The sequence below is a fragment of the Rhinichthys klamathensis genome, unplaced genomic scaffold (assembly GCF_029890125.1).
Source record: "Rhinichthys klamathensis goyatoka isolate OS25496 unplaced genomic scaffold, OSU_Roscu_1.1 h1tg000071l_1, whole genome shotgun sequence".
Lineage (NCBI taxonomy): Eukaryota > Metazoa > Chordata > Actinopteri > Cypriniformes > Leuciscidae > Rhinichthys > Rhinichthys klamathensis.
Window position 1 is genome coordinate 164,290 of NW_026606614.1, and position 60,948 is coordinate 225,237.

Below are 60,948 nucleotides of genomic sequence, written 5' to 3' on the forward strand. Positions count from 1 at the left end.
TTATATATATAATTTAGCATTTACAGCCCATAAAACATCTTTCAGACAGTGTGAACCTGTGATAATGAGTCATGCCACTCAACTCAAAGCGTTTTCTTAGCTTAAGTGGAACATCTCATTTTGAGACCTAATGTTGTGTTAAAGGCACAAGTTTTGACTCTAAAAGAAGTGGTTTTATGGTCATAACCAGGTGCATGAAATGTCTCTTACGCCTCATTTCAAGGGGAAATTATGAGCAGCACCGAACACTATAAAGCTTTTGGTCACGCATTACTGGTGTATGAGGCACAGCTTGAGAGCAGGGTTAGGTGGGAATCCTGTAGGTTTAATGACGGTTGAGTGTATGCTTAACAAGGGCCTTGTGCGGCAGGATTGAGAACAATGAGTTAAGTGTGTAACCTATCACAGCCTAGAATTAGGAGATAGACCTAAATGAGAGCATGTGTAAGGAACCAAACTGATTAAACTCTGTATTCAAAATAATGTTAGCAACAGAAGAGATGTGTATTCACATTAAGTCAGTCCGTTAATAGTCAGATAAGCAGATGTTTTGGTTTAGAGCAGTTTATCATATGAAAATATGGCTTTTAATAATTCACTATTACTGAGTGTAAGCTGTGCAGAATCATTTACAGTAATCTGCTTAAGTGTGATGCCTGATGAATCATTAAAGTTCAGTGATACTGACAAGTGCTTAGAATGGACACAGGATCATTTAAAAACAACGTTCCATTTATTTTATACAAAATGCAAATACAAAAGATACAAAAATGTTTGAAACGTCAATAATGGCTGAATAAGGAAAATGAGATCATGAGATGTGCTAAATGCTTTTGTGTGTATTACTTTAAGACAACAACTGCAGAAAAACAGATGACTGTTACATAGTCTAATGTTTAGACTGAACATAGTCTAATTGTTTATGGTGAATCTGAGCTTTCTACCAGCTTTCTGCAATGGATCAAACTATTTTTAGAGTGTGCTGCCGATTGTGAGGGCAAATTTTCTGCCCACTTCTTTTCCTTGTCTGTTTCTTTTTATTTCTGTGCATTTTACTCAAATTATTTCTGTACACTACTACTGTTTTAAAAGTAGTTTTTAACCAGTGCACTAGTGAAGTTTATATCTGCAGACCCATTGGTGTCAGGGGGGAAAAAAATCGTGAAATATTACATTGTCAGAAAAAAAAAAGAAAAAAAGGATCACAAACAAAAACACAATGATAATTAGCCTTGTGTATACTAGAAAAAAGTTACTATTCAAATTACATTCATTGGCCGGACTGCAGTGGGACACGAGGCACTATATGCACAAGGGCTGCAAGTACTAATATATATATATATATTTTTTTTAAAACCTGACCTGGTTTTCAGTTCAAATATAAAAAATATCATTACTAATACATTGTTTCTTTACATTTTAATGTACAAAAAATAGTGCACAGTTGTCATCACTGAGTTGTTTAAAAACAATTTTTTTTAAATCCAATTTCTAAAAACAAATGTTCACCTAAAACAGGTGCAATTATCCTATTTTACATTATTCCTATTTTTTTTTTACATAAAGTTATTAATAATATTTTTTTTTTAGCTGAAGCTTAATTCAACACTTGAAAGAATAAATCCAATTTGCTACGCAAAAACAAAAGGTTTACAGTCAGTTCTCTTTCTACACGCATTAATGGGTCCCTAGACGTATTTATTTAAAAAAAAAAAAAAACACACACACACACACACACAGGAACCACAATCAATATGAAAATATAAATATAACAATATAAAATGCATAAAAGAAGATATAAAAATAAAAGGTAAATAAAACAAGCAAAACCAACAAAAAAGAGAAAACAAAGCAGAAGCTCTGGTGAGGTTGAGGTGGAAAAATATGTAAGGAGCCATGTTGCAACTAGTATGTAAATACCTAACCAAATTTTTTACTTAAACTTAATTGGCATTCTGTGATCTGTGACATATAAAAAGAAATAAAAGATGAATTACACTCACCTATCTATCCATGAAGTCCATTAGCTAAACTTGTACAGCAAGTGCCACTCTGAGAACGATTCCAAATGTTTCAACTTTTCTATGTATTTATTCGGCTGTTTCTTTTTTTGGGAGGGGGTGGAGGGGAACAATAATGAACGTCCCTACAATTATGACGATAGAAACAAAGAAATAATTAAACAAGGGCTTTTTCCCCCCGATGGTCCTGCCATCTTGCACACTTGCATGCCCACCGAATGTGAGCGACTGCGCCCCATTCTGTTCCCCCCTCAAACTTGATGGTTGTTGAACTTATTTTTAGTGTCATTTGATAAGCTTCCCTGCTTGCACTGAGACATCCCACTGACCCAGCCACTGGTCATTGTCTATACCACTTCCCGTCAAAGCCGGCACGCTTTGTCAGATTTCGACTCGAATATCCATTTTGCATCTGAAGTAGCGTATCGAAAGTGACTGGATCGTTCGAGCCTTTTTCTTCAGCTGCCGCCCCCTTCCTCCCCCACAGTGTTTCCACTGACACTGACATCATTCACGATCGTCGTCATGACAGCGCGTTAAAGAAATCTAAAATAAATATATATTGCTCGCTTTTCTGTGTGCAAGTGGAGGGGGGAGTGCGACGTGGATAATTTCTGGAAATGAACAATACTTATCCGTCCGTCGCCCCTTTCGGTTTGATCTTTCGAGTATATTGGATGAGGGTGTCATGTTAGCACAGCTAAGGAACTCCTTAATTGTACAAAATTCTAAAGTGGTCAGACCTCATACAAAAGATACATCTCTAAAGTTGCCTTTACATCAATCAAAGTTTGATATTCCTATCCCAAGAGAACTTGAGCACACAATGTTTTGAGAACGGATGGATGGACAGTTGTATTGATGCTTTAAACCCTTTAACTGAGGGGCATGTTTCTGAATTGTGACGGTCTATGCATTAGTAAGCACAGAACAGACTGCCAAATAAGTGGGGAGGAAGCACCAACCACCAGAGTTAAATCTGTCCCTCAAAACCTTGCCGGAGAGCTATGGTCACAGGGTGTCTCGCGGTGCAATAACGCTCTATTAATTTCTCTGCGCTGTCCTCGCATTGATAGAAAGGTGTCTTCACAAACTAAAGGGCAAAGTCTTACTGCATCCAATACCTTAGGGCATTCTGTCTACAATTTGTCATGCGTGTGCACTTCTCAGTGTTAAAATGACAAGATCTCCAGTCAAAGAAGCCCCGCTAGGCATCCGACGATAGTGGGCTTGGAGAGATTTTTGTGAAGAGACATTGCCAAGAGGCAAAGTACTTCTGCACTCCATGAGCCTACTGGGATTAGTTCTACTTCCCAGCCAACGGCAAAGAGCCTCATCTCATTCTGCTTTTTTTTCTTCTTTTTTTCTCTGAAATAGCCTCCGTCTGTGTCCATAAGATTAGTTTTTTTCCTCAGAAGGCACAATATGGTCAGAACATGAAAAAGCCTTTGCTGTGCAATAAAGCTAACCAGATCGGCTGCAAAATCAGACACTTTTTGGGGGGTTAATCTATTTAGTCATCTGCTTGCCATTCAGTAGCTTGAAAGATACCAGAATTATACGTTTTGGAAAACCAATACTTAAGCATTGAACCAAGATACTCTAAAGTGGCCAAAGAAGCTATGTCATCTCGAGGAAATGATGCTTTTTTTCTGTTGTCCCATCTGATATACTTGGAAGTCAACGTATTTTAGAGACCGGAGACTGTCGTCTATTGATGCTGCATCCGATTGAAATTTATACAGCGTCCCTAGAAGAAAAAGAAAAGGTCAGGAGAAGATTTAATTCATTAATTGACTGATTAAATCATGTATTTTTAGTAAATCATGTATTAGTATTATTACATTTATAATAATAATTGTTATTAACATGTTTTTGTGCCTCATGTCAGGGTGGTAAAAATATAATAAAATTAAATGTATAATATAAAACATAAAATGTGAAAATAAATATATATACATAAAAAAAATGTCTTAATAAAATAACTGGATTCATGAGTGAGATCAGTGAAAATGGGAAAGCTGGAACTTGGAAAGTATTATAATTCCTTCACAGGAACATCTTGTACTATGGAATGAAAAGCTTCTTTATTAAGATGTATACAGACATGAATCGTTATTGGCTTTTTTTTTTTTTTTTTTAAATGGCCCTTATATGACTTTTCCATATATATCTGATTCCCTTAAAAAAGTAAACTATTATAATACATAAATAATAAAAAATTAAAATGTACATCATATTAAATTATTTAAATAACTCATCAAGATTGGAAACAAAAATATTTAAAAAAAAATCTTAATAAAATTACTGATTGTGAATCACACCCTGTACCCAGACACAAACAAATATAAAAACAACACACTTCAGAATAAAAAGTTCTCTTTTTTTACTTTCCAAAAGTATACATCTTGAGTATTTCTGTTGAGTGATTAAATTAATCATAAAAATGTGGTGTTTGCTCCTGTTTTCATTATAGCACAAAGTGTCAGTGTATCTGCTCTATAGTTTGTGTTTCATCAGCTGGAGAAATGGGTGCAATGGCACCAAGAGGGAGCTCTCGCATAGCGTATAACCACCATACACACTCCCAAGCACTCACTCCCCCCCCACACACACAGCTATGTGTGGTGCAGGATTCATTAATGCTCTACTGAACCCAGGCACTTTTATCATTGAGAGTTAATATATTTTCCCCATCATGTATGACTGATAACTAGTGTGTAACAACCAACAATGAAAAACTAACATCACAGTCGCCTGCCCTAGTTTCAAGTCGCAATTGGCATTAGATATTGGAAGAAACCCAGAGTCTTCATAGACTAACCACGAATAAAGGGCTTTACGTTGTCCCTGCATTGTAAGCCATGTGAGGCGCACCCTCTGCGATAGATCTCACTCCGTCAACAAATAAGGCACATCAGATGCTGTTTTGGCCACAGCCGATTGTGTGGCTAAGTTTACTGGATTTTGCAGGCTTTGAAGCAGGAACTCTGAAAAGCTGTCCGCCTCCACCACAATAGCTGTGAAGGGGCTCTGCTGTAAGATTCGACCAGGTGCAGAGCAATACGGTCATATCCAAACCCACGGTCAGACCCATTTTAACTCCATCGCTTCCGGGCAAGAGCACTTGGCGTTGGACACTATATGTAAGCAATGTCACACTGAGACAGACAGAGCCCACCTGTGCCATGAGAATAGAAGGACCATGGGCTAGATATTAAGGTGATATTATTGGATAGGGTGTTGTGGGTAAAAGAGTATGCTGAAGAGACATTTTTATGTTTTCTCACTCGAGACATGCAAAATGTCATATTAAAATGTAACATTCCTCTTGTGTTTGAAATTGTTATATTGTATAAATAATATTGTGTTGTATACAAATCACTGTGAATTTTGGTTTATCTTTACAAAATGATCCTGACTCCAAGCTTCAGAGTCTCTGTGTGTAGTCTTTGTGCTAAATTGGTCAATATGCAGCTCAATTGACCCTTCGCAGGGAGCTTGATTGACAGGTGATCTAACCAATCATACTTCGCCATCCGCCATTTTGTCCGACAAAGCAGTCAGGAGAGTTAGTAGATTAACATGGGAGGATTTGAACTTGAAAAACGGAATGTACTGATGCCTTTCTGCGGTTAAAACAACATTCCTTCTTATGTTCATTCATGTTTATTTGATGCTATAAATGAACTAGAAGGAAGAGATGATCGGATCACGAGCAGCTTTAACTGATGCTCTACAGCGATCTGTCACGACACATTAAAGAGCCACAAAACGGTATTTATTGTTTACATTTCTTTTTAAAAAATGACCAAATTTGAAAGGTGAGACTTTGTTTAATATGTTTAATATCAAAAGTAACCGAAAAGTAACCTGGTCTGTCCTGTCTGTCAGCGTGTTGTCAGTCCGCAATGTATTTTTCACTGCGTGAGAACATGGCGTGTGTGTGTGTGAGAGCAGCGTAGCTTGTCGGACATAGCGACAGTAACTAAGGGGGGCGGGTCTTTGCGAACGGTCAATTATCACAAATGATACCATGAAGAGACAAATATCAAACAAGTTCAGCTGAAAGTTGTTGAATGCATAAAAGCAGAAATAATTACAACACTTATAAAGACACTTGATTGGACTGATCAGATTTCTCATGGTTTCATGCCATCTTTAAGAGATCACACAGGCTCAGTTCATCAAGAGCTTCACCTCTGTGACCCTACACATATGCTACACCTATACAGATCAGTCAAACAGAGCCAGCCTGTTGGGGGGCCGTCTTTACCCCTCCATCTCTGCTCTTTGGAGCGCTCTCCGAGCCGCACCATTCTGACGGCCACCAGACTTTACAGAAAGATGTCCGCTGCTCTGATTAGCCGTGTGCTTGGGCACCTGTCCAAAAGAGTCTGCATGTGTTTTTGCATCTCATCTTCTGCTAGCCACTCTCTGGAACAGCTTGATTCCCCCAACCCTGGAACTCCCAGAGGAGACGTCTTGCACTTTCTGTTCTTTGAAGGAGTGAGATCCAGGAATCGAGAAAGGTGGAACTTGGAAAGTAGCCCATGTCCTTCTCAGGACCATCCCATTTCATCTCATATTCCTCCCAAAAGATGTATAATACTGTGTACAGACGTGAATCATTGTGGCTGTTTGTCAAAATGGCCTTTTCGTTACTAGTTCACATAGCTTAAAAAGTAAAAGCAAAATTATATTACACTGTAAAAAATTGCTGTAGTTTTTACAGTAAATATTTACAATAGACTACTGTATTTTAACATTTACAGTATTTTTTCCATTTTGCTGTATTTTGCCATGTGGGCGCGTGCGTATTGGTGTGAATTTTAGAGGTCCAATAAGATACTGTGATAGACCACTGTTATTGCATGTTCCTATGACTTCTGGAAACATGATTATGCAGTAAATGCTACTGGATAGCATGCATACCATTGTAATTTTTAAAATAATTTTTTTTAAAGAAGAAAAAAAAGGTTGCAAAATGTTATGAGCTTCACAAATCAATAACACTAAAGTAATAGTCAACTGTAACAAATACAGCGTTTTTAGCGAATTGTTTACACCTTTTAGACTCTGACATTTGATTATATAACGTACAGCAAGTAGTTTAAAACTGTTGGCTTTTAAAATCGGCGTAGCGCAGTGCGTGTGATGTCATTTCGTCAATCGTCATCTTCAGTGGACATCTTGGCAGTTGGGACTTCCCACGCGCTGCATCATCGACACTCAATTTTCGCGCTCACCTCATGCGCGCAACGATTACCAGAGGAGGACCTCGAATGAGAGTGAGACGAGGTGCGTAGCCAGTAATTCATGCTTTAGTGTAAACGTGAAATCCTGTTACATCCACAATATTTTAACTATTATTTTTATTTTGTGACGTTGCAAAATGGATAATCTAGATTATTTGTCCAATTTCATGATTGTGCTTGGTGAGTCCAGTAACGATTAGCTGGCTATATTTTCTTCAACATGAAAGTGTGGACGGGCTGTCATTTTACTTTTAAATTTTTGATAAGTGTTCGGTATAAAATTATTTTACGTTGTTGTTGGTAGTAGACATGTAACATTAAGCTTGTAAACATTGCAGTTAAATTGTGTAGGTTTTATGCAACTAGTGTTTAACTTGACTGCCAAGCCTTTAGCTAATAGCACGTGTTTGTTCGATTTAAGATGCTGTAATGAAGTGGTTTTTATTTATTTATTTAATTTGGTTAATATTACTTGTAAGGGTGCTTGGTATTCATATTTGTAATTTAGTTGCTAAATAGAAAGTACATTGAAATTTGCTGTGCACATGCTTTATTGCTGTGCATTTATTAGCTTGTGAAGTTTAGATTTTTGCAGTTGAACATGTTTATCTGTCACTTATGTAATAATGAGAGCAGTACAATTCTGAGTTTTGTGCAGCATGTGAAATTGCATAGAAATGTGCCTAAATCAGGATTTAGATGTGGTGTACCTGATTGCCCACATATTTTCACTAAGTTTTCTTCATTGAAGTCGCACATATACAGAAATCACAGTGAACATCACCGGTCTGCTAAAGAGCATCAGGCACAGATGTGTGATGATAAAACATTTAAATGCCATGTAGAGTTTTGTGATGTTCAATGTGGGACACTAACACAGCTTTTGTCTCATTTAAAGAGCCATATTCAGTCAGGTCTGGAGATCCAGTGCCCATTTGGTTGCAGCAGGACATTTAAGGTGAGATCTACATTTGCATCACATGTATCACGGACACATAAAATGTGCTCTGTAAACCATTTGATAGAGCCTTCTATGACAATGGAAACTCCAGTTTCAGATGTCGTGTCTGAGAGCGAGAGATCAGCTTAATTACACCTCCAATTCGCGAACTAATGACTCCTTTGAACCGATTTACTTTAAAGGAGAACTCCGGCGCAAAATGAACCTTTGGTCTAATTACACATTGTTACCTAGTCAACCGTTATCTGAGATTTGTTTTCATGATTATCGAATGTAAATAGTTTTATCTCTAAAAACAGTTTAGCCTATAAAGCTAGTATAACGCTAGTATATTGGGCATAGATCAATGACAAATAAAAATCGCTTGTTAATACCACTAACAAGGCTCAAAATAGCCCCACACTAACACGGTAGCATAATGAGGGTCCCTACCTTCAAACCGAAGCATTGAGAACTTTGTCAGTGTCCAGACAGTTTAATAAGAAGATATTTAATACATACAGTCAACTTCGCGTATACAGACAGAAGCCATCTTTGAAAAACAGCCTTTACCAGTCGATCTACGAACGCCGATCCAAGTGCGCTGGTGAGATGTGAACGAGCTATAAGTTGTGATAAGGTGAGCGCGAACAGCAGACTTGGATCGGCGTTCGTAGATTGACTGGTAAAGGCTGTATTTCAAAGATGGCTCCTGCCTGTATACGCGAAGTTGACTGTATGTTTAAAATATTTTCTTATTAAACTGTCTGGACACTGACAAAGTTCTCAATGCTTCGGTTTGAAGGTAGGGACCCTCATTATGCTACCGTGTTAGTGTGGGGCTATTTTGAGCCTTGTTAGTGGTATTAACAAGCGATTTTTATTTGTCATTACACTATGCCCAATATACTAGCGTTATACTAGCTTTATAGGCTAAACTGTTTTTAGAGATAAAACTATTTACATTCGATAATCATGAAAACAAATCTCAGATAACGGTTGACTAGGTAACAATGTGTAATTAGACCAAAGGTTCATTTTGCGCCGGAGTTCTCCTTTAATGAATGGTTAAAACAACTGACCTGTCCAACACTGAACTCACGAGACATAGCAAATCGGTAACACTTTACAATAAGGTTCCATTTATTAAACTCTAGTTAACTACATTAGTTAACTATAATAGTTGCTATGCAGATTTACTCCATTACAAAATCACCCCAGTCATTCAGATGATTCATTCTTTCCAAAGAGAGCTAATAAAGTCATCTGGTGAAATTGTTTTCATATCGCGATATATATCGCAGAAAAATAAAATATCGCAATGTGAATTTTTTTTTTTTTTCAATATCGTGCAGCCCTAGTGCACATGATTTACATGTTCTATAGCCAAATTTTTAAAAATGCACTTTTTAAAATGCTAAACACGAGGAATCCCAGCATATGGCTCAATCTAAAAATTCTGCACATAATCCGTATAATGATTTAATCTGTACATTTTGATTATTGTAAACATGGAAGGCTAAATATTTTTATATTTAAATTTCTGATAAAATTAAATATGACCCTTCATTAAATGTAATTTATGAGTTGTCTGACAAATTATGTATTTTGTCTAAGTGTATACTGTTTTTTTTTGATAATTGGATGTTGTGTTTTTTTTTCCACAGAGGACTTGTGGGGATTAACCCGGAAACTGGATCAAAAGTTGCTGCTGGAAAGCGAGACAAGAAAATGCATGGAATGAACACACATGTATGCACACTGTTACGAAAGCCAATGGACTTTGAATGGCTTGCCATTTAAACATAAGTATTCCAAAGGAATTGATACAAGAGACTCTGACCTGAAGTTCATGATTGAGGTTCAAGTATTCTTGCCATTTTTATGGATTTGGCAAATTAAAGGTAGGCACAATTCAGACCATTTCTTTTGTTTATGACTGCACTTCAGTCACACTTTAGGGATGTGTGCCCTTTATAATTGATATTTAAAAGATTAGTTCACCTCAAAATGAAAATTTCCTGATAATTTACTTACCCCAATGCCATCCAAGATGCTCATGTTTTTCTTTCTTCAGTGGAAAAGAAATTACGTTTTTTGAGGAAAACATTTCAGGATTTTTCTCCACACAATGGATTTCAACCGCAAACCTAACCCTAACATGTTGAAGTCCAAATCAGGGCAGTTTCAAAGGGCTCTGAAGTGCTTCAAAGGGCTCTTCACGATCCCAGCTGAGGAATAGGGCGATCGATCGAATACAGCGAAACGATCGGTTATTTAAAAAAAAAAAAAAGTAGATACTTTTTAACCACAATTGTTCATCTTGTGCTGGTCTGCGACACGTCATCGGGTCACGTTATCAGTTTAAGTTATTTGTCTGTGTACTCCGGTTCAAAAAGGTAGGGAAGGGTGAAAAATATTTTATTATTTTCTTTTTAAATGTTCGCGACCTTTCCAACTTGATAAAGTAATACGCTGTAGCGCATCTCGGAGATGGTACAAGACAGGCTTTTGTGGTTAAAAAGTATATATATATATATATATATATATATATATATATATATATATATATATTTTAGAAAATGACAGATCGTTTCGCTGTATAAGACCCTATTCCTCAGCTGGGATCGTGCAGAGCCCTTTGAAGCACTTCAGAGCCCTTCGAAACTGCACTGATTTGGACTTCAACATGTTAGGGTTAGGTTTGCGGTTGAAATCCATTGTGTGGATAAAGATCCTGAAATGTTTTCTTAAAAAAACGTAATTTCTTTTCCACTGAAGAAAGAAAAACATGAACATCTTGGATGGCATTGGGGTGAGTAAATTATCAGGAAATATTCATTTTGAGATGAACTAATCCTTTAAATGCTTCTGTTCTCAGTGGTTCTTTCCTAGGCTAAAGCCTTTCATTTAATGTGCAATCTCCATTTGTGTTTTTACAAATATATTTTGGAATCTGGTGCTTATGTTAAACAGACATTATTGCACAATAAATTTGTTATATTTACGAAAACCTGTTATTGTGAGTTTTATTTGACAAAAAGGCTGAAACTTAAAGCAAACGTATGTTTACACTAACTACAGTTGAGATTTTTCACTGCTGTGATAGTGAATTAAATTCAACAGTAAATGTTCTACTGTAAAATGTATAGCAGTACATGTAAGTTCATAGTTGCTCTTGTAATTTCTCTTGCATTCATAAACATTATTTCGACTAATTTTAGAGTTACAGCTGTAAAGACAATTTTACAGGAAATACATATATATACAGCAGTGTGCTGTGTTTTTACGGTACAGTTGTAGTTAATGATTTACAGTAATTGTGTACATTTTTACAGTCTTACTGGCAATTTTGGTTGCCAGTAAGACTGTAAATTTTACAGTGCAGTTGTAGTTAATGATTTACAGAACTCTTGTAAGTTTAACAGTATAGTTGTAGTTAATGATTTACAGGACTCTTGTAAATTTTTACAGTCTTACTGGCAACCGAAGTTGCCAGTAAGTTATTGTAAATTTTACAGTAAATTTCTTACAGTGTACAAAAAAACGAATAAATATGTATAATTTAAATAATGTACATACATACTTTTATTAAGCAAGAATGCATTAAATTAATCAAAGGTAACACTAAAACCTGTTAAAAACTATATATATTTCAAATAAATGCTGCTCTTTTGAACTTTCTATTCATCAGAGAATCCTGAAAAACACTAAAATATTAAGCAGCACAACCGTTTTTTTCCGTTTTGTTGATAATAAAGAAAAAAAAGTTTCTTAAGCAACAAATCTTAGTATATCAGAATGATATCTGAAGGATCATGTGACACTGAAGACTGGAGTAATGATGCTGAAAATTCAGCTTTGCCATCACAGGAATAAATTACATTTGAAAATATATTCAAATACAAAACAGTTCTTTTAAATTGTAATAATATTTCACAATATTACTGCATTTTAAAGGGTTTTCAAAAACATTTCTATTTTTTTTTCCCAAATATTTTTCTTTCAATTACGCCTTATTTGTAAAAATTACTGTGACATTACACAGATTAAGCTCTGTCTTCTAAACCCTACCCGCATATTGAACATTTTAGAAGATCAAAATGGGACAGGAAGTGCAGCTGCAAACAGGCCTGGGAAATGCCAGAATGTGAGCAATCCTGCACTCTAGAGCTGGCCCCCACTATCTCCACACCCATGGTCCACATACGGCCCACATAGCACCGCCATCTGGTCTGGTGGAGATTCAGAACCAAGCCAAGAGAGCCTAAAATCTAATGCCTGCTGACAACTTGGATAAATTTTCCAGTTATTAAAAAGTGATATAGGCACTGAAACAGTGAATACATTAAAAGCCTCAAGAAAAGGACAGTTACTTTGAGCCATCAGAAAAAAGTGAAGAAGCTCTCAATTTTACAGTTCTGAAACTGTAGCTGTCACGGGTGAATCAAAACGGATCCTCTGACAAGCATTACATTTAGAAAAAATCATGTCAGCATGAGTCTCATGAGGCTATGGAGGGTCTAATAATGCTCTACCCGCAGCTTGCTTTGAAATTGAGAGTTGACAGCATGATGGTGATCCCTGTAATTTAAGTCCACAGCCACAATGTCTTTTGGAAGCACAGACACCATAAATTACAAGGGTATAAAATACCCTCCCCTGCTGACACAATATTTACAGCAAGTCCTGCTGGCTCAAATCAAGTCTTCTGGGTAAATAAAGTGGCATATGATCAGCAATCAAGAGCTGATGACTACCGGATTGACCCACGAGACAGAAGGAGAATGATGGTTTTTAATCTCGAGACACCGGTAAAAAACCCAACACTGACATTAGGTGTCATGATGTTTACAAATTGGTCATTACTGGCTCACATTTTTAGCATAACATTAGAGGCAAAGTTGACGGTAAACAACAACAAAAAAAAAAAAACCTCCAAGCCATTAACCTCTACTATCTACCTCAGGTCAGTCTTTACACAGTTCCAGAAAATCCTTGCAGGCTTTGAAATCCTTCAAGTCCTGTAGGTTGTGAGGTGGAGCTGCAGTGGATTGGACTTGTTGGTTCAGTACATCCTACAGATGTTCAATAAGATTGAGAACTTGGAGGCCAGGGTAACACCGTGATCTCATGATCTTCAAACCATTTCTGAACAATGTTTGCAGTGTGGCAGGCCACTTCCACCAGGGAACAACATTGTCATGAAGGGTTGTACCTGGTCTTCAACAATGTCTAGGTAGGTAGCACCGTAGCACATGTCAAATTTACGTCCACACGAATAGGCAGACCCACGCTTTCCCAGCAAGGGTATTGCCCAGAGCATCACACTCTCTCCACCAGCTTGTCGTCATCCCACAGTGCATTCTGGTGGCATCACTTGCCCAGGTAAATGGCGCACACGTCGTACACGGCCATCCATGTGATGCCTTCATTGCTCTTGTGCATCGATGAGCCTTGGATACCCAACACCCTTTTGCCAGTTTGTGGTTTGTTCCTCCCGGACCACTGTTGGTAAATTCACAACAAGCCTTGCCTTTTCAGAGATACTCTGACCCAGGAGTCTTGCTGTAAAATTTGGCCCTTGTCAAGGTTGCTCAGACTTTAATTCCTGCCCATCTCTTCTGCATCCAACATGTTGATTATGAACACTGATTGTTTGTTTACCATGTAATCTACCCAGACCTTAATACATAGCCTTGTTAGGAGATGATCAACGATATTTGCTTCACCTGTGACTGGTCATTATGTTTTGGCTCATCAGAGTATACTGCTGTATATAGTACTGTATATTAAACATGGTGGCTGAATCTAGTTATGTTTACTTCTGTTCACTGTAGGTCTATTTACAGAGCTGGCTCTATACAATACAATAACATTTTAAAGACAAATGTTAGTAGAGCGTTTGCCTTTGTTGTCAGTCGCAAAATGGAACAATATAATAAAAATGCTAGCATAAATTATTTATTGAAAAGATAAAAAAATAGAAAAACAATCAGGGTGGCTATAACAGTGGGTTTGTGCACCTAATCAGTTGGCCCACAGACTACATCACATCCGTAGTGTGATACCTAAATAGGTCAGGACTTATCTATCACTTTTTAAATGTTATTAAATATTGTTGATGGTTCAACCAAAAATAAAATTGTGTGCCACCTCTTGTGTTGTTGCAAACCTGTATTTCTTTCCTTCGTCTGCAGAACACAAAAGAATTTTGAGAAATGTCTTGTTGTTTTATTTTTTGTCTGTACAATAGAAGTCACCAAAATTTGTTGGTTTGATCGCCAACATTATTCAAAATCTGTTTTGTGTTCCACAAAAGAAAGAAAGTCATTCGGGTTTTAAATGACACGGGCTGAGTAAATGAGGACACAATACATTTTTTTTTTCAACTATCCCTTTATGTGACACATAGAATCTAAATATTTACAGTAATCGCCTCATTCAGAGATGCAGACACACTACAATACAAGCAGGTGGATTGTATCTTTAATATAGGAATGGAAAATCTAATGATTCAGTTTTGACTAATCAAATAGTTCAATAAATTCTGTCATCATTTACCCTAATTTCGTTCCAAACCTGTATGACTTTATTTCTTGTGTAGACCCCCAAAGATATTTAGAATTTTATTAAACCGCATTAGTAAATGATGACAGAACTTTTCTAATAAAGAACAAATTTCTGTTACAACAAAACAATTTTTCAAATGTGCATCTTTCAAAAACTTCGATTCGCAAACCTACTTAAATCCAATGTTAATTCGGTACCAATGAAGACTTATCACAAAGGTTGCTGATCATCTGATATCTGGAGATGACTTGCTCTGAGGAACCAGTGTGTTGGAGGAGCTCAAGTTTACAAAGCTTGGTTTAGCTGCATGGTCACCAGAAAAGTCTTTCCCTGTGAAAGTAGCTTAAGCAAAGCTGCACTACATGTGCAGATGTTTTCTGCTCCCCATCCTGTCTTTCTTTCCCCGGGTTTGTCAGAAAAAGTGCACATCATTGCCAGCTAGCAGCTCTGGGCACCATCCCCTGGTTGTTTGAGAGAAAATGCCAGTCATTTTGGCGGAGCGCAGGCGCTCACAGACGGCACAGGCGGGCACAGATGGCACTAATGGACAAGCAGAATCCAACAGAGGGAGCAGGAACGAGCCACCGAGGAGAGCTATTCCAAATAGCAGCAGTGAAAGCCAGGCCCTGATCAGCTTTAGCAAGGTTACCACTGCAGCGTTTCATCATAAAGAATTTAAAGTGATAAAATAATCATAAGGGTGCAGAAATCTGTTTGGCCGGATGCCAGTGGATCAGATGGAAGGAGATTGTTCCTAGTTAAATACATGTTCCAGTGTAGCAAAACTTGAGACAGCAGGTATATGCTTCAGCTTGCCAGTTGACGAGTAGGGATTGTTTTTGTGAATGTTTTATGCTTCCAAGGTTGCACGCTTAAAATGATGTTCATTTTAGTGAATAATATACTGTTCATAATCATTTTTAGGCAAGATAAAAAATGCAACTGTAAAGTCTGCAAAAATCTGCAAAAGTAATTATGCAATTATAATTATGTACCAGAATAAATATGTTTACTGCATGGCATTAGAATCACTTTGCTTAGGAATTTCATTAAAAATAATAATAAGTTATATATTACAAAATAAAACACTTCCCTCTCTGTGAAAGTTCTTTTTCCTCTAACAGTTGTTTTGAAAGTTTATGCAGCATTAGTTTTTTTAACTGTATTTTACAAAAGAGACAGATGCAAATTGTGAGAGCTGTAATGCGCTTGTAGTTCTTGTGTTTAATCACTGAAACCCCTCAAGCCACTTAAAACTCCCCGTTCTCACTTCCATGCTTGTTTCCTATTTCCCTTCTTCCCCTCCTCCACGACACTGCAAATGAGCATCCAAACAAAGCTGTTGGGCTCATCTGTACTTTTTCATTTCTGGCCTGTCTCTGCAGCTTCAACTGGCCTGCAGTCAGGCCCCTAGACACGATAAACATTCAGCTGCACAAAAACCATAAGCTTGCATACAAACTTACAGTCCAAGAGAAAACACACTAACTACAATTTAAAAAGTAGGGCTGTTAAAATTAGCATGTTAACACATACGATTAAATATGTGTTAAAAAGTGAATTTGTTTAAAACTCTGTTAATTCGTATCTTCAATCTGACACTATGACTTGCTTTTTGTTAACCATAAACTCTCTTAGAAACAGCTTATATATAGGGGTGAATTGGGACTATTGCTATTGAGATGACTAGGAAAAAATATACCAAGTATCCTGAATTAACCCTACATGTATACAGTACATATAGGCTAAAACAACTTCTTTCAACAGAAACGGTAATATTATCAATATTCTGCAAATATAAATGTAAAAACAAAGCCTTATTAAAAAAACATATTTCTTTATAAACATTTAATCAATATTTTAGTTCACATTACGCCTTTAAAAAATAAATATATAGTTTTTGTTAAATCTACTAAATGTGTTAATGCAATAACTTCAAAAGAAATGAATCATGATTAAATATTTTAATGGATTAACAACCCTACCACAGAAAAAGAAAATAAACCCAACAGAGTAGTTGCTGAGAAGAGGAATGTGCAAAAAGCAGAAGTATCTGAGTGTATGTTTGTGTGAGCTTCCCTTTCCCCTTGGACTCCGCTGTCTCCCCTTTCGCTTCCACCAGCGTGGCAGCGGGCGGGGTCACATGCGATCTGGGCCAGAGAGAGATGGGAGGTATGCGACAGGAGTGGCGGTAATTGGAGGGAGCTGTCAGGATGGAGCAGTGTTGCGTCCATGTGAGATTCCTGCCATTTGGATAGGACCACACACACGTGCCAGGGCGCCTACCATCCCGTGGGGTGGCATGCATTAAAGCTAGTGATGAGGCTAATGTGTGTGGAATCGCTTTTGGCACCCAGCCCACAAAGGGGTCAATGGGTGACCTGTTAGAGAAACTGCAATGAAAAGGAACGTATACAACAATTTCAAATACTACATTTTAAGGTGTCTTGGACTGTTACAATCTGGCTAACTCTAAATGCAGCTCGTTATTTTTTTTTTTGTCTTGCCAGTGATAAAAAAGATCAATGACTATATGTTTATAATAATCATATATCTCTATACACTATTCCTTTGAATAAGGAGAAAAAAACTAAACTGATATACAGTTGTTGTTGTTTTTTTAAAATACAGCGATTTTAATTCAGATAGTCTTCAGGCAATTTCTACGTCATGGGTGTTAAGTTATGAAATTAAAACAATAATATTAAAATAAAATAAAAGTTTTCATATACAATTGTTTTTTTGTATACACAATCATTTACTCAAAAAAGTTTACAAAGAGTTGAGTCTGCACATATTCTCTTTTATTTTGATTTAAGACATCATGATGCTTTTACGAGCAAGTTCCTCTCATTATTTAATGCAAAAAATTCAGCTTTAAATTACAGTAGAGAAAAGGTTTATTTATGTGGTGCTATAAAGCACAGGAGTGTAAATACACACTGGATGCACACCCTGCTATATTCAGTAGTAACCCTGGTGATAAACCATCTTGTTATGTCTACTGGGGAAAATATGCTTATCAAGCCGCATGGTAATGTAAGCAGTAAATAACTTGATCATTGCACAGCAACAGTGGAAATCTAACAGCATGAAGCAGCTTCAGGCCACACTACATTACTAAGGAGAGCTGTATGTGTGCGTGGTTTTTTTTTCCTTCTAGACCAACACTGTGAGAACTGGGTTAATGTGACCTGAGTTGGTCAGACAACAACTGGTCAAGAGGAGAACACACACACACACACACACACACACTAAAACACACTAGTACTTTACCGGAAAATAATTTTTCAATGTATACATACTATCTGAAAGATTCCACAGTGTGAGCACTTATCCAAAGACAAGACAATTGCAGTACAGGTGTAACACAATGATTCAAGACAATAATCGCAACGAATAGCTATACTTAATCCCATTGCGTCAGCCTCTTGATCACTATTGTTCAGTACTCCACACAAGACAACCCGTGACCTTTCCTCTAGCGTCTGCCCCAGCCTCCCATGGAGACCAGACACCAGTCACCACATCACACCTTACATCTACTTTCTCTTCAGACATTTTGTTCATCTGCTCATCAGGTTCCATTAACTCACAGCTGCATTTCTATTGCAGATTCTTCAATTTCAATACAGTTTACTGTGATCAGCAAGGAATGGCCAATAAACACATCTTTTAAAAATGTACCTGGACTAAACTGGCGAGAAAACAATCACTGCAAAATCTCTGATAATACTCACTGACCACTAAGCACAAGAATTTTTGTTTTTAAATGTAATTATTTTGAATTCACTATTCAGTGACTATAACAAATAACTAAATCAGGCCTCTATGAATTGTGCACGCACAGATTTTCAGCATTAATTACACTGTAATATTTTGAAACCTATTCCATAATTATTTCTTTTTTAAAAATTTTGTATCTGCAGATTCGAGCTAGGCCTGCCAATGGGATATTTTACAAAGGAAATGTTATGGAGTGCTGCGTAGTAACTGATTACATGTAATCTGGATTACATAATCAGATTCCAAAAAAATAAGTACTTGTAGTTAAATTATATTACGTTTTAAAATACTTGTAATCAGACTATTGAACAGACATTTTTATTGATTACATACTATTCTCACAATGAGAGTTAGTAATTCATAATGCATTGATTCTAGTACAATTTTTTAGAGAGATCAATACTTTTATTTAGCAAGGATGTATTAAATTGATCAAAAGTTACAGAAAAGACAAGTATGCAACAAAAAAAAAATATTTCAAATAAATGCTGTTCTTTTGAAGTTTCTATTCATCAAAGAATACTATCCTTTTATCAATGTTGCAAACATCTCTAGCTCATCTTGTTTAAATTAATAAACAAAATTTCCCATGTTCTGTCATCTATTATTTAATTACTTTCCCTGTTGTTTTAGGTTTTTGCCGTGGTATTGGTATCTGTATTGATATTTATCGTGGTACCGGTTCAGAGATATTTTAGTTGGGTATCGTATCAAAATCATACATGTATATGAGACTCTTTTTTTTTTTTTAAACATTTAAAAATTGTACTGACCCCAAACTTTTGAAAAGTATTATACTTTAAGTGCAGAAGCTGAGATAAGCTTCAGAATAAACACTACCTCAAGGATGTGAATAGCCTTAATTATCTACTCAAATCAATATACAACAGTATACATTATATATAATTTCAGAAACAACTGCAAGATTGTTGTCTGTACAGATCCAAAATGGATCAGGTATTATAAAAAATCATATCAAATCATAACCAACAAGTGAGATTCAGCAAGAAAAGGTATTGTGCCCTGAGAGAAAGAGGCTGTACCACAGCTCTGTTCGCACTGTTTTAGGAGGAGGAGTCTCTTTTCAACTATGCAGATGTCATGATAATGAGCTGCACGCTCAGGCTGGACGTATTGTGACTGCATGTCTCTATCTGTGTGCAAGAGCATGTTTTTCTCCCACTAAAACCAAACACTGTCTTGGGCAGTGGCGTCAGCCGGTTTCCCAGTCATTCTCTTTAAATGAGGTTTACAAATACTATTGAATCGCCTAAAAGCAAAAGACAAGGGGTTAGGGGGAGTGTGTGCGCTCTTCACTTTGATGGTCCAACCAGTGACAGCATTTAAGGCTGAGTATGTGTGTTAGGCCCTGTGGATGAGTGTGGGTATATTTGGAAGGGGGGTGGGACTGGCTATTAAATGGAGGATGACAGGGAGTAATTATTCTAATGCGCTACTTTGCAGTGTGGCTGGGTTAAGGTGTCAGCTGCGAGTCATTAGGCCTGACATGCGCTGGATAGCGACGAGACAGCTGTCTCCCTCCCAGGTGGGCTGACCCATACCGCTGCCACCGCGCTAACCGGCCACCATCAGGGTGCCTCTAGAACCGGTTAGTCCAGTCCTGGTAGCAGCCATGTTGTACCCTGGCTAATGAACACAACCTCTTCAATTGTACTGCCCTAACACTCGTTAACTTTCCGTCTCTTCAGGGGGGGAAACATTAGTAGAAAGAATTTCAATTCCTAGCAGGTCAAAAAGACAAAGAGAAAAGTCAGTAAAATAAAATTATTATTCATTTTTGTTGTTTTGCCAAACGAACCTGGAATAAGTCATTCCATATCCCAGAGCAGAACAAAACAGTTTTACGCTACATTGAAACCCCCCAAAATGTAAGTCAAAGAAAACTAATAAGGGAATTCATCAAGAATGATAGCAGCGTTCATTTGTAAACGCTGTCTTTTACGGCTGTTTCAGTGAATTATTCAAATCAGGTGGCGGTACAAATACACCCAAAAAAGCAATTTGCACAGTGCATTTCCCCAGTTTGCAGACCAAGTACTAGGTTATGGAGTACGGACTCCACTGCATGTCTGGATAGAAGTCTGATTATAACACTCTTCTCTGTCATTGGATCATATGATAAATCACTGCCATCATTGTTAGAAAATGTACACAAACATCTAATTTTCATCAATGTACATTCTGCGGTCAGTAATAAGCCTAAATGATATAGATTATGGTTATTTTGACTTAATATAAATACTTATTATATTATATTATTATATATATATTATATATAATGCACAGTGTTATTTCAGTGCATTTAGCACCTGTTTAATGTAATATAATATAATGAACGTCACCTGCTCGCTACACCAGTCTCGAGTCCCACGGAAGAGTTTAGTAAGGATAAAAGGAGGAGTGACGACAGTGAAGGACGAGAGAGGACCAGGCCTGGACTTTATGTTGTGTTTATATGCAGCAGGAGTCCGTAAGGGGCTGCCGTTTTACTTTCGTTTTGTTGTTTGTTTATTTTGTCATTAAAAGTTATGTTAAATGTTCACCGGTTCCTTCCTCCTTCTTCCCTTATCAACAAACTTTGCTAGAATAATATAATATAATATAATTGTATTATAATATAATATGATTTTATTATTATAATATATTATAATTTGTAAAAATGCCATTTCAAAAAGGCAATAAAATGCATTTATTTTTTCAGTTATTGCTGTAAATGAGGTAATAAAAGTTGCCAGCATAATAATTTAAAAACATTTAATCAAAATGCTGTTTAAAATTGTTTTAGACGTAGCATAGCATCTCACACCACAGGAAGTCAATTTTCCAAAAGTATGTCATGTCAACAATCTTACAGTAACAAAAGATCAAATCTATCGTGGTCTCATATGAAACAAACAATGTTAACAATAAAAAAAATCCATATACTCTTGTTTGTCTTCATTAAAAATTTAAAGCCACGAAGGTATTAGACAAAATAAAGATCCTGTGACAACACACAGCAAGAAAAATCGTAACTCTGTGTACAGTATAAATATATATAAATATGATTTATTTGCATGTTCTGATTCTGGAGTCAGTGCCCCTGAGCCAAGCCTTGGATGACAAAGACAGAATTAGTGCTAATATATGCAACCATGACAAAGAGCAGAACTTTCCATATCCTTATGTTACAGAGGATCATATCAACCCATACCCGATGGCCTTACTTATGAAAAGTCATGAGTCTGTGCATATGTACCTTAGAGCAAAGTTCACAGAAAAGACTTTCGAAGGCAAAACAGTGTTAAACTAACCAAAATGAGACCGTAACATCCCACAGACAGAGACCAAAACAGAAGCTGAAATGTTCACCGAAAATGTTAATGCTTCTGCTCTTCTCCATATTCGTTAAATTTGAACTTATCAATGTAAAGCAACATGTTTTTGAAAGAAGGATTTGCGTAGTATATTTTTGCATGATTTTTAACCGTTTTATTTTCAAACCATTTTGTGTTAGATAAATCCTCAAAAATCTTTCACTTAAATCCTGAATTCCCATTCTGTTTTCAGTTTTCAGAGTCAGATGCAGGTCTTCTCAGCTGGTGGGTCATGACCCAAAAAAAGGGTCACAGGCCTGCTCTGACAGAATTGTAGCAGGGAAAAACAATGCTAAAAGCAAATAATGAAATGCATACAATCATAACCATATTATAGTGCAAAGTTAGAATATCAAAATATTGGCCTATCAGGGGCGCAGATTAATTTTTTTGTTGTTGACGTCAAATCCTGTGACGCCAATCCAGTGCCGATCCTGACCTCCCTGGGGCCCTAAGCTAAATTCTGCTAAGGGGCCCTCTACCTGACCCGTGAAGCCGTGAGCTATGTAAACCATTTGCCATTGCCACAGTCACACCTGACACTTCAGTTCTCCCAATACAATCCTCCCTCCTTTAAACCAAACAGTCAAAGAATAAGTACAATAATATAGAACAGAATGATATTTATTGAATAGAGTATTTTCTATAGAATATTAAGATAACAAGTGAATATTGTGTTGCAGATATCAATAATCCCTGTGAGTGATGACATCATTGAAATCAAGAATTAACTTTTGTACAAGTGAACATGTAATTCCTGATATCAGAAATAGACATTGGTAGATAAAAATGTAACTATGGGGCCCTACTAGTAAAAAATAATCAAGAATTCACATTGCAAATAGTAAAAAAAAAAAATGAATTCTTGATATAAAAAATGCATAAACTGTGAATGAATAAAAGCTAAAATGGCTTGCCATATGTTAAAGGTTTGTTTTAGTATGCATGTTGAAGCAATTCTTGATTTATGGTTATTATTTACTGAGGGATGTGCATCCATATTGACCAGTATGTCCAGCTAATCAACATTTTAAATTCAATATAGCCTATAAATCAATAGTCAATCAATGTCAAATTGTCAATACATTGCTTTCCATCTTGCATAAGCAGTTGTTTAGAGTTTTTAACTACACATTGACTGAGACTAGATAATCAGTGTCTTGTTTTAAAAGTATGTATAATGTGTAATTTGATGAGGAGTGTCATCATTCAGGCCCAAATATTGTAGGCTACAGTATGTCTGGTCTCTCTCCACATATATTTCTGCTTGAAAAATGCGCGTTTCATTTCGTGCACGCGCATATGAACGTATGATAACACACGCGACGCGGTTATCTTTTCCGAGCCGTTGCACTTTAAAAAACACAATAGAAATGCACATAAACTTAACTTTACTTTGCTGACATCAAACTTGGAAAGGAGAGAACACAAGTTTACCTGATTGTTGTTTCCGCAATTCACTCATGTTTTTCCCCCCTCTTTTTGTGACCAGAAGGATAGTTTCGCTTCATTTTGTCATTGATGTTGTAAACATTAATTGACGCGCTATGACACGAGGGGGAGGCGGGGCCTTGAGTAATTTGCGGGGCCCTACGCAGCTTGCGTAGTGAGCGTATAGGGCGGATCGGCTCTGCGCCAATCAATCTCTACAGGTCCCAACAAGAATAGATTAAACGAAATGCAAATGCTTTATTTTAAGGATATTTTTGCTTACTTTTATACATTACTCAAGTCTGCTTCTTTTTTGGGTCACCACTTGTTTTGTCCAATGTAAAATCTGAATACTGAAGCAAAACCAGTTGAGAACCACTTCACATAAATTCACCAACAAATAATACCTAGATCAAACCTAAAGTCAGACTTCCAGCATGAGTCAGAGTTGTTTCACAATGTAATATTAAACATTACGGGAAAATCCCTCAGTCCTTAAATGTCGTAAGGCCAAAGTGAACATCTATTATACCAAAAAAAAAAAAAAGCTCCATGATTCCACTGGGTCCAAAACTAGAAACACACAAGACCTTCTGCTTCTAATCAGGATGACCAGTGGAGGCCAAACACACATATGTTGGGTTTTCATGTTTTATGAGGACTTTTCATAGGCATAATGATTTTTATACTGTACAAAATGTATATTCTATCACCTAACCCTAAATCTACCTCTAACCCATCACAGAAAACTTTCTGCCTTTTTACATTTTCAAAAAACATCACTTAGTATGATTCATAATCATAAGCCGTTTTCCTCATGGGGACCAAAAAATTTACCCACAAGGACAAGGATCTAGGATATTGCCATCTTTGAGGGGACAACCACACAACCACACACACACACAACCACACATACAATTGTATGCATTGGAACAAAATGAGCAGCATTCTGAGATTTATATTGTGTAAAGCATTCGTGTTGGACAGATAGATGGGTAAAATATGGCAAAACTTCTTAGGGTAGGAAATTTATGCGACTGCCACTTCGGAAGGGTTTGGGCCATCTGATGGGTTAAAACTATTAAGACCACAAGAGCAGTTCTGCATCTGTGCACACAAAAATCGGGATTCAGAACTACTTAAATGCATTTGTTTTGAGACCCACAGATACATATCCAGATTATTGTGATCAAAACAAAGGAAAGCAAACAAGCCATTTCTCATAGATCTGCTCTCTTTATGTCGAAATCTCTCTGCTGCAACAAACCCAGAGACCTTCGTTTCTACTTGATTTGATGATATATGATGTACGGGACAGAATGACCTATAACTCATTAAGGTTGACATCATCATTAAACTTACTATGTTAGATTATAAACTGTTATGATGATCTATTATGATGATGAATGTCATATGGATTGTGATTCACATTTCTTTAATTTTGATAAACCGTGAGATCGGCGAACAGAAGTTTTGGAGTGGCACTAGAGAACAGAAGCATGACTTTTTGATTTCATTTTTTGAGGGCACTAGCTTTCCTCCTCTGAGAGAATGTTTGACTGACAGGACGGAACAAATACATAAATGAATAAACCGATTTTTTCAACAGCTGCACGATAATTGTCACATCTGTGTCCTTTCTTCCAATCAATAATGAACCACAAGTTGTAATTTATTTATGGCCAATTCAGGCTCTAGTGATGAAATGTTAAAGACACTCCAAACACAAAGTGATATAGGGATGCCAAACTTGCCATCTTAAAAAATACATCTGCTCAAAATTACATGCTGCATTGCATCAGACCTGTAAGAAAGTGACTTTTTGCCCAAATTGTGGGACCATGAGTCTTATCTATAATATGATGTGATACAAGATCTAGGGGGAGATCCCGGGGTGCTGTTTCACAGCGTCTAGCCAAACACTGAGTTTCAGTGGTAACAAAAATCAAGCCATAGCGTTAAAGTCCTGCGTTTTAACACTATTAAAGTCATGCTTTTATGAGCACAATTAATTACTGTCTAATAAAGATTAGAACTGCATTTAATATTGCTTGGGCCAATGGTTTAAAATAAAGAGGGCTCCCACATTTGCATATTAAAACTAATTAGCATAATCAAGCCGCTGAAATCCCATGCATGGTATTCAGAGAGCTGAAAATGTGCAGCACAAGCTTAAATGATCCATTATGTATTATAAGCCCTAAACATACAGTTTATAAAATATACAGGATTGCTACTGCTGGTATACCTTTAAAATCTAAATATTTAATTTATTTCAATATTCAGTTAAATTAATTTAATCTAAATCTGTGTAAACATTTTATAAATGTCTCTTTTTCATTTTAATAAGTGGATTTATTGAATTACCGTACACATTTGAATGCCACCGTTCTCAATTACTCTTCTATTATCATACCGTATTTTAATATGACCATAGTTGCAAATTGTGCATATTTAAATATCTTAAAAACAAACCACTAAAACAAATGTCCACAAATTGCCTTTCGAACAGTCATGCACTGTATTCATCACTTTAAATATTCAAATTGATCAGACGAGGGAAGGAGTGAATTACAATACATTACCGATTCCCTGTATGATTTCCATAGGTCTGTCACACTTAAGGAGAAAAATCAATGCGACAAAGCAGCCCAGGGAATGTCTGACACTAACAGTAATGCTGCTTAATTAAAGCCAAGATTCCAGCTCTCATTGCAACGAGGCTTTGATTTTAATAGACGATGAAGAAATGGCCCGGCACATTGACGCGAGCACATTTGTAGCCAGTCTGGCCAAGGGAAAAAGAACACACACACACACAGACAAACACGGCAGGACATCAGCTCGGATAGAATCAGGGGGTTAAGGGGAAGTACACAGAAGCTTGCGCCTGTGTTAAACAGTCTGCTAAAGGGGGCAGGTACCAGCCCACCCAGCTAATCAGCAGAATGTGCTCCGATACAGGAGGAAAGGGATTTCTGAGCACATACATCACTAATATAAAAACCTCTGTAGGCTAAAACGCTTGACCTCAATATGGAAATAAATTACAATGCAAACAAAAAGGATGGAGAAAAAAAAAATAAGATTGTTAATGGATTGCATTTTGTTTTACTCGGATCAAGCCTTCAATCCAGAAAGAAAGTTTTAAGTCAAATTAAGCCATGCTGATAGATTATAAAAAAAAGGATTGAAAGCATAAAGAGAAATCATAACAATGACAAAAAAAGGTTTAATTACTTGTAAAAATTTTTTTTTCCAATTTAAACCATGTTAAAAAAACATTTTAATTTTGCATTAATAAAATTTCAGTTCAAACCATGTTTTTTTTTATATATATTTTGAAGTGAATGCAAATTTATTTGCACTGCTGAGGATTGAAAGATTACACTAATGGCAATTTAATAGTGCTTAATGTACTGGAGACAATGGCTATAGCCTCATCAAAAAAGGAAAACGCTATTTATCTACATTTGTGGACATGTTAGTTCCTCTCCAAACCCATCTAGTGCATACACTACTCCAACCCAAAAGCTCTGTCATGATTTTGGCACTACCCACCCCCACTTTCTAGTTCCCAGTGCCACCCTCCAAACCAGCTCATTGGGGTCCCCAATCTAATCCTGTTACCAGGAGGACTGGCTGTTTGAGGAGGCTCATAGATTAACATGGCAGACATTGTCGAATTTACAACCAGCCACGTGGACATCTGCCCTACTTTCTGCATTACACAAAAAACAGAGAGAGACCTGGTTCCAAGAGCAAGGGGCCATTTCATGAAATCGGCAAGCCAGTCATTGTTAAAGCTGTCATTTCTCCTCTGGGGCCGGTGCGCTTTAACTGAACTGTCAGCCTTCTACTTAATGCTTGTTAAGGGTAACAGGCCAGTCTGCTGATAGCACTAATGAGGACCAGAAAAAAGACACAAGCATGTTTAAAGGATGCACACCGATTGTCATAACAAACACAATGGTGTCGTAATGGCTACAAAAATCAGCTACTCAAGGAAAATGATGAAGATGTGAAGATTTACAGCAGATGGCGAAGGACTCATACTCCTATAAATATGATAATGTTTTGTTACACGGTCAGCTCTCCCCTTCCATAAACAAGTGCTTTCCTCTGCTTTATTATTTGTGACGCTCTGATTTAATTCCAATTACACCATTAATTAGAAATCTTGTGCCCTCTGATCTAGGGTATGTTTCAACTTAATAACATTTGCCAGGTTTTATTTGTTCATGGAAACCGGCGCTTGCGTGTATCTGTTCACAGAACAGAAAGTGTTGTTTTTTTCCTAGAGTCCCAAAAAAAAGAGAAAAATCTGTATTTGTCACATAACATCATGTGATAACACAATCAGAGAGAGATTAAATCATTAAATACTATTAAGCACTCTTATCTCCTGTCATTTTTCTTGAGATGCGAGTACACAATTTGTGTTCTTGTTTAATCAGCACATTGATTATACGAAATCTGCATATCAATGGGATTCATGACAAAAGGATTTTTTGGGCGAGAAATTAAGTCATTTCAATGCAACCAAAAACAATAGTGCCTTAAAGCTGAAGTGATTCATGTCTGCACACAGCATCACTAACTGGAATTGCAGTAATAATTTTAAAATCAGATTAAACAGATTCTCCTGCCTCAAACTAACACCACTGGTTGAGTCAATGTTGTTGTGTTGAGCCTATTGGGATGCTTAAAAAAAACAGTAATCACTGGAAAATAACAATACAAATCAGTATTTTCAGTATCTTAGTCTTGTTATCCAGTAAAAACATTAAAACATCCTCTAAAAAGACACTTTTTCTAAGATGTAAAAATTTTTCATTTTTAATTAAGTTTTTCTCCCCTCATTCTTGTCTTTCTTTTTTAAGCATAAACCTCGCTAAATGTTGTTCGATGTATGCTTAAAAGACAAAAACAACCATTTGGAAATGAGGTAATAATTCAAGATATAATCTTTGAAAACATCTTGAAGAATATTTAGATATTATTTTTTTTTTTTAAAGACAGCAAAAAAATAACAAAATGCTTTTTTTGCAATGATATTTTGATAACCAAAGAGCAACAGTGTTTACGCATTTTGAGGAAATCAGCCTAGAAATGGCAGAAAGTATTTTAACATTGCAAAAAATCTCATAAAGGAGCTTGAAAGGCAACACATATTGCATATCTAAATGAGGCTGCTTCTACCTAGTGCCAAGCAAACCACATTTTCTGACAGTTGTTGCATCCCTGATTTGTTCAGCGCAGCTCAGTTCTGCTCATTAGGCAGTTGCCCCTCACTACAGCAGCCAGACCCACTTCATACTGGCCTTGCTAGTTCATTAGGACACTGTTCACTCTCTTGGCTCCCGGGGTAAAACACAAACAGTTCGCGGTCTGCCGCTCTGCGCCCTAATCCAGTCATGAGACTGGGCTCTTAAACACTATTGCGGCTAAGCCTGGCCATGTGTGCCTCCGACCTGAGGGACCCGGCCCGCCAGCCTAGAGCCTCAATTTCCCCCCGCTCTCTCTCTTGTTCTCACTCTCTCCTTCGTCCTCTACCCCGTCGCTATTTCTCCATGCCAGCGTTGCCTCCCTCTCTTCCTCTCTCCTGCTTCTATAATGGCATTCTTCAAGAGTTGGCCCCGCCGTGCCGCCCGCTTGCAGTCTCTTAATTAAAATGCTCCCACCGCTCTGTTTATGTGACCGATGACTGTTAAATTAAGATGCTGTCACACTGGGCCGCAACAGTAGATTTTTATTTATTTATTTTTGCCGAGGAAAGTTCCGCCACGAGCACCATGCCTCGGGACTGCGAGCTGACATGTTTTCTTTGTCTGAGGTCGGAATTTACACCATTTAAAAATACACTCCACCTCATTACAGCACTGCCCTAAGGAGGCAAGCAGTCGGCATGGGCTAATAAGGTACGTGTTATACAGAGAATGATTTTAATAGGGTTTAATGTATGCAGAGGCAACGCTAAAGTGACATTATACGTCTTGAACAATGCTTTCTGGGGGTGTGGGGGCTGCAATCTGAAAATCTTGTGTGTGCACCATGTCTGTATTACACATTGAGCTTGCCTTGGCTTCGAAACATCTGACAATATCGGCTCAGCCTGAGTAAGAGAGTGTGGGAGTTGAAATCAGAGAGAAAATGAGGATTGATTTCCTCAAAAAATAACAAAACCCGCGGAACGACGTCTTGAAAATGAATATTGTAAAATCACCCTATATCTATAATCACCATCAGTTATCATCATTACTCCCATACCACCCCCGAAGCCTCTAGTATGGAAACAAAAGCAATAAAAAAGAAATTCTGTCATAATTTACTCTCTCATTTCTTTTGAGAAACACAATTTTAAGTCAATGAAGTACAAATCAACACTGTACCCCACCTGACTTTCATTGTAAGAAGACATTTTTTAAACTATCTTAGTTCTTACTTATAAGTCATATAGGTTTGGAATGACATAAGCAAATGATGATAGAACTGTCACTTTTGGAAGAACTATCATTTCATTTTAAAACAACCCCAAACAAATGCTTCAAATGGTGCCCTATTTTGGAAGATAAAAAGTTCAATCAAAGTGTCCACGTAAACAGCATGGACATGCAAAGTCTATTTCCTTCAGGGCTAATTTTGTAGGATGATACACTTGACTAAAGTTCACTTCATACTTACACATACAGTTCAAAAGTTTGGGGTCAATATGTTTTTTTTTAAAGAAATTAATACTTCAACAGGGATGCAATTAATTGATCAAATGATAAAAATAAGATTTTATTTCAAATAAATACTGTTCTTTTTAACTTTCTATTAATCAAATAATCCTGGGGAAAAGAAATACAAATGACTGCTGAAAATTAATACATTACATAGGAATGTATTTTTGATCAAACAATTGCAGAAATCTTACTGTCCCCAAACGTTTGAATGGTAGAGTAAATGATGACAATATTGTAATTTTTGAGTGAACAATCCTTTTAAGACCCACAGCAGCAGGAGAAACAAAAGCCTTTTCTACGGGTCCCATCTCGATTTTGCCTTTGTGTGGCAGCTCTCTGGGGTTAATGTATGTTAATGTATCATTTATAAAGGTGCTTATTAGTGTGTTTTGCAGACTGCTGCTTTGTAAAACAATACCGAGCCCTGCCGAGACTGTTAGTTAGAGGTGGGAGCGAGAAAGAGAGAGAAACACAGGGGCGGGCGGGCGGGCGTTCAAAAGAGCCCCCGCCAGTAATAGGCCAGCCCTTGACGCGCTGCCACCTTCTCTACCTGCTGTCCCCTGCCGCTCTTTCCGGAAACTTGACGGCAGATGTTGCAGCGCTAAGCTGGCTCTGAAGTGCCTCTCTGGCTCCCCGGTCTCCCTAACAACACAGTCAAACCACATTAGATCTCTTTATTTGTGCCCCAGGCAAGTTCGGCAGTGCAGCTGTGTCCACCCTCCGCTCTACCTTTGGTGTTGGAGCCCCTCAGGCGGTAAATGGGAGAGCAGAAAGTGTTCAGGCTGTCTTGAAAAAACTACATCTGCTGACAATCCAGCAGTCTGTCTGTGGGCGGAGTGGGGGGAGGGGCCGGGAGGGGTCTCCGAGCTGAACAGATGTCTGCGACAACCTGCTTCCTTACACCTGTATGAGTCCTCGTAACCCCACGGATCCAACGCTGAAAAATTCATGACCCCCGAGGGTTCCTGTCGGGCATCAAAGCCCCCCTCTCTCTAGCTGAGAGTACGCGGCCCACCTTGGCTCTGGCGAGGGACTCCTCGGGCTTTGATAGCTCATGCCTGCACCCAGTGCACTTGATCAAGGGCTTGAAAGTCTGCACGATCGAGCTGTGGCCTCACTGAAGTGTGCCAGGGTCCCGCTTGGAGGCTCCAGACCCTCATCTCAGATGTATTGAGAGTTACAAAGGTTTTAACAGTTCTTTTGAAGAAAGTAAAACAGAACAAGTGGCTCAAGCGTGACTGGGATATTTCAGCTAATGGGAGCACTAGCACCACGGATGCGGTGAGGACTTTTTCAAGATGAAACAAACCCAAACAAATGCTTCAAACTGTGCACTACTTTGGATTTTATTTTTTTTTTATTGTAGTGCACACGTAGTCAGCCTTGTGAAGCCTGTTTACTTCAGTGCTAATTTTGTCTCACAAGAGGATGATCCACAAGTTCACTTCACATTCAATATACACTACCGTTCAAAATATTGGAGTCAATTCATACTTTTCTTCACCAAGGATGCATTAAATTGATTAAAAGTAAACATTAAAGACATTTATAATGTCGCATAAGATTTCTATTTCCAATAAATTCTAGTCGTTTGAAAGTTTTATTTATCAAAATATCCTGAAAAATATTCCTAAAAAAAATATTAAACAGTAGTTCTACTACTACATTAAAAACTCTGAAAATTCAACTTTGCCATCAAAGAAATACATTATAAATTATAAAAAATTCTGAAATGCACTTTCTGTAAAGCTGCTTTGAAACAATATGTATTGTGAAAAGCGCTATACAAATAAATTTGAATTGAATTGAATTGAAAAAAGAGAAGTTATTTGTAATTGTGATAAAACTTCACAATATTACTATTTTACTATATTTTTGATCAAATAAATGCAGCCTTGGTAAGCATAAGAAACGTTTCTATGGTGGAGTAATCTATACAACAATGAAAACAAAACAACACATTCTGTTCTTAAATGGAATGCCTACATGGACAGACCCCTAAATATATTGCAGACATGTTGACCCCTTACTCTTCCTTTCGCACTCTTCGTTCCTCAGGTCAAAATCTCCTGATGGTCCCCAAAACCTGCCTAAAAACTCGGGGAGACCGCTCTTTTCAAGCAGTTGCTCCCAAACTGTGGAATGCCCTGCCCTTGTCGTTGTGTGTGGCTGATTGTGTTGATTCTTTTAAAAAACAGCTGAAGACACTTCTATTCAGACAATCTTTTAGTTGACTGAGCTATTATGTTGTATGTTTTGTATAATGTTTTTTAACTGTTCAAATTGCTACTTTGCTACATGTAAAGCACTTTGTGATTTTATCTGTGAAAGGTGCTATACAAATAAAGCTTACTTACTCTGAATGTTGTCTTTGCACATTCATAGGACTTTTTGTGCACATATATTATTGCACTACAAAAGTTACAAAAGAGGAAGTGTCTTAGGCACAAGTTCATGACAGTCACATCCTGTTGAGAGTCTTTGCAGCTGAGGTTTGTGAAACTTGCACGCATTTAATACACACACAAACTCACACACTCATAAATATCCCCTGAACGCTTACACCAGAAAAACTGACACCCCATGCTTTATGTACAACAAAAAATTGGCTCTACTTTGGTAGTATGCAAGAGTGATGAATCATGTTTGCATTTTGTATTGGGGTAAACCATCTGTGGCTTACCTTATCTGCGGTCGTTGGGCGCATGAGCGAAACTCGGTCATACTGCCGCCGCAGAAGAGCCCGAAGTGCCTCAAGGCGGCCCTATGATAAAACAAGAAATATCAATATGTGGCCTTAGCTTGGTTTCTTTTTCCACTCATCTCAAGCAAAGGCTTCAAAAATGATAGAGTGGAACTTTCAGGTGGACTCAAAATAAGGAAAGGGAGGCGACAGAAAGATGGTAATGGCCTCAATTGCAACAGTAAGTGACTCACCCTGATTGGAGTATACCACTTGGATTCAGGTTGATGGTATGTGGGTGGGGATGCAGTTGGCTTTTTGATCATGGGTTCTTCGGCCTCCTCTTGTATCGATATCACTGCATTCTTGGCTTTCTCTAGCCGTGCGCCCTCCTCTGTGGACCCTTTCTCTCCCCAACGGACCTACACAGATATTTGAAAAAGAAAAGGTATTATATTAGATTATATTACATTACATTATATAAATAAAAAGTATACATAAAAATATATATACAATAAAGTACTTTTTCTTAGTTCTCGGCCTGTCCCTCACTGAAAAGTGCTTAATTATAACTGCACTTCTCAAGCTGTAAATTAAGTCACATCAATATAGAAAAGCTTTTCAATAGAATCCCTGGACATTCTGTAAGACTGGAAAACTGGTTAAAGAGAAATGATCTGACCACTGGTCTCCGAAGACAAAGGACCTTGCTTGCAAATTAACATGTGAACAACTCTCTCTCACACACACACACACACACACACACACACACAGCTTCCCCCCACTCTTGCAGATCACCTGAAACTCACATAAGAATATATGTATGGTTTTAATGTGAATGATTATCATTAAGGATTGTGTTTAGTATCATTTTAAAGGTCTCAGGGTGGCTGGTACGAGTGTCTCATTCCAAAAGAAGTAAAACAAAAGGAAATAAGGGTTTTAAGAGTTTAGGAATAACTGGCACACAAAGGAATGTGGTCTAGGCACTCCCAAAGGTGAAAATTCATGATTGCTAATTTCCACTGTTCTTAGCAAAATGGTTCTTCTACCCCCAGTGAGTCTGGGGGGGTGAACACAGTAAATTTCCACTAAATTCAAGCTTTACATCTGGCTATATAAGGAAAATGCAGAGAGAGCTCAGGGCTTTTTCTGTATTTCAGATAGCCCATGAGTTAGCTCATGTAGTTCTTAAAATGTTGGGTTTGCATCTGTTTTCTCTTATCCTAGAGCATTTGATGTTTTGTATTGATGATATTTGAACTGATTATGAAATTGGCATAATACTTTTACCTGACATAATAAATTGTTATATTTGATTATTCTAACAGGCTTTGATATTATTTTCATTGGAGATAAAAGAAACAGTCAAACATTAACGTATACTTAATGATGCACAGATATCATTGAAAAACACTTTCATTTATGGAGTCAGATGAAACGAGTTAATACATAAGATAAAAAGTATTGCATTTAATTATAAATCCCTCTGCCATTGGAAGAGACGGAACGCGCGTTGAGACCTTCACCGCTAATTTGAATGCCGGCATTGGATCAAATTAGTCAGACTTACACATTCCAATCTGCAACAACTCTCAATTAATAAAACATTCTTTGCATCCCATGTTTCCCTCTTCACACGTCAGCATGTGTTTTAAGTAAAGAGCAAGTAGGCATACTTAGGTAAACCTCCTCCCCAGGTCCAGAGATAGCTTCAGAAATGGAGATCGGTTGTCTGGATGAATGAAAGCTTTCGAAACATTAAAGACAGTTGTAACTCAGTAAGCCCTGAGCCCATCTCATCCCTTGCACACTCATGGGAAAGGTTAGTAGAAACGGTTTCCAAAGCTTTCAGAAGGAACTTCAGTGATGTCTTCTTTACATGGGAGACTGGAGGAGGGGTGGCTGAGCATGAAACAAATATCCCTTTTAAAACCAGCTTTGAGATGGATACAGTGCCAAGTAGCACATTTCAGCTGAACAAAAGTTGAATGACAGAATGGAAGTCAGCAAGAGGAATTAATCTCGTCACAGCAGTTCTCAATCATTTAGCGTCAACATGACTTGAGACAGTGGGACATCATTGAGGCCGAACTGGCAGGGCCCTGTCACGTCAAAACCATCAGTCAGAGGCTGTGCTACATTTAAGGAGATTTCTATCAGAAACTTTGAGGTGTGCTGAGCTTGACATCACAGACACAATGGCTTTCATACAGGAAAGAAGAACAAGTGCTCTTGTGTGGATCAACAGAGAACAATAAGCTTTCTTAGTTAGTTCAATATTTGTTTCTACAACAATATATCCAAGTAATGCAAAGACTGGAACAGAGCAGGTGACTAGGGATGTACCGGTATTTATATTCACGTTATATCCGATAACCCATGAATGGCTTATATTAAAATGACAGAAATCTCTAATGTCAGCCGATAACTGATATGGTATCAATATATTGTGCATGTGACCCCAATCAAAGCACTTTAAAATTACTCTGCTCAATGTCCACTCCAGATTTTCAATTTCTTGCTCAACTCTCAGTCCATGGTCACTGGTAAGAGAAAGCCAAAGAAAACAAGAATGGTCCTAAGATCCACTTGCTCCAGTCTCCATGCAAAATTAACACCCTCCCTACCCCCTACACCCAGAGAGAGAGAGAGGGAGTGGTGGTGGTAGACAACTGGAAAATGCTCAAAGACAGCTGTGATGACATCAAAACATTTTCTGTCATCAGGGGGCTGCACATCATTATAGGTTAAATGTAACGTTCACCTCCATGCGTTTGATTCCACCAGCTCCTCTTCCTCCATAGTAAGATGCATCCACAGTTGGCCACTTCTTCTTGGGTAGTGGGTCTGGCTCTGGTATCTGAAAAAAATATTTATTTTTTCAGAAAATACAGAACAGAAAATAAATAAAATTGAGACTTAAAGCCTCAAAGAAATATGTGCATTGCAAATACAAGAGCAGATACGTAATTACAATCTTTATGTACACTTCCTTTCAAAAGTTTGGGGTCGGTAAGATTTTTAATGTTATTAAAAGAAGTCACTTTTGCTCACCAAGGCTGCAATAGAGTGGTGCAGGTATGACATCACTTTGTAGGCCAAAACGTGGAAGCGAGTTATCATTTTAGCACGTCCAATTCCATCGTCCCGGAGTCAATGGGTTTTTTGAATGGGGTTTTGGTTAAATGGCTGAAATAAGGTCTGTAGTGAGCACAAGCTCAAGACACTTTCACGTTTTAATCTACAACATAATATACATCAGTATTATCCCACTCGTGATTTTTTTTTTTCAGCTGTTTGCTAAATGGGACTACAAAGGCTGTCGAGGAGATTAAACGTTATCATGCCGAACAGGTAAGCTCAGTCCGCTTTTACAGCCTTGTTATGTTTATAATTGTGATCTTATAAACTATTCTAACTCAAACGTTCTGGAAAATCTTTTTTAGATAAAAAGAGTTGTCGGAAGGTTAGTGATGGTGACGTGGTGTAGTTCGTTTGTAGCCTAGCTTTAGCTTTTTACTTCAGGTGACTACATTTAGGCTTCAAAATTCATAAAAGTTGTGTTCATCTGTTATAATTATCTTGATGGACAAAACGCGCAAATATAATAAACTTTTGTTGATCACAGAGCTTGTTTTAAAGGGCATATTGCAGGTTAGAGGACCCAACAAGTCAATGTATAGAAAAATAATGTAGGAACTAGATTTTCTTTCAAATATACTTATAAATACGCTACAGAAGCTTCTGGAGTCGTTTTTGTGAGAAAATTTTACTTCCACGTCTGAAAATGGGTGTGGCGGGCGTGACGTAACGGGCGGGAGAGCGGTCGATTCAAACAACAGGAAAACAATGGATCGCTATGACATTTCGGACGCTGAGGAAATTGTTCATACTTACTCGTATGACGGACCACAGCCATACAATTATGAGCCTGCTATGCTGCCAAGAGAGCAGGGAGAGGCCAGGATTAATGTTAGACAGAACGGTCAGAGACAAATTGAGTTGTGGTGTGAGGAGAACCAGTGGAGAACAGGACAGGTGTCTTAATGAGAGATGTGCTTATAGATATACACGTTCGCTAACGATATACACTGTGCTCACAATATTGTACAGATTATTACCTTCCATCATATATCAGGCCAGCAGACATTAGTATGTTTAGGGTAGATTTATACTATTAAATGTATAAAAACTATACTTGAGTATATTTCTATTGTACTAAAAACATACTCAAGTACATTTTTAATACATATTTTTCACCTGGGTTATAACATAAACAGAAAATTAAAGATTTGAATATTTAAACAACCTAGTAATTTTGTTTTTCAATTACAAGTTGCCTCTATTTAGGGCATGACTACCTATATCACACTATTTGATGCCATTGGTATAGTATAAGACGATCAATATTCTTGCTTCGGCATCCCATGTTAAACTCCCATCATATTGCCGGGATGATAATCCTCCGATCTGAAGTGAACACTACACACGACCGGGTTTTTCGAAGCCGATGCGGAAGAGAAATCCGTCTCTTCACCTGCACAAACCGCACCAGGCACGAAAGATATATAGCACCGTCCCTTTTCTTGTTATAGAAACCTGTGGACTCGATGTCCTGACAGGCCGGAGTTTTTGCAACCTCCACAAACACAATAATTTACCATGACGATGATAAATTAAAATACAAAAACTACCGAAAACACACTGACTCACGACCGCCCTTACTGAATACCAGCCTACTCTGCACTGAGCCGAGGCTAAGGCTCCCTATCGTGACGTAAAATGACGCGATGTTGAAAAAAAAGCCGTTTTTACGAGCAGTCCAAGAAACGCTCACTTTATCCACTAAATTAGTGCCCTTATGTCGTTTTAAAACATTTTAAATCCTGCATTAACTTTTCATATGGTATTTTCATACAAGTTTATATATTAATTTAGATTTTTTTTTAACCTACAATATGCTCTTTAAGCGATAATCCAAAAACCTATGGGAAAATCCTACTGGTCAAGGGAACCAGTGTGATTCTAACTGCTGGTTGGCCTACTAAGTGACGTCACACCAGCACCACTCTATTGATAAAAAAAAAAAACATTAAAAACAGTAATACTGTCAAATATTAATTCAAATTAATATATTTTAAAATGTATTTTTTTCCAGTGATGGCAAAGCTGAATTTTCAGCATCATTACTCCAGTCTTCAGTGTCACATGATCTTCCAGAAATCATTCTAATATGCTGATTTTTTTTCAGGATTCCTTGATGAATTAAAAAAGTACTGACCCAAAACTTTTGAACTTTTATGTATATTTAAAATATTTTAAAAATAATACCTTCAAATGAACAGTAAATAAACATTGTATGTATTCTATAAAATAATTATATGTATTTTTATATCAAATGTATATACATTCAAAAAACACTGATTACATTTTTTTCATTAAAAAATATTTATATTTTATACAAAAAATAATCTTACAGGTGGAGGTGGAGGTCGATGAGTTCTTTGAGGGGGTGGGTCTTTAATAACCTGACAAGAGAGAGGAAAAAATGCAAAGTTAATTAAACAAAGTTAGTTATCGCTGTCTAAGGATGTGATTCACAATTGAACAACTGAAGCCTGAGACCACCACAATTGAGTACAGGGTCTGCTTGTAAACTAACGCGGTAGGCCCCTGGTGCAAAATAAAGAGCGCTCAAAAATCAACTTGTTGACAGGGGAGTCTTTGGGGTGAGCATGGTGGTCCGTTTATCTCTTAATTAATTGGATGAGGTTCAATCCCCATGCATTCCCCCAATCATAAAGTCCTGAGGAATTAATTAGCTGCAATGAAATGCAGAAGGGAAACTTGGGCTTCACTCCAGGTCAATCCCCAGTGCAAAGGAGAGGAGCGTTAACAGGATGAAATGTCTTCCTGTGGCACTTTCTGTGACAGCCTATCTGTCATGAGAAACACTATGCTGGATTCAGCAGGTGACTTCTCTCACAGACAAGATGTCTTCCTCACTGGGAATGTCTTTGACAACACCAGAGTCAGAGGATGCCAGAGTAGTGACTACTCAGCAAACTGCTTATCAACTGACCTGACAAATCTAACCACTCTTGGATGTGATGGGTAAATGTGTTAATAGACAAAAGTGAGTTTGGGTCATGTTAAAAGGGCGAAATACTGCAATGTAAAGGCTACATATGTAATTTGAAAACTTGAGCCTCTGTAACAGAATAGACTCCAACAATCTAGATAAAACGCCTTGGATGTGACCATGTTTCACCTGTCAACCATGTAACCCCTTCCATTGCAGATGCTTTCCAAAATGGAAGCAAGCCTTGTCTCAATAAACATGAAAGATGCATACAGTGCCATTGCAGGTTAAGCATTTACCAAATTAGTTTTCAGGAAAAAATGCCTTTTAATCATCACATATCATGGGCAGAACAGCTGTTTCATTCACATTAAAGTGCACTGATACCATTTCGCCATTGCTACCATTACAATGATGGAAAATGATCAATTAGAGTTAATTAATTGCTCTGACTCATAACTGACTGTTGAAAAATCCAGTTCTATCCGTCCGTGGGGCCCCAGTGTGTTATAATTAACATAACTTTGAGAACCTTGTGCTAAAGGATTAGCTTTTTTTTTTTTTTTTTACAGAGTAATTAAAGAACAGATTTATATTTGCCAGCCATATTGTGGGATAAATAAGGCATTACACAAATGACATGCTGGGCTGTTAGGTTCTCAAACTACCTGACGGACAGCTGTGAAGCTGGGATAACCCTTTAAATGTGTTTCAGGCGATGAAGAGCTGATAATTAAATCTAAAATCTCAGTATACTTAGCCATCTGACACTCGCACGAGGGGCTAAGAACTAGTGGCACAGCTGTGGAATCAACCAATCACAGTCCAGCGGTGCAACATCCCCATATGGCTTTTGGGATAATTGTCCAATTGGAGTTTATAATCTGTCCATTTCACCCCTCTGAACACATGGTTGTGTCAAGCTGTTTTCCAGGCTTAACATGATCATGGACAAGTAGCAGGTAGCATATTTGCAAATTAAAATGGTGCATTTCCATTAACATAAAATTAACCTGTTTGCAGTAAAACAACAAATGAATGACCTAAGAATGTATTATCAAAACATAATTAAACAGATGCCTTTATCCAACAGTAATGATATTTTTTTATATTATATATTATGTACTGTACATAGTATATATATATATATATATATATATATATATATATATATATATATATATATATATTACGGCACTTAAATTATATATATAAAATATAAATTAAAATGTAAGTGTTGTGTGATATACAGGTGCAAAAACACATACTTTCATACTTGACCCTCCATTTTCTTATGACCAAAATGAATTCCAAACGTCCGCATTTAATTTGACTAATATTTGGTATAATTTAATTTGACTCATATTTGGTATATTTGCGGAGGACATGCTGGTGTGGCTGTGGATACTAATGAGTGGGGGGGTGTAGGGGGGGTGAGGTGCTTCTGTATTTCTCTGATTGCTGAAAACTGGCAAGGCTGAGTTTAAATATTAACAAAGCACACATGGCCCTTCTCTTGTGCCGGGGTCCCTGATGGAGAGGAACAGCAGCTCCTCCACCAAGACAAACAGGGCCGAGTCCAGACATGCTGCGGGGGGTTTACATTTTAATGCCTTTGTTGGTTTTCCAAAATATGCTTCCATCTCATCCTGGAATGGCTCCCACCAGGTTCTCAAAGAGAGGTGGCGCATATCATTTGGTTGTGCAGAGTGATGCTGACTGCCATAGTGATACTCGCCAGCTTCACAACTTCTAGATCTTATCTCTAGAGCTTCTAGTGCATCTATATATACAAGTGCATTAGAGCCCGAGAAGTGTTGCTGCTTTTTCATTATTAGTATAGGAGAGCGAACTTTTCATTTTTAGTCTGCAGCCAAACTTGGGTAACAATTTTTTTCAATTTTTTATCTCAAAATAGGAAAATAACTTCTGGCCTTTTTTTGCACATATCAAATATTATAATTGTATAGTCAGGATGTGGTATGGTCTGTTTCTATGCACTGTGCTTCCTTAGAAGGCTGTCTTTAAAAAATACAGCTTAGACAAGGATATTACAGCAATAGAGCTCCTACTACTGATTTCTTATTTTACTGTAACCAGATTATGTAAACCAAAAGAGAATTTACAGTGAAAATGTTATATAGGAAATTATAAATATGGAAGATAAACATGTTAATCTCAATTCCAGTATCTACCCAATCAATCCAGATTCTGTGTGAGAAAAGGGACAAAATCTTGAGATTCGGCACTGAGAGCAGGAAGACATGTGACACTTACGACAGTGCAGCAGAGAGGCCAGAACCACCACATCAGCGCCAAAGCCAACAGGAGAAAGAGCACCAAGAACACAATGGCCACCACTGTGCCGTCTGACTAATGAGAGAGAGGGAATATTTACAATCAGCCTAAAAATAGGATAATAGCAAATTGTTATGAAAAAAGAAAGAAAGAAAGAAAGAAAGAAAGAAAGAAAGAAAGAAAGAAAGAAAGAAAGAAAGAAAGAAAGAAAGAAAGAAAGAAAGAAAGAAAGAAAGAAAGAAAGAAAGAAAGAAAGAAAGAAAGAAAGAAAGAAAGAAAATACTGCATGTAAAATAAATTATATTCCAAAGACAGTTATTTTTATTGCATTTTTTAGTTCTAAATTATTTTATAGGATGAAGAGACATTTATGGATGTTTTCTTTCCGATCTCATGTTTGACTTACACATGAGGAGGCAGTTATGGTGAAAGCACTGGTGAGGTACGATGTGCCACTGTTCAAACTGATCAGGACCTCCATTTGTCTGTAGGAAGAGAACACAAACACAATGGGATGGTGTGTTTAGGGTCATATTTGAGTCACACTGGCTTTGAATAAATGGTGAAAATAAAACAACAGTAAATTCAGCTATATATGAAGAGATCTTTCCATGAATACGGTAGCGTGATGATAGTTACAGCAGAAATAGGGAAGCTAAATAGGGAAGAGTCTAGTTAGGGATTATTTGGAGTATGATTTCTGATAAAAACAAGTGTAAAAATAGGCAGTGTTGAGTCGGTTTTAAGCAAAAAGGAAAGAATCTACACCGAAACTAAACAAAAATACTTATTTTCAAAAAACAGAAATTAAATTATATTCATGCAAAATTAAACCTAACAGAAGCTAAACTGAATTGGAAAAAAAACATACTAGGGAAGCTCACTGGTGTCACGAGAATTATTTGAAGTTTAATTCCTACAGAATTTGTTGGAAATTCTCTCTTATTTACTGTGCAAGGAGTTGAAGGTGGCTCGCAATTAAAGCACTAATGATGAACGGCATTGTAATTTCCATATGTCTATTATGCAGGAGACAATTACCATGGGGCTAATGAGAATCCTCAAGCAGGAAATCGACTGACTGAACGCCTGAGATCCCTCCCAAAATGAGAGAATATGTAAAAAAGACAGGCCACTGTCTGCAGAGCCGATGAGGATGCAGTAGAGACACAGGAGAGAAAGAGTTACCAACAGCAAACAGCGAAATTCCACTAACGTTTGGGTCTTGCGCAAAGCATTCCCACCAATGAGACCAGCAAGGTTCCTTCACAAACACCACCAACTGAAGAACTAACTTTCTAAAAGGTGTTTCCTATTACAGCGCAAACCACAATCTCTTACTGCACTGTAATGTAGCTTTGTTGATCTCTTGAGGACTTTTGGATTATATTAGCTTGAACTGTCATTACCTTTAGAAATATCTAGTGTTGAGGCAGGAGGAAGCTTGTAAAGGGTTTTTTGCATGTTAACTAGGTCCGTGTGCTGAATGGATGAAAGGAGAGGCTAATTCAGCTGACATACTCAATACATGCAAATGGCAGGCAGGTTGTTAATCAAGCTGGATATATGTATGTTTGGTGAAGGATGAAAAGTGATCTAAGACTAAATTATTTTATTTCCTTGCACTTGACTGGATGGTCTAAAATTCCTCAGATCACTTTTGTACAGTTTGCAGTGGACACAAAAGCATTTCTGGAGGAATATTTATGTGATGCTTTGTGAGACCTGACAACATTCAATCGGTATGCTTGGACATTGCAATTGGCAACAAACATCACAAACAATGAAGGCTGATTTATTTATCTTCAGAGGTACTCTGAAACCACAATGCGTGACAGAACATCGCATATCAAAGGCGGAAACTTGGTGGTACACTCTAAAAGGCATTCCCAAAAGCCTCCAGATTACATTTATACTAAAAACAGGTGAATCCTGTGCTAAACATACAAAGCTGTTCCTGAAACTGATTGCCTCATTGAATGGTTCCCTTTTGTCTAGAAATGCAGAGAAGAAGAAAATGTGACAGAAGTTCAGCAGAATAACTAAAGCACATGGACACAAGTGCTCTTGCCATCACAGACGGCCCCTCATGGCACCACAAGAGACTGAGAGTGGTGTGCGAGTTTGATTCCTTGTCACAAAACACATGCTGATGGAAAGTGAACGTGACGTAGCTAGCTGAATGGGATGACACGGGTGTCACGAAGAGCTTTCTAACTTCCCTTTCAAATAAAAGCGAACAACCTGCATTATTGAAGGCCTAACATGCATCAGCACCGACAGTCTGACTTAACTTTCCGAAGTTAAATCTGTTAGATTCACAGTTTTCTTAATAAAATCTGGCTGTGTGCGATATACTGTACTACAATTTACTACTACTTTTCATTTCTGACACGTTTTTGATTCAGATTTAAACTGCTCTGATTAGAAAAATAAATTATATTAACGGATATCAGTTACAATAATTAAAAACATTTTGCCACCTTAAATAGCTTCAATTTGGTTAGCCATTTGTTAGTAGCTTGTAGCATGCACTGCCAATCAAAAGTTTGGGGTCAGTAAGACTTTCTAAAATAAATTAATACTTTTATTTAGAAATAATGCATTAAATTGATCAAAAATGACAGTAAAGACATTTATAATGTTACGAATATTTTCCATTTCGAACTAAAGCTGCTCTTTTGAACTTTATATTCATCAAATAATACTGAAACAAAAGTATCACAGTTTCGACAAAAAATATTAAGCAGCACAAATTATTTGAACTTTTATAATAGAAAGAAATGTTACTTGAGCACTAAATTAGCATTTCTGAATTTCTGAAGGATCATTTGACACTGAAGACTGGAGTAATGGCTGCTGAAAATTCAGCTTTTCATTTAAAATTATACACGAATAGCACATTTTAAACAGCAATTTTTCACATTATTACAGTTTTACTGTATTTTTGATCAAATAAATGCAGCCTTGTAGACTCTACAATGCAGAGCAGTGCGTAAAAGACAGCAGCTGTTTTCAACGTTTCTATCAAAAACTAATAAATTATAGTTTTTTTATTTAAAATAAAAGCGATTACAAAGGAAATGTTTACTGTTCATGGTTTTTATTTTATTGTATGGAAAAATCCCACTTACAAAACAGACCGCCATTACATTTTTCCTCTCGCGCACCCCCTGGTGGCAGCTCGCGTACCCCTGGGGGTGCGCGTACCACACTTTGGGAATCCCTGTTGTAGAGCATAAGAGACTTCTTTGAAAAACATTACAAAATCTTACCGACCCCAAACTTTGAATGGTAGTAGAACTACTTTTCCAAAAGAATGGACTGAATCTAGATTAGCTAATTCGAATTATGATTGGTTTGTAGGCAGCTTGGCAAGTAGCTTCCAAGCACTAGTGAAAAATCCAATGTGACATATCCAGATATGAAAACATCACACTTTGATTCAAAAATAAATAAACCAATTCAGTACAACATTGCCTTTCATTTTGGAAAGTGTAACCATCTTTTAATCATCAAGCAGAGTGAGAGTAGGAGCTCCTGTGGAGGCAGTGCTGCCATGTTAACTGGCTGCATCTCCCACCCCCTACACAGATGGAACTAAAATGGCGGCCTGACAGATCAGATTGATTATTGATGAGGCACGTTCCACCACTCGCGCTGCAGGCAGGTGTCAGGTCTGTCCCTCAGTTATTTTTCTCACTCCGCTGTTGTTGTGAAAACGCAGGTGAGGACATGCTGCTGCCAGACAAAAGTTCCTCACCCCCTCCAGCCAATGACTCGAAGGGATGGGGCCGGCCAGCGCTAATGGGCAGGCTGACAGATGCCCTAGATCCTGGTTTGACGAACCAACAGCTGTCGCTGCAGATGAGACCCTGATATCTGGCGCTACGTCACTGAACCACAAAGACCCTTTGAATCCCAAAATGCCTCCGAAAAGACACTATCTGATATTCCCTAGTGGTCTGTTCCAGGAAGGATTGTTCAGGACAACTCATATACAGTATGTCTGCAAATATGATATAAATGGCATTAACAACTGGTTTTCGAAGTGGCATTCCTCGAAATTGGCCGTTTTTTTCAATGCAAACTTGACAGATAGGTAGAAAGAGAGTGGAAGAAAAAGACAGAGAGAGACATTTCTAGCGCTCAGACATGATGCAGGTGTTATGTGGTTGCCTATTGTCAATGCATCGTGAATTATTTAAATGGGAGCATGGTAAAGGGAATCAGTGCATCTGTCGCACATCCTTTTAAAGCCCTCCACCAGATGTGTTTACTAGCCGTTCATAGCAGCAAACTACTTAATGGGTCACAATTGCCAGCCAAGAGTTAATTAAGCAAGCCTTTTGAACGGCGACCACGTATAGGGGATCAAACGTCCCGGGTAAGTCGGACCATAATTTCACACAAGCTGCTCACAGTTAATCCCAGATCTACACAGGGTGCTGCGTCTCAGTCAATTCAATAACATAATGCTGTAACATGACATTTTAGGCTGGCATATCACATGATAATTTAATGGGTCATAATGTTGCAGCTCAAAGTATGCACGATAGGCTGTAACAGTCTGTTCAAGTGGGGTTGAAATTATGCAAAATACATTTAATTGAGTTCAATGCATGCTTTCTGTACATTTGGAGATCTTAATGACACTTGCTGCTTTATGAAACATAAATACTCACTGTCCCACTGAATACAGCACTGGAGCAGGACACAGGACATAGTTATCCTTCACCTTGCTTGGCTTTTCCTCTGCAAAATGAATAGAAAGTTGATTTTGTTATGATCCGTTGCCAAACTAGGTTTTTTCATCCCACTTGAAAATGATTCCTTTGCCGCATCACTGCTGAAGGCACCCAGAATTCAACGTTTATGTATTTCCTGTCTGGTTCCAATAGCAGTGAGCAAACATGTGGATCCCATATGAGGATCTGTCGTCTAATGGTTTTGCACTCATAAAGGAAGCACGATTCCGTGTCTGATAGGGACAGCACTAAAGTGCAGAGTATAGTGACCCTATAGCATATGACTGCTCATGAAAAAATATATATATGACTGTTATACACATTTAAAGGCACAGTTCAACTTCACACACACAAAAAATGATGATAATTTTCTTACCCTAGTGTCGTTCCAAACCTGTATGACTTTCTTTATTCTGTGAAACACAAATGAAGATGTATTGAAAAATGTCTTGATACAATGAAAGTCAATGGTGTCAAATATAGTGTTGGACTCCCTTGGCTTTCACTGTATGGACAATAAATAAAGCAAAGAAATTAAAAAAAAAAAAACATCTTCATTTGTGTTTCATAGAATAAAGAAAGTCATACAGGTTTGGAACGACATGAGGATGAGTAAATGACAGAATTTTTCAATTTTGGGGTGAACTATCCCTTTGAGAAAATGTAGCCCGAAAATATTGTTGCTTAGATGAGACGCTCAATGTTTTTGATATATAATATAAAATTATAATATTTTAACAGAAACTGGGGGTGTCAATAATTTTGTCTTTCCATCATAAACGGAGCATTTTAGTTGTTAGATTGTTTTAACGTATTAATAATAGCAATTATATTAATATGAATTTAAATAATTTGATGTCATCCTGCAGCTCTTCTGGAAGTTTGCTGAGGTCCCCTGGTTAAGAACCACTGCTTTAAATGTTTGTTGGTCTAGTTGAGTATCTTATACTGTCTTTAGTAACCTAAAGTGACAGTTAAGCCACAAAACGTCTTGCAACTTAGGTGCATTGCATGCTAGGTGTGACCAGCTTGTCAGTTCCTGTATGATACAACTGACTCTCACAGACACAACATCTCTCTTTTATCATTTGGCTTTATCTATGGAATATCATATCAAGCTTGAGGGTAAGACTGAGGGCAATATATGTGGTATTATCATACTTACTGTAAGTAACTCCATCCACTATGAAACTGCAGACAACTCCTTCTGTTTGTCTCCCCAGTGTGAACCCGTTCCCTCTTAAAACAATGTCAAAGGACTCTGTGGTATGTAAACCAGATGAGGACATAATGAGAAGCACTCCTGGGCGTTCACCCAAATCAACGACCACGTACACACACACAAAGGCAATTTCATCCACCCTGATAGCTGTAAAAGCCCTTGAAATGCTTACGGTTCACGCAGACGCTGGACGGCTCCACTGTTAGGATCTCTGTGCATGATTGCTTGAGGATCTGAACGATAAAAAAAAAAAAAAAGTATTAAAATCAGCACTTGTCACTGCTGAATCACTATATCAGCTATCACAGTGTCCGGGTCTTTAGCATTCACGCCGGAGATGTTTGCTATGCCAAATCAAGCTCAATGAGACGAGCATCACATACAGTGCGGTGTGGGATAGACCCGTGTCAGCCGTTATGGGGAAATTATGCGGTGCCATTTTCCCTCTTCAGCTCTATTAGAGACCGCAGGCTGACATTATCATATAAACAGGCCTGTGAGAGGACACCATCGCCTCTCCCATCATCCACATAAATCAACAGAGGACAAACTATGCAAATCTCTGTACACAATGGGCAAAAAGACAACATTAACAGAAAGATATGGTCCTCCGAATCACCTGCAGCGGAGATGAGGCTTCAGACTGAAGTGGAGGACACGTATAAAACAGGCTGATTGAAGATGACACCTGATAAACTCTGCTATCATTAAAGGGGAGAAGGAACACTGAATAAACGTCAGGGCTGAATAATACTCAGGATGGTCTTTATGGCTCTTTAATGAGTTATGAGACGGCACGATACAAGGGATGTTCATTGCAAGACTATTTCACCTTATTTTCTCTGACAGGTATCTATACACAGGAATAGACTTAAAGCATCAGAGCATCCATCCATCTATCTGTGTCTATCTATCTACCTATCTGTCTGTCTGTCTGTCTGTCTGTCTGTCTGTCTATCTATCTATCTATCATTATTAGACAGCTCTCTAAAAAACATGATTGATTAATCATGACATTCTTGCACAGCCACACATTCTCAAATGGATTGACCTTTTTTCACTTGGACTTGTGTTTGTATCACCATCCTGCTGAAAGAGTTTTTTTTTTCTCCAAGCTTCAGTATTCTCCAGTGTTTTGCTTTGACATTCTTCTCTAACGGCTCCACAGCATGATACTGCCATGACTTCACTGTATGATGTATAGGAGCCGAGGTGTCAGTGGTGTGAGAATTAGCACTACAAATTTGGCTGAAAATGTTCTTGACCTCATCTGAATGCAAAATCTTTCCCTTTCACATCACCATTGGGTCAACATTGTGTTTTACTCAGAAAAACATGCTTAGTTCTTTCTGTCTGTTTGAGTATTAGAAAATTTCTTACTAACCCCAAACGTTTGAACAGTAGTGTAGATATGCACCAGTCAACCATATCATGCAAATATTATGATATGGCCACACAATATAAAAAAAACTGCCATCAATCAAACCATTCTTGGAATATTAAAATAGGCCTGAATAAATCTATTCTTTAGGCTTTTGCTTTTTGCAAAATCTCTGTTAAGTCTACTTTAGCCCCGGACTGCAAAGCTGCACAGATGATCTCAAATCCTGGAAATCTGAGCAGAGAGCAACATGAGGCCAACTAGCCCAGCCTCCAAGATTACTAATCACTAGAGAATGCCTATGTTTTGGTGGAACTGAAACTACATTTGGCCAAACAAGCTAACTAAGTAACGAGATGATGGTCTTTTTTCATATCTTTTTTTCTGAACAAAACAATAAATTACAAGGAGGTCCTGTCTTTTGTCTTGCATGACTAAACCTGAAAAAATATCCCAGAAACTGATTCCTGTTGTCACAAAACAACACACCCATGTTCAACAACACTGACCTCAGCTGTTGATGGTTTACTGATGGCAGATGATGTTCAGTCTTCGTACCATGTTTACAATGTTAAACCGCATCATTGGTAAATGCCAAGACAAGGAACATTTCAAAGCATCATGAAACAAATGGAAAGTATCACAAATGAATTGTCAACAGACTTGTGTAAGATGAAACCGCTTTACAAACACATTGTTTCACAAAGTCCTTTATAACCAACAATATACAACCAAGTGATGCTAGAGCTTTCAAAAGCTATATTTGATAAAGTTGCTTTACAAAACAGCATTTTTAAAAAACTTTACTTTAGTCAAATAACAAATCTGGACTGCTTTAGCATCATGCAATCTGTCTGAAGCCAATTTTAACTGAAAAAATATGTCCATTTCAAAGTAGGGCTGCACGATTTGGGCCAAAATGATAATCACGATTATTTTGATCAATATTGCGATCACGATTAATTATCACGATTATTTGTTGATTTTAACCAAAACAAATTTTATTGCCACATAGGCTAATTATAACTGCTTTCACATCCATATTGTGCTACATTTCTGCTAATGTATGTGTATCTAAATAAAATAGGTCCTCTTATTCACCAAAATTCAGTGCATCTCCTTAAAGAATAAAGAAAACAATAAAGAAAATGTAGCAAAACTTCAACAGGGCACTATTTTACATTTTACATTGTGTAAATCTATTTTAGGAAGCAAAATATAAACTTGCATTGTACCTGCATAATGGATGTGAATAAAACACGCAAAATATACAATCAATAAAAAAACAAATATTCCATAACAGAATGTAACCAAATGAGAACATTTCAAGGCAGAACTGCACTATGGAAGTTCGATTAATGGATGAAATTCAGAGTCATTGTTATTTGACGCTTAATAAATGTAAAATGTTGTGGTAGGCCTACAGTGTCAGTGATTAGTTGTGAAGTCTTACTGCATAAATTTAATCTATTTAATTCTCCATGTGAAAGTTTATGTGCTCAAATTATTTCTATTTGTTAAACAATAGGTCAAAACAAGACGTTTGTAGGACTGATTATTGGAGTCCATTAATCGAACTTCCATGCCTCTTATGTAAGGGTTAATGCCCGACGAGGTGTCCGTTGTCAGGTTTTAATGGACGACGGCGAGGTGTAAACCGGCCGACGCGCAGCGGAGGACGGTTGCCTCCGCCGAAGTCCATTAAAACCTGACAACGGTCACCTCGAAGGGCATTAACCCGCTTATACCATGGTCACTTGCCAAATAAAACATTTTTAAAACATTAGTTTATATTTTAATTAGGCTAAATCTAGTTTTTTCAAATAATAACTTGCCTGACGATTTATTTAGCAACTTGAGATATGTATAGTCCGCTCAGCTTGTAGAACCCTTCAGGTTCAAAAATGCATTTTTTTTTTCATGAAACACAAAGGTAGGCATAGTTATTTTTTTATTGCACATAAAACACTTTGTGTTACACTAGTCTACACTAACCACAGCCTCCGAAGCACCGCTGTAGGTCGACTCTCCGATGCTGGACTGGAGAGCCGTCAAATAAAGTCGGTGACAGGCCATCGATGCGAGAGCAGTCTGCGGGCTTACTGGGCTCCGTCAGTCCGTGAGAGACTGAAGATGAAATAACGAACGAAGTCGCTCATTGTAGTAGGCTATGTAATATCTAACTAACGTTGACTGCCTGTTGCTATGGTTACTCACACAGCTGTTGTAGGCAGCGCATTTATTTATTAATTTCGAATGGTAAACAGGCAGTTTCACCAGAACTACTTTAGGTGTCCTCTATCACTTTTTAACGGACACCCTGCAGCCAATCAGAATCGAGTATTCACCCAGACCATGGTATAAATAGTAAATATATATATGTAGTATGTACCAATTTACTAATGCAATTTACTAATGCTCACACTCGGTCTCTCACGCGCACTGTCACTCAGTCTCTCTCGCGCGCGACACAATCGGTAGGCGCGCGCTGTTGCTCGCACGCAGACACACTCGCGGTCTCTCTCGTGCACTGTCGCTCGCACGCAGACCGTAGGTCTCTCTCGCGCACCTGGGCTCATGGAGGCACGTGATCAGACACTGGTTTACGGTGCGCTAGATTGGCAAAAAAAAAGCTTTCTGTGAACTGAATGACGCATTTAAAATATCGCTCGATCACGCGAATTTGATCGTGGGATGCCAAAATCGTGATCGTGATTAAAATTCGATTAATCGTGCAGCCCTATTTCAAAGAACACAAGATATAGATATAGAATGGCTTAAGGGTTGAAAATATGGGCTTGTTGTAGTTTCTCTCAGCATTTTTCCCTCGAGTAAGGCACTTAACCCCTTTTTGCTCCAGGGGGCTGTTTACAAGATAAGTCTAGTGCAAGTCTCTTTAAAGAAATTGTCGGCTAAATGATTGCTTAAGAATGGATCTGTCTTAGTCGACTAAAACAGGGGTTCTCAAACTTGCTGGGGCCAGGGACCCCTTAGACGGGAGAACATTTTCCAAAGACCCCTCTCATAATTATAACAGTGATTTTAATACAACTTTATTATCAAAAAGGCAATAATGAAATGAAGGCTAATATTTAAAAAATGCAATCTTTTAAAAATGTGATCAAATGAAAATGTAACACTTCATTTTATATTGTGGCAAAGTGCCGCATTTCTTAAATTAAATTAAATTGAATTAAAACAAGGAAGAAAAATTGTGATTGTTCCTTAATTTGTATTTATTATTACTGTGAGAAGTACATTATACGGTGCAATAATAATATCTTTTTCTGTTATAATTTCTTCAAGTTAAACAGAATCTTAATTTTGACGGGTTGTCGTGAAGACCTTTGAGTTTCTGTGTGCATATGATATGACGATAGTTTTATCAAATGAAATGTTGAAATGCTGAAGTGACTCTCAGAGCAGCTCTGGAAATGAAGTTCATGTTGTTAATGTCCTTATATAGTGAGACGGCAGACGCTAAAAACACCAAGAGCATCTCGCGTGCTTGAGTATGTGAAAATGCTTGCCTGTGGCGCTCATTCACAGAGAACATGAACAAGACGAGCAGAACAGAACAGAACAGAACATGCATTGCAGACTTCATATTTAAATAGCAGTGTTTTTGAGCTTTAATATTCACAGACGCTAATGCATATCACAATTTAATTAAAGGGTTAGTTCAACAAAAATGAAAATTCTGTTATCATTTACTTACCCTCATGTTGTTCCAAACCCGTAATATTTTTGTTCATCTTCGTCTTGTTCATCTTGGTAGCTACCCTGTTAACTGTCACCCCCCTTTTTTTGAATAGACATGAAAATGCACATTTCTAACTTAAATGGTTGTAATTCAAGAATGCTTTGGAATATAGACGTAAGATTGGTCTTGTCTTAAAGAAGACATTTGGCAGATTTTTGTAGAAGTGAAATAAATTAAGAAAGTGAAACAGAAAAAAAGTTATATAAGTTTGAGTTTATGTAAAAGTACAATGTAAAAAAATTAATTATTCATATTTTATATAAAATATATATTTTCAAAACCTGGGCTACTCTAAAACTGCAGAAAAATCAAAGCCAAAAATCTGAACAAGTTGTGTTTCAAATTTTAGGTTGATATCTCAAAAAATGAGCTTTCAGTAAGATTTTGTTTGGGCGCAGTACCAAACTTTTTCACTAGGTCACAACCAGACTCCATTACTACCCATATAAGGGCGCCTCCATTTCCATATGTGTTTTGAGTGATATGAACCATTATTTCCACAATTTTCATACAATTTATGAAGTAGAGATCTTATTCAGAAGTAGTATGGGAAGTTTGGCAGATTTTGATATGAATTCAACCTCTAAGAAACACATACAAAGAACACGCATGTGCGTCATAGCTCACTGCCACATCACAAATAGTGAATTTATTTATTTTTTCTTTACATTTCAAACATTTTCAGACCTTTTTTCTAAAATAATTGAATGGATGCTATCTTTTGAACTCTTGGCATGAAAACAAACTGAGGTTTCTACCATTTTTTCATGATTTTTCATGTTCATTGCAATTTCAAAATAAAGAATACTCCTAAATAAAGAATACTCCTTTTCATACTCCTAAGGCGTCTGAACACGCCTTAGGAGTATGAAAATATTCTTGTTACAAATTGATAAATTATGGCTCCTCTGTAATTTATTTTGAAAATCAGTCACCAAATATGGAAACTAGAGATTGTAAGCTTTCAAATGATATATAGTTTGTCAATATTACTTAAGGTTTTTACTAAGATATTATTGTTTTAAAAATATAATGTCAAACGTTAGACAGTTAAGGGGCTACACAACTACCACTTTGATGCTTCAAAAAGTTCATAAAGAGATCGTAAAAGCGGATTAGTCCAAATTTTCTGATGAGACAAAATCGCTTTATACGCAGAACTGATTTAATTTAGGCCTTTATTCACATATAAACATTCATCAAAGCACACATCAGTTGTGGTAAACGGAAGCACATGCATGTTCCCTTGACATGGGAGAACCAATGAGGTTCATTCTTGTGTTAAACAGCACATTTGAGCTTCTGCAAGAACCAATGAGGTTCATTCCAGTGTTATGAAGCACATTTGAGCTTCTGCAAGAACCAAATGAGGTTTGTTCTCGCTTGTCAAGCAAGTACGGTTGAGCTTCTGTTTATGTTCGCTGATGAATGTTTATATGTGAATAAAAGCGTAAATTCAATCTGTTCATCATATAAAGCGATCGTGTCTCTTCAGAATATTTGGACTAAACCGCTCAATTCATATGGATTAGTTTTCGATCTCTTTATGAACTATTTGAAGTGTCAAAGTGCTAGTTCCGTAGCTGTCAATGGAAGGACAGAAATTGCTCAGATTTAATTAAAAATATCCTCATTTGTGTTCCGAAGATGAACGAAAGTTTGGAACGACATGAGGGTGAGTAATTAATGACAGAATTTTCCTTTTTGGGTGAACTAACCCTTTAAGTGTACATTTTATTTATTAATTTGCCAAATTATGTGACATTCTGCATTATACATTTCTGCATTGTGGAAATCATAGGGACCTCATTTTTTTGCCCACTTTGCGAACTCCTTGACTAAAACCACAGAGGCATTTATCACACCTTTTGGAATGGGTGCCCCTGGCATGGAGAACTTACCGAATTAACGATGCCTTTGAGAGCTTGAAAGCCTCCTTTGACTGGGAACACTTGCTCCCTATTATCAGCCACATCGGCGAGCTGTTGGCAGGCAAATAGAAATATAATAATAACAGGGCTGATAGCCAAGCAAGAAAAAAAAAATTGCTGACATTTCCTCTCCTTTAACTCAGTGTGTCATTGCTACAGAAACAGGAAAAGAGCAGCAGTCCTTCAATTACAGGCAACTCTGCAAAAACCCTGCTCTTGGTGGAGCTTTAGAGAGGATTTGAAGTGTTATTTGCAAATAGATTCTGTGCATGCATGTAGTATGCACATTATTTTAAAATCTGCTGGAATGCCAACATTACCTGTTCTTCATCAAAGTCCTTTACGCCAACACAGTACACACGAGCTCCATAACTCTTTGCTATTTCAGCCTATAAACACAACATACAGTCATAACAATGTAATTATTTTTTGCCATAAAAATATAAACATATGTAAAGTGTTAGACAACAGCTCACCTCATCCTTAGTGAGTTGATGGATATATGGTTCAAGCTTTCCATCAGTTAAGGCCACAATGATACTAGAGGACTTTTTTTGTTCTTTTATTTGTTCAGATGCCTGGAGAGAAGAAGGAGGGGTTATAAAGTTCTATCAGTAGAAACTTAATTTTCTCAAAAACGGCGGGGATAAAAATGCACAGTAATTTATATAAATATATAATGTATCTATTATTGTAATAAAGACTTGAGGCCAGATTCAGGACATTGAATGTGGTGTGTTTATTTAGATGGATGTAATTATGCCTTATCATGGTCACGAGGGGAACCAATCAGTTTACAGTTTTATTTTGTTTATTCTAGTAAAAGACTAAAGTACAGGAAATACAGTCAGTCAAGCTGATTTGAGAGTTCCGTACACTCCTGTGTCCTCAAAACATGAAAAAAAGCTTTATTCTTTTTTCGATAAATTAATTGTAAAAATGCACATTTCATTCCACTGTTCATATATTTGAGTCTGTTCATATATTTACCAATTTCATTCCTTCATGCATATAGGTTTCTCCTGCTGGTTTGACCTCATTTAAAATCCTCAGGCCATCATTAATTTCTCCCCTGATAATGAAAAGCAAGAAATATTCTGATGAGTGAATGTGAGAGAAATATTCTACTAAATGTTATGCATGCAATATGATGTCATGGTCATTTTAAAGAGTCATTGAACCCCATCTACATATGAAGGAAACCTTTACACTATAAATATTTACTCGTCTTTAATGTACTATACGACACAAACACATGGCGTGTTACTAGCTTTCTTACACTAGGGACTGCAAATACTTCATGCAAGCCTGATTCCATACCTGTCTCCAGTGAGCTGTAACACAATCTCTGCTCTTGATGAAAACACTATGAAGGACACTCGCATATTTGGACTGGAATGAAAAGATATGAGAAAAATTGAAAAACGCTGTAGATGAGTGACAAATGGAAAATCAAGTACAACTGCAAATTCAAGTTATACACATGTCTTTTTTGTACCACAGCAAAAAAAAGCTCTTGAGAAGTGACATATATTTATACTTGGTTACACTTTATTTCGATAGTCCATTTTAGACATTCTACTAACTATAAGTAACCTTTCAACTACATGTCAACTAATTCTCATTAGAGTATTAGTAGGCTGTAGTAGGCTGGTAGGTTATGGTTAGGTGTTAGGAGTTGGGGTTAGGAGAATAAGTTGACTTGTAGTTGCCAAGTTACTTAGAATGTATGTTGGGGGACCAACAAAATAAAGTGTTAGCAGATATTAAGCAGACAGTCTACTAATACTCTAATGACTGAGAGTTGACATGTAGTTGCAAATTTACTTAAAGTTAGTAGAATGTCTAAAGTGGACTATCGAAATAAAGTGTTACCTTATACTTTAATAATAAAGCTAAATACAAGCATTGGTGAGAATGATGCTATCAGAGAAATCCTGTGATGTTGAAAGTCTTGCTGTCCTCATCTTCCTTTCGCAATCATCAGAGTTAGTTTACGAATAAGATAGCCAATGTGACTAGCTAATAAAAGCTTGTGACTGGGAAAAAAACCCTCTTCTGCTTGGACCAAGGAAGTGATTAATTGATATACCGACAGGAAACAGGTTGTCATGTGTGATTCATGCATACATCCTGTTGGTGATTATATTTATACCTGCTGTCACTTCCTATATTTATTCCTCCTACCTTTCGCAATACGAATAGGACAAACATGCAGCCACACAATTTTTCTGGAAAACAGTGATGCAATAAAGATGTGCATTTCTAGGCCTATATGTCAATTTAAAAATTATGGTGTGTTGCTTTGTTAATGCTATCCAAAATGTATTCCATTTTTGAAATTGCTTTTAGTTTTCATTTTTGTATGTGTTTGTTTTCCTATTTATATTTATTTTTATTTCAGTTTTAGCTTTAGTCGTTTTAACACTTGAACTTAAGCATTTCATTTCAGTTAGTTGCCAAAGCAAAAAAAAAAAAAAAAAGATTTTAGTTTTTGATATAATATTTATTTTATTTCAGTGTTATTTCAATAGTTTTAGTTTTAGTTAACAATAATAACACTGATGCTATCATGCGTTTACAAAACTGCTGGTTTACAAAAAACAGGGATTTTGTGTCAGTGATTTTGGAATAAAAATGTTTTTTCTCAGAGGGAACTGATTCATAATCTGACAACAAATTTATAGCTGATTATGACAAGTACATTTCAATGAAGCAGTTGGTCTTTTTCACAACCTTCTGTCTCGAAGCTGATACAGCATAGGAACATGTTGGGTTCCTCTACACATTTGAAGTCAGGTCTCAGGACTAAGCATAAGGAGATGTGCTGCTTTTTCTCACTCAGAATGACATCCAATCCACAACCATCCCCCACATGAGATACTCAGGGAGAACATCCAAATGTGTTCAAGCAGCCAAATTTTAGTAACAAAAATCAAATGAAGAACAGGCAGGAGGACTGAACATTTCACAGGCTGATTGAGTGATAAATATAACAATGAATCGCCAAATGGTATTACGATGCCCTGCGTGAAAAAATAATTGCCCAGAAAAGGAACTGATCTTGAATGTTCCTGAAGATATAAAGACATGTTGTAAACTACTTGTGTCGTCTTTCGGGTTGGTCCCTTATTACACCATAAAACAACACGGGATCCCTTCGCACAGCTTTTCGAGATAATTCTTAAAGATACTTATACACCAGGTCCATTCAACGCTTAAAAACAGACCACATGGCATGGCACAACAGAAGACCATCAAAGTCTATGGCAGACTGCACTGGTCTTCCTGCACTCATGACTTAAAGTACATTGGCTGCGTCTTCTCCTTTCATGTGTGAGGGATAAGTGTGCTGTTGGATGGTTGCAGTGCAAATGGCCATTCTCACAGCCCAGAAGACTGAGTCTCCTTGCCACCCACTCCCACCTGCTCCCTTTGCTATTTTCTCAAGCAGACTGCTTTCTTCTGGCTAGGTCGCTACCGTCTGTACTGGCACATACATTGAGTCAACGTTACATAAGTTCACATTCATCTGGTGATTTTGTTTAATACATTTAGTCAACCCACCCCACTGTAGGGCCATCTCAGAACCAGATGTGTAGCTGCTGTGTAGCCAAGTTAGCATTTAGCTTTGATTCAAGTTGTTATGGCTAACTTCCTTTGATGAGGTGGATTGGGCGTTACATTCAGAATCATTATTGTACAACTAACTTGACATAGAACAATAAACGAAAATAAAGCAAGAATATTTACCTCACAAATCTCTCGGTAAGATTTTTGACGAAGTCATAGATCTGACCCCAGTCTTCGCCCACGCTTCCAGATCTGTAACGGATTAAAAACAATCTCAGCACAAAAAAAAGAAAAAAGAAACAGCTCGAGGCAATTATACTTAAATCTTTAAGTCAAATGTCTTCATGTGGTTACTGTAAGAGTTGTGCTGTTGATTACACTGTGGCAAAGAGGCTGAGTCCGCTACACTTCAGTGTTAATCCTTGTGTATCTCAGAGAAAAGAGGGAGTCTGTCATCCAACACACAACACAAACTGAGTCAAGGCACTTTATTGCTGACCACTTCAGTTCCCAGCAGCACTCAGTCTTAAACACACTGCATCATTTCCAACACCAAACATCAAGCTACCAGTCAGTGGCCGATGTCCATGCTAATATAAATTTTTGCTATTATACAAGTCTATTATGCTCAGCAAGGCTACATTTATTTGATTTAAAAACAGTAATATTGTGAAATATTATTACCATTAAAACAACCGTTTTCTATTTTCAATATTTTAAAAAATATTTTAAAAATTTGCGTAACAAAAAACACACAACTTTTGCCAAGCTAGGACTCAAAAGCCAGAGCATACAGTGAACACCACACATATCAACATAAAATCAAGCAGAGCTATCAATGAACGTATAGCCAGAATGCTACTGTAGATATACAGAGATGCTTTCATAATAATTTCTCAATATATGAGAAATCTACATTTCACAACATAAAATCCATGGAAGTGGACTTTTGCGAGATTAACCTCGATGCAGTGCAGTGTCTTTAATGAAAAAAGCTGTGTAAAATGTGCCCTTGATGTAATAGCTACAGGGTAATGAACTAATAATTATAGTCCCATGCATGTGCTGAGAACATAAAACACAAGCGATAGGTAATTAGAAAATAATTTTTTATGCATTGTCTTCTTCCTCAAGCCAAGGTCAGAGAATCTAGATAAGCTTTAGTGGGACCATCAGAGAACATCAAACCACATTTAATATAAGGAATGATCTGGAGGTGTGAAGGCAAGTTTCATTCCGGGGCCGGGCACAGACACTCAAGGCCGGATCTGCTAGTCTTTGACTGGTCATTATGCCTGGCTAGTTCTGTGCTGCCCTCAGCATATCAGTGCCATCATCCTGTGGACAGCACTGAGGCCGACAACTATTCTCAAAGGGGTGTAATTTAATATGAAACATTGCAGATACAGATGACAGGCAGACAGACAAGTAGCCAGTTAGTCTTTTTGAACTTGTGTACATCTATTAAACAGATAGATAGATAAATAGATAGATAGATAGATAGATAGATAGATAGATAGATAGATAGATAGATAGATAGATAGATAGATAGATAGATAGATAGATAGATAGATAGATAGATAGATAGATAGATAGATAGATAGATAGATAGATAGGGCTTCTTGAACTACATCTATTAGCCTACAGAAAGACATAAATGAATAGTCACAATCAAGACTTCAGAAACAGAAGATGACAGCGTTTCTCCTCCGCACACAGCTTTTACAATTAATCAATCAAAACTGTAAGACTCAAAAAGTATTTTTTCCAGCCAAGTGTCGTGACTCGTGTGGCCCCTGGATAGTGCTGGTCGCCAATAGTGACTGGCACACGTAAAATCAGGTCAAACTGTGAAATAGCTGACACGGACAGTCAGTTATTGGACCTTATTCACACCTTAACAAACACGAGTCTTGTATTGTGTAAACAATATGCAACCCTATAAACAGTAACTCTATGCGCCATAAGTAGGCTAGATATATTTTGTCTTGAAATAGCTAATTACATTTAAATTTCCGATTACTTACCGGTCTAAAACAAAGTAAAGGTCGTAGGCGCCGTGGCAAGAAGGGATCTCTGCTTTAAAAGATGAAAAACATAAACAGAAGAAAAGCGTCGCCGTGGTTGCCACGGTCCTGAGAGTTTCCTTTGTCATGATGAGTTAAGCATCCGCGGGATAAAAATCATAAGAAACCGACTTGAATAATGTTTTCTTATATAAAATGACATAAAAGCAATGTCAGGTTCAAAACAAAAGCGATGTGTCCGCCGGTCTGGAGCAACATAGCCTAACTCTACTCCACTTTATAGCCTAGCGTTGCAGAAAAGTTCAACTTCTTCCTGTTAAACATGGCATTTGTAACGTCACTACATCTGATTTCTTCACTTATCCGTTTTACGCCACCCCTAAAAACAAACTGGCGGTTGTCACCTTTTTATAACAGGAAAAGGGCAGAGTAACGTTTTCTTTGAAAAGTTGCTTGCGAGTTCGAGTAGTTCACCTAATTTTTGATGCGCATGCGCGTCCGCCCAGATGTTCAACAGGGTTTTGAGGTCAAAATGCTTTGTGGCTCGCGCGCACACACAACACACACACACACACACAGCAGCTGTGATCCTCAAACAGGATGTGTATTTGAATAGGACTATAAAAGACACATTGCTTTCTTTTCTGTGGGATACTGATTGTATTTAGTAGGGATACTCTATTTAACAGTGATTACATTTTGATTGCAGACAGTAAACAGACAAGCCCTGTGTTAACTCCTGTATGTGGCAAGATATGGTCTTGAGTCATGTTTTGTGTGATCTGCATGGGGAAATTTTTTATGTGAGTAAAATGAGCCCTGAAGATAATGTAGGCAAATTTGGTAAATTATCAAAAGAGGTTGTGCTTGAAGAAGCCAAGCAGAGATGAGCTAATAGATTTTCTACCGTACTGAAATAGAAAACCACTTCAATAAAACCACTTCCTGTCTTATGATATTTGTAACTCTACCTGTTTTTATGCTTCACAACATGATCTGTGGCTTTGCTTAAAATGAGCCTTGTATTAGTATTAAGAAAAAATGAAATGTATTCTTAAATTAACTTAATATGATCTATTATTAACATAGCTTTGCTAAGAAATGTATCCAGGTCATAAAAGCT

The 60,948-nt window shown here is 37.4% G+C and overlaps 1 protein-coding gene across 1 annotated transcript; it reads right to left on the minus strand.

Moving 5' to 3' along the window:
• Window positions 1-2,101: 2,101 nt before the first annotated feature.
• Window positions 2,102-60,240, minus strand: antxr2a (ANTXR cell adhesion molecule 2a). The gene is made up of 17 exons (XM_056250559.1): window positions 59,826-60,240; window positions 57,979-58,050; window positions 55,546-55,617; window positions 55,216-55,297; window positions 54,702-54,803; window positions 54,546-54,614; window positions 54,196-54,276; window positions 47,323-47,383; window positions 47,094-47,189; window positions 45,866-45,935; window positions 41,587-41,665; window positions 41,160-41,255; window positions 38,278-38,328; window positions 35,565-35,660; window positions 33,052-33,219; window positions 32,798-32,878; window positions 2,102-3,771 (listed from the first exon to the last, which is right to left on the minus strand). Exons 1-17 carry the CDS (start codon window positions 59,951-59,953, stop codon window positions 3,733-3,735), a joined length of 1,443 nt encoding a protein of 480 aa, XP_056106534.1. The 5' UTR covers window positions 59,954-60,240; the 3' UTR covers window positions 2,102-3,732.
• Between the last annotated feature and the right edge of the window lie 708 nt (window positions 60,241-60,948).

What these genes read in the sequence shown, in the direction of transcription:
- antxr2a (XM_056250559.1), bottom strand. Translation starts at nt 59,953, where the DNA reads ATGACAAAGGAAACTCTCAGGACCGTGGCAACCACGGCGACGCTTTTC. An exon ending in ATCAACTCACTAAGGATGAG is followed by an intron (nt 54,615 to 54,701) that starts GTGAGCTGTTGT and finishes TTGTGTTTATAG; the next exon opens with GCTGAAATAGCAAAGAGTTA. An exon ending in GCCCAACGACCGCAGATAAG is followed by an intron (nt 3,772 to 32,797) that starts GTAAGCCACAGA and finishes TTTTTCTTCTAG; the next exon opens with GGACGCTGTATAAATTTCAA.